Source organism: Quercus lobata, chromosome 8 (assembly GCF_001633185.2).
Source record: "Quercus lobata isolate SW786 chromosome 8, ValleyOak3.0 Primary Assembly, whole genome shotgun sequence".
Taxonomy (NCBI): Eukaryota; Viridiplantae; Streptophyta; class Magnoliopsida; order Fagales; family Fagaceae; genus Quercus; species Quercus lobata.
In genome coordinates, this window is record NC_044911.1 from 47306032 (window position 1) to 47377935 (window position 71904).

Consider the following 71904-nt stretch of genomic DNA (forward strand, 5'->3'; position numbering starts at 1 on the left):
TCGAAAGAGCTTAGACTTGGATACTGGTAACACCTAAACCATAAATCAAAGCTTATTACTATCCATAATTTCCTTGTCATAGACTTACACATTCATCTCAAAGCCTATTTCTTAGAATCAAGGAAATCCTAATCTCACCTCAATGAGGTTCCCACAAACAAAAATACATTCATCAACAACAAGTACAAAATCCTAGAGAAACCAACATTCTTATATTAATCCCATATCTCTAGAAGAGCTACCTTTGTTTCAAAAGGTGCTTGAAGGTTAGAGCAATAATGCATGCATAAATATAAAATCCTTTAAGCATGGTCATGTAACTATATACATTCATATGGTAACATACAACACGTCGGACAAAACAACTTCATAAATACAACTGTCTCATGGTTTAGAACCCCTCCTTTGAGTACTAAACCTCAAAAAAAGTTACACAAAAATTAATCTATGATCGAGACATACCAAAAGATAAGCATATTAAATTATAGCTCAAAACATTCACCCTAACTCCCCTATATGTCCAGTATATACCATAAAAATTTCGGAGTCAAAGCATAAAAACATGATTTATTAAAAATCATACAAGACAACGTACTCAAATCTGTCTTGACAGAATTTCATGCAACTTGGAAATTAAACCATTATTTTTATATTCATCCAAATTCTGTGAGACCACTTCCATAACAACCATGTGTGTCTTAGAGTTCATAAAAATTACTCCTAGCATCCTAATTCATAGAATATGATTTAATACATATTTTTCTTGTTGTAAACATCAAATCTATCACAGAGACAGCTTCAGTACATATTCTTACAAAATCATCAACAAATAGCAATAGGCCTTAATTTCATTTGGGTATTTTTATACCTATAGTAAACATACTAAAATATGTTATTAAACATTCAATAAACCATAATATCATCAAACCTTCAAATCACTAAAACAGAATCTTAATTCAGCCCATAAAATCAGGATAGAGATTAATTAAAGAAGTAGAAATAAATAAGTGAAGTTTTGATTACTTACCCCCAACAATTTAAAGCTGAAATTTTAGTGTTAACCCTTTAATTTCTTCTTTAGAGAGGGATATTTTGTTTTGGTGAGAGAGGGAGGGCTGCCATGTAAGAACAAAGGAAGAAGAGAGAAAGAAGAGCAAAGAAAGAGGAATAGAGAAAGAAGTAAAGGAGCTGGACTTTCTTGTCTGGTGCAGCCAAGAAGATTAGATATGGGAGAAGACTTTTGGGGCAGCAAAATCAAATAAGGAGAGTGGAAAATTTGGGGTGGATACGTGTTTGGCTAGAGAAAGAAAAATCACACCCACTTTTCAACTTTCTTGCATTCACACTCAAACTTTCCTACAAAAATAATATCACTTTGCATATACATACATACATACATATATATATATATATATAATATCCTTACCTTTATAAAGTTATATCCATCACATTAAAAGAGCATATATGTTCTATAATATCTCATGCATCATATATAGTTAAAACACCAACAACTATATATATATATATATATATATCTCATAACTTAACCACTTAATATAGTTTTGCACATATTAAGTATATATTTATAATACAAATAGCCATTTCAATTATTTATAATCTTTACAATTCTTATTCAATGACATTATAAAATAATATGTTTATTAAATACTTTGTAAGTAAGTGGCTTAAAATATTAATAATACTTAACCACTTAAACACATAGTTTAATTATAAAAATTGGGTGGGGGTGTTACACCTATGCCTCGAATAGACCAACTGGTGGATGCCACGATTGGCCATCATCGGATGAGTTTCTTAGATGCCTTTCAAGGATACCATCAAATACCACTAGCCCTGGATGATCAGGAGAAGACAACCTTTGTCACTCCCACTGGAAACTACCATTACAAAGTAATGCCCTTTGGCTTGAAAAATGTGAGATCTATGCCTTAACGCTTCCAAGTGCTCTTTTGGTGTGGGATCAGGCAAGTTTCTAGGCTATATGGTGACTCACCGAGGGATCGAGGTTAATCCCGACCAGATTAAGGCAATAAACAATCTACAACCACCTCGGAATCCAAAAGAAGTTCAAAAACTAACCAGAATGGCTGCTACCTTGAACCGGTTTATCTCCCGATCCGCGAATAGATGCAGACCCTTCTTTCTGTTGATGAATAAATGGAAGGGATTTGAGTGGACCAAGGAATGCGCTTTAGCTTTCCAACAATTTAAGGAATATCTCTCTCATCCACCTATCAAGTCCAGCCTTGAGGTTGATGAAATTCTATTTTCTTACATTGTTGTAGCCCCTCATGCCGTGAGTTTAGTGTTGATAAGAGTTGACAGTGGAATACAACGGCCAGTTTACTACGTGAGAAAGTCACTACATAAGGCCGAGGTTTGTTACCTACCACTGGAGAAAGCCATCCTGGCAGGAGTGCATGGTACGCGAAAGCTTCCCCATTACTTCCAAGCACATATAGTTGTTGTCCTAACTCAGCTTCCACTCAAGGCCATACATAGAAGTGCTGATTACATGGGGAGGATTGCAAAATGGGGCACAGTTCTGCGGGCTTTTGACATTAAATACATGCCTCGTACCTCTGTCAAGGGCCAGGTCCTTACGGACCTGGTGGCCGAGTTCGCTGAACCCTTATCAGAAGAAGTAGCAGCGACACAAAACATGGATGGAAAATCGGTTGGAACAATCTCCCTGCAAGAACCTTTATTTTAGAAGGTATACGTTGATGATGCGGGAAATCAAAGGGGTTCTGGAGTGGGACTAGTTCTGGTCTCACCTGAAAAGCTCATCATCGAGAAATCATTAAGATTGGGTTTTTCGGTCACAAATAATGAGGCTAAATATGAAGCTTTGCTAGAGGGAATGTCCATGGTTCAAAGAAAGGGAGGAAAGACAGTAAAGATGTTCTCGGACTTGAGGCTAGTCGTTGGCTAGGTGAAGGGCGAACTAAAAGCAAGAGATGAGAGAATGCAAGGGTATTTAAGTCAGGTTAGGCATTTGCAATCAGGATTTGAATCCTTCAGCCTATTGCATGTCCCCAGGAATGGAAACACACCCGCCGATTTCCTAGCCACGCTTGCAACCTCCTTGGCGTAGAGCTTACCTCAGCTTATCCTTATAAAAGACTTGTGTAAACCCACAGAGGTGAAGGGAAAAATGGTTCATATTCACCAAGTCAGAGTAGGGCCCAGTTGGATGGATCCCATAGTACTATACCTTAGAGAGGACATCTTGCTGGAAGACAAATCAGAAGCTGATAAGGTAAGGAGAAAGGCACCTCGTTTCTGGCTGTCCGAGGACCAAAAATTGTACAAACGCTCTTTTTCTGGGCCATATCTACTCTGCATCCACCCTGAGGCATCAGAGCTACTTCTCAAGGAGTTACATGAAGGGATTTATGGAAGCCACATAGGAAGCAGGTCTTTGTCTCACAGAGCCATCACTCAGGGCTATTGGTGGCCAAATATGCAGAAAGAAGCACAAGAGTATGTGAAGAAATGTGATCAATGCCAAAGATTTGCACCAAACATACACCAGCCAGAAGGAGTTCTTAACCCTTTATCCAGCCTTGGGCCATTTGCTTAATAGGGCTTAGATATAGTTGGCCATTTCCCCAAAGCAACAGGGAACAAGAGGTATCTGCTGTTCGACACTGACTATTTTACTAAGTGGGTTGAAGCTGAGCCCTTGGCAAACATCAGAGATGTGGACGCCAAGAAGTTTGTTTGGAAAAACATTGTCACCCGGTTCGGGGTCCCTCATACCCTCATTTCAGACAATGACCTTCAGTTTGATAGTAAATCCTTTAGGAGTTACTGCCATGAATTGGGAATTACGAATAGATATTCTACTCTAGCTTATCCCTAGGGGAATGGACAAGCTGAGGCTATTAACAAGGTCATAGTGAATGGACTCAAGAAGAGGTTAGATGATGCGAAGGGAAAGTGGGTGGAAGAACTGCCACATGTCCTGTGGACATATCGAACCACACCTTGCAGATCAACAGGGGAGACTCCATTTTCAATGACTTATGGAGCCGAGGCTATTATTCCTTTAGAAACAGGCTTCCCAACGTTAAAGACCAACTCATTTAGTCTGAGCAATAACAATGAGTTGCTAGAAAAGAGCTTAGACATTATTGAAGAAAGAAGAGAAAGTGTAATGGTCTAATTGGCATATTACCAATACAAACTCAAGCAAGGTTATGACGCCAATGTTAAGCTAAGGCCATTAGTGCCTGGTGACTTGGTATTGAGGAAAGTTCTAGGCATTGTAAAGGACCCAGCATGGGGAAAGATAGGGCCCAATTGGGAAGGCTAGGACCCAATTGGGAAGGACCATATCGCATCACCTCGGTGGTTGGTATAGGAGCATACTTTCTTGAAGATCTAGATGAACATGTAATACCACGCCCGTGGAATGTAAATAACCTAAAAATGTATTATTATTAATGAAAGTCTCTTTTTGTCAACATGTTCGTTTATTAAAGGCATTATACTTCTTATTATTCAGTCTTTATAAGTGTTAAACAGATCCCAAGGCATGTCAGTTCTCTCAGACCACATACTTGGGTGAAATTAACCTTCATTGGTAGCTTTATAAGTGTTAAATGGATCCCAAGGCATGTCAGGTCTCTCGGACCACATACTTGGGTGAAATTAACCTTCATTGGCATCTTTATAAGTGTTAAACAGATCCCACGACATGTCAGGTCTCTCGGACTACATACTTCATTGGCATCTTTATAAGTGTTAAAAAAATCCCAAGGCATGTCAGGTCTCTCGGACCACATACTTGGGTGAAATTAACCTTCATTGACATCTTTATAAGTGTTAAACAGATTCCACGACATGTCAGGTCTCTTGGACCACATACTTGGGTGAAATTAACACCTATTGGCATTTCTTACTAAACGTCAGAACAAATCTAGGATTATGCACAACTCCTCGGACCAATGACTTTGAATGAGTCATTTCACAGTGCAAGCATGGGGTAAATCTCTTTGTTACTGATACATAATTGTTTCCAGTTTTTATTAAAGTTAGAGTAGCAACAGTTTAACACTATTTATGACAGTAATAAGATTCAAAACACACAACAATAAAGGTACGAGAGATAAAAAGAAAAACACTTTTCATTCAACAAAAAGGGAATACATTATCTGAGGATAGAATGCCATTACAAAAGTTAAAAAAAAAAGGGGGGGGGGGGAGGCTACAAAAGAAAATCCTACATCTGGGAGTCTAGGCCTTGTTTTGGAGACGGTCTTTCTTGTGATCAACAGCCTTGGAATGGACATCGTCAGCTTTAGACTTAACCTCTATGTCCTTGACCTGGGAGACCACATCCCTGATTGTGAGGGAGTCCTCGGAGGGCTTATCCTTCATTAGTGGCTAAGCTTCCTTACCCACTCTAGCCCCTTTAGGAACTTCAACATCAGGAAGGGGAGCTTGGGTAGAAAGGAGCTGCTTGGGAGGAGGGTTCGACTTAAGGATTTCTTGAATATCCTCTGGGAAGAAAATATTCTCGGCCTTCCTCAGCTCGGAGTCTACAGGGACTCCCTTCAGGTCCATCGCCACTCCCCAAGACTCGGTGCAATAGTCCCTACATACTACAGCCATCTCCTCTGACAGCCGGGCCTCCGTATCCTGCACCCCACGTTTGTAGGATGCCTTCACTACAACCTCAGTGGCTTCCCTGGCCACCCGAGCTGCATCTTTGACTTTCTACAATTCTGCCTTGAGGCCTAAAACAGATTGTTTCTCGGTGGCCAGGTTTATCTCTGTAATATGCAGCTGCTGTCGCATATCCTCGGCCTGCCTCTTCGTGGTCTTTAGACCCGTCTCAGCACTTTGGCAAGCCTGGATAGCTTCCTTAAGCTTCTCAAACAACCCCACCTATTCTTGTTTGAAGGCTTCGAGAGCCTTCTTAGTTTCGAGACAGGAGTTGGCCTCAGCCCTAACCTCATCGCGGGCGTTCCTGACTCACTCCTCGGCTACATATATTTGAGTAACCTGCATAAAAATGGCAAAGGGGTTATGAAAATAAATGCGTATATGAACGAACATATGGCTTAGTATTTAGCAAAGAGAGACGTTGGTTGGCTTACCATCGCAAGGTCCCTCTTCAATGACATGAAGAGGTTCGGTTGCTTAGTGCGCTTGAGGCCCTCCATGTCTCGGGGAAGGAGGAAAGGTTGCTCCAAAGCCTTAGCGAGGTAGGTGGCATACCCCCTCTGAGACTCCTAAATCGAAGCATCCCAACTAATGGAAGCACCGTCCATCTCCAGCTGAGGGGCCCAAATGCGCTGCCCTCGGCTTATTTCGACTTCATCTCGGCTATCTATCGATTTGGCCCTCTTGTCCTTAGGGTCCTTGGACTTCTTCTGCTACTTGGCGCCCTTTTGAGGTGCCACCTCACCTTCCTCCAAGTCCTTTGCTGGCCTCTTCTTTCTTAAATCTGAAATGGCTTTCAGTCCAAGGTCAGCAGGGAGCGAAGGGGGAGGAAGAGGAAGATTGGGAGCAACCTAGGTCTTAGGGGCTTCTTTAGAAGTTTGTCCCTTGTTCCTGTTGGCCATCAGACCCTTTAAGCCCGTCCTTTGCTTCAGGTCTATGCTTTCTCGTTCCTCGGAACTAGTATTTGGTCGAGCGACTATTAATCTTGGATGATGGACCGTAGAAAACCTATCAGACTTGGTCTCGGAATCTGAGAGCTCTACAGGCCTTTCTAAAGCCCTTTCCTCTTCTCCAAAGTGGAACTGGTCGATCTCGACGTCTAAAGAATGGCGGGACGAGGCCGACTCCTCTCTCAAAGTAGCTACCTGCTGAGGAACATGTTGGAGTGGCAACACAACCGAGGGAAGGTCTCTCTGAGCCAAGAACCCAGGCTTGGAGACGTCTATTCGGGCAAGCTTAAGGTTACCTGCTCTCAATGCTTAACTTGTGTCCTGAAATATACGCGATATGGACTCGTAATTTAAAATAAGGTGGGCAGCCAGTAGCTATCTGTCTTCACTCACGAATATTTCCGATCTCAGCAAGTAATTGAGTACTGTGACATTGACAAGGCTGAGTTTTGGAGCAACGTGATCTTTATCTGTTAAAAAAAAAAAAAAAAAAAAAATCCAAGAGGGAAATTATGGTCAGATTATTGACAACTGTTATCCGAGGAGACAAATGACTTAGAAAGAATAAAAGAAAAGCGTAGAAAACTAAGGTCCCTACTAAGGGACCTAATCCTAGGGTACCCCACCTGGTGTTCCCGCCCTAACTGGGCAGTGAAGACCGTCGTGCCACTCCCTGGAGACGACCAGGTAATCGTCCTTCAAGCCCTTGTTAGACTTGGGAAGGCAGGATATCAATCTCACTTCCTCGGACCAAGATTTGAGGTAATACCCCCCGGCGAAAGAATGACACTCGTACAAGTGAGCGACGTCATGCCATGTAAGCCCAAGATTCATCTGATCGTTTAAAGCATCTACGCACCCTAAGACTCTAAACATGTTGGCAGTGCACTGGTGGGGGCACAACCTGTGATTGGGCAAATAATCTCTGGTTATTCTACCTATAAGAAGTGTCATTCCTCCCTCTATAAGGACGATCATTGGAATGACAACTTCACCCACCTCTCTATTTGTGAGCACCCCGCTGGGGGAACAATATTGTAGGCCTACACCTTGTAGGATGTGGTATCTGGCCCTAAGTGCTTGAATCTACCCATCTAAGTAAACGGAAATGACGCGAAAAAAAGTTTCTAAAAAAGGAAAGAAGTCTGAGGAGAAAGGCTAAGAAGAAAAAGAAGAATATAAAGAAATAAAGACTTACGAGAACAAGTATGTTAATCTTTGAAACCTTTATGAAGATTTTCAAAGATTTCTTATAAGGAAGGAGTTAGGGAAGCTTGGAAATTTTAGAGCGTTTTGTGAGTTGGAGCGTCGGAGTTCTCTGGAGTACTTGAAGATTTATGAAGTAAAGAAGGGAACGAGCACCCTCAAGGCTTTATATAGAGGGAGAAAATGGGTGGGAATACTCCCGCTCAAAATTTTAGGAAAAACATCAACTGTTGGATTGGTGCCTCACCGTTGGATACGGGGAACATAACACTGCCTGGAGCAATAAATGATCCTTGTGAGCTACGAAGCTTCAGTAACAATTATGAGGCATGTAAAACGGTACTCCCGCACGTGTGGATCAAGGAATCAGTTGATCTTATCCATTAAAAATCAAAACTCGGATGAGAGGGAAAAACCGGAGTTTTGATGGGCTATTGTAGGGTTAAGGGCCCAAAATCATGCATTGGGCCTTGGGTTTTGTCCGAGGACGTTGGATGATCCGAGGAGGAACAAATAGTTATTAGAAATTACAATTTAAAGTCTCATAAGTAAGGAACAAATGGAAGGTGGTCTGAGGAGGAACTCTTCATCGGATATGATGAACGCAGTTCAAGTATGTACTCTGGCAATTAGAGTGACCCTCCAAGAAACTCCAATGATAGGGACATGCCTCATGAACATACGAGAAGGAAGGAACCCAAAAATATCTAAGGGAAAGCTGCCACCACCGCATTAAATGCACTACAACTACTTTTATGGCCGCATTTATATGGAGAAGACCTCTGAACAGTACTGCCTTGGCTACCACAACTCACAGAAAACTAAAGAGGGTGTCTGATGGGACAGGTACTCAAGTGAGGGCTCAGATGATCAACAAGTGTCGGATGAAGATGGTTCAAAGGGAGATATATAATGTTAAAGACCCTCCATGAGAGAGAGATCAGAAAAGAGAGAGAGAGAACATTGTATCCATCTAAATTGTTCTTGTATTCAATTGTAACCAATTTATATAAGTTTGATCTCCTCAGACGGTGAAGTCATTCAACTTTACCTTCTTTGTTCTTGTTTGATCATCTTCCAAATCCATACTAGCTATTGTCAAATTCATTAGGGCCTAGTTCTTCGACCCACTCTCTACAAACTTATTGTATTGGGCTCATTGGGCCAAGATCCCACACATTTTAGGCTTAGGCTGTAAACCTTGTCCCTACAGATGACATTTTAGTTTGTTAAATTTATAATATTTCTAGCATCACTCATTAAATATATTGTGCCATGTTTAAAAAAAAAAAATTATAACTTTAAAACAATATAAACACCAATAATTTACTGCTAAGTGTCTTACAGCTCAATTGGTTGGCAACTTATAATGTTTCAAGCGGAGATATTTAGGATTTAAATCCTCCTATCTAATTATCGAATCATAAATAAGTAAATAAATAAAAACAAATAAATTATTTAGAGAATTAAGGACTGTAAGGACCAGATTTAAGTTCCCTATCCCAAAGGTTGGTGGACTTAGGCCCAAAAAGCCCAAAACAGTGAATTTGTAGAGAGTGGGTTGAAAAAACTGGGTTTTAATGATTCAAACAAATACTAAGGTAGATTGGAATGACAAAAGAATGAAAATAGATGGGTCTATGTTGAAGAAAAAACATCCTCGGCAAGATCTAAGGAGCACAACTCTTATACATTGCTCTTAGGTTTAATTACAAGATTGGTTCCTAATTGCTACGGTATTTTCCACTTGATTTCTCGCCTCCCACTCTCCCTGCCTTCTTTTTCTTTTATACTCTTGTTTTCCTTCACCTTTGCCCTCCACGTGCATGCCAGATGGCTGGTGTTGATACTTGTCCCATTAGCCCCTTCCCTAAGTCTCCGTCTAGTAGCTGTAAGGTTGATAACTACTGTTCAGGCATTACCTGCACATTAATGCGGCCAGAGAGTTAGTTGGGGAGCAATTAATACGGTGGTAGCAGTTTTTCCCTTAGATATTTTAGGACTCTCCTTTGTACCTTGTTTCTGTAATGTTCATCCGTGCCAGCAGAACTTCCTGGAGCACTCCCCTAGACAGCAACCCATGTATTCAGACCTTGGCTTTGGATAGCCAAGGATACATTTATCCTCGGCCGATCCTCTCAAGTTATTATGACCAAAACAAACTTCTTTATTTAGTAATACAGTCTCCTCTGCTAAAGATTTATCCTCCTCAGACAACCCCTCATCCTCGGCATGGGCCATGGGCCCAAGATACAATCAAATAAAGAACTTCTGGGCCCAACATCCCTACAAGGACTATGACATTATAATATGCGTGCGCATGGTGTGGTGATATTTTAATGGTTCGACCAATTCAATGTATTTTGGAGCCTAAAGCGACAACTTTAAGTAGAGTCTTTTCTTATATTTAAACTTTTTTTTTTTTTATTCTCTTCTTTTTAGATTCAACATGATCTATAAAATGTATTTACTAGTAAAGAGAAAAACCTTGTCCCCCTAGTATTTGGTTACTTAACTTAATAGATAGTATTTTTTAGTTGTATTATATTGTGTTATCTAAATTCATTGAGTAATTTGATTTTATTTATGGGTTGAGATACTTTCATGGTTAGGTGAAGTTGTATTATATTGCTTTATCTAGTACATTTTATAATTATACTAGCTAGCATAATGATTTTTTTACAAATATATATATATATATATATTTGTTAACAACTAAGATATTAAATACTAAAAGACCAAAGAGACAAAAATAAATAGAGAAAGTGTTAACGTGGACCCTATAGAGGATTATACAGGTAAAATTCAATGTAAAAAATCAAAGGAATTACCCGAAAAAGAAGGTGAAATTTATTTAAAAAATTAAAACCTTAAGAGATAATAAGTACAAACGTAATCCCATAATTACTCTTAAAAACAAAAATCTATCGTCCAATGCTACCCCACGGCCCCACCCAATTTGTTAAATGAACGAATGAAAACGAATACAAACATTAATCTCATGATTACCCTTAAAACCAAAAAAAAAAGAAAAAAAAGAAATCGATTGTCCTATGCTACCACACGCCCCCACCCAATTTGTTAAATGAATGAATGAAAATGAACTTAGGCATGTGCTGTGTCAGAACTCAGAATAGTAATTAGCAAGAATAAAATAAAAAAGAAGGTACAACAAAAAAGCTGAATAATGAGAAATTCAAAAAAGAAACAAAGGTTCTAAAAAGGTACACACCTAAGAGCATTTACATAAAAAATATGAAAATTGTTATATTCTTATTTTAGCACCAAAATTACAACAAAACCTTCTATATCAAAGCTTTCAAATGTAACAAATTTGACACAACTACAGTGAGTTGCCATCTTTAGCAGCTCACTGTAGCTGGATATTATAAGTAAATATTATTTTTGAATGTTATAAGTAAATATTATTTTTTAATCCCCTCATGTGTATGCCTCTCCTCTTTCTCTCTTTTTTCTAACATGAGCCACTTCTTCTCTTTCTCTTTTCTATTGCTTTTCCCTGGCTATCACCTACGCTGCTAGCCCTCTCGCCCCAGGTTGCCCTATCCTTGCCTTGAAACATCAAACCAAGCCTCCATGGTTCCGGTTTTTTTTTTTTTTTTTTTACCGAGTTCTTCGATTTCCTCTTCGTTAACACGTCTCAGTATTATCTTGTATTTGCATATCTCTTCCCTACTCTTTAAGCTTTCTTTTTATTGTTAATGATGGATGAATATGGCTTAGGGTAGTGTTATCGGTTCATTGCGCTTATTTACTCTTATTCTGCACTTAGTCTAAGTAGAGTAAAAGCAATCTAGCCGTAATTTTTATTTGGGGGTTTGAACAAGCTCTTGTGTTTTAGCACAAATTCGAGCTCTCAATTGGTATCAAAGCGGGTACATTTGTCGGATTTCAAAATCTTAGTGTGATCCTAGACCCTATGTGAGATGGATAGATTTCAATCCCTTAATGCTCCTCCCTACTTTGATGGGAGTAACTATGCTTTTTGGAAAGTATGTATGCATGCTTTTCTTTGTGCAATTGATGAGACGATGTGGGAATCCGTCAAAAATGGTTGGGTAAAACCCATAACATCTAAATCCGAATGGGATAAGGCTGCTCTTGCTTTGGCAAACGCAAATAGCAAAGCGATTAACGCTATTTTCTGTGGTGTTTCTACTGAAGAGGTTCACAGGATTTCGCATGTGAAGACCGCCAAAGAGGCATGGACCATCCTTGAGACAACCTACGAATGTACCAAGATGGTTAAGGACACCAACTTCAAATGCTCACTACTCGGTTTGAAGAAGTGAAAATGAGTGACGATGAGTCGTTCGATTCCTTTTATGGGAGACTCAACGAGATAGTGATTGCCAAGCTCAATCTTGGGGAGAAGATTGAAGACGCCAAGGTGGTGAGGAAGATTTTGAGATCCTTACCCAAAAGCTTCCAGGCTAAGGTCACCACCATAGAGGAGCAAAGATTTGGATGAGATAAAGATTCAAGAACTCATTGGATCTCTCCAAACCTATGAGCTTGGACTACCCTCTCACAAGTCCAGCAAATCACTTGCTCTCAAAACTATAAATGAGAGAATGGGTGATTCCTCCGATAAAGACGATGTAGAAAAGGAGATGGCATTTCTAGTAAAGAACTTTTGGAAATTTCTTAAGATAAAGAACAATGGGAAGTCATTTGGCAAAGGGAGATTCTCATCATCCAAAAATGATAAAAGAGAATACAAGAAGAAGGATGGGAAAGAATCATCATTAACCTAAGGAATCGTGTGTTATGAATGCAACGGTCATGGATACCTAAAGAAGGAATGTCCAAACTACTTGAGAGGAAAGGGTAAAGTGCTTGCTACTACCCTTAGTGACTTGAAGAGCTCAAACTACGATGTGGAAGGAGAATGTGATAGTGATGGAAATTATTCGGCTTTCATGGCAATTACCACTGTTGATTATAAAGATGAGTTGAGCAACTTGGTTGATGAGCTAGGTGTACATTTTGAAGGTGAAGAAGTTAAAGATTCGGAAGATGGGGATGTGTACCTAAATAAAGGTGAGACGAACCTTCAAGAAGTGTATAATGCGTTGCTTGAAGATTGTGGCAAATATGCCAAAGTTGCAAAGAATGCTGTTAAAAGGATGAAGAAAATTGAAGAAGAGCATAAGTTCACACTTGTGCAATTTAAGGAAGTTAAATGTGAAGTTGAAGAGTTAAAGGAAGAATTGCTGAATACCTACTCTAAAATCAAGTTTCTTGAACTTGAAATTATCCAAGCAAATGTCAAAGTGGAGTGCATTTCCACCAAGAAACTTTACAGTGTGCTCTCTTCACAAAAACCTTCAAATGACAAGACCGGACTAGGCTATATCGGTGAAGGAAGCTCAAGCAATGAACCCAAGAAGGAAGTGAGGTTTGTGTTGGCCAAAAATGTAGAGAAGCCCAAGATAGAAAAGCCCAAAGTGGAAAAGCCCAAGGTTGAGATCCTTGTTGTTGCAAAGAGAACTATTGGTGCAAAACCAAAGAAAAAATGGAAGTTATTACCCAAAAGTCAAAGGGGACCTCATGTGAAGCCTTTTTGTCATCATTGTGGTGTACGAGGACATACAAGGCTAAATTGCTTCAAGCTTCAGGCACTCAAGAGGACTAATTCTTTGCGTGGACAAGACAACTCAAGAAGAATGCCAAGGGAATTCAAGCTAAACTAGGAAATGAGGGACAACTCATTGGAGATGTTATGGAGATGTTGAAAAACATTTCACTATGCCTAGCTAGCTTTACCCCAAGGTTTGAAAGTTATGTCGGTCGTATCCTTCCTTTTAAGGATCTCGCGTAAAATACTCGTACTGTGTGGGTGAAGTAGGGTACTCATGCATGATCACTCACTATGCCCATGCATTAATAGTACCAACGTATTAGAGTTATAGTTTTATGCATCATGACATATGCAATCTTCTTGTGTCAGTACTTCTGTTTTTAACATGTTTCTTCTATAGGTCTTTATTTGTTTACTGTGTTGTTCTCTTGTTTTTTACTTTATCGCTTTGTTTTTTTGTGTGTTGAAATATTCAAAACCCATAACAATGAAAAATCTCAAAAGTTTGATCGCTTGTGTTGTGTAATCATATGTTGAGTTTGGCCTAGTACCTCCGTACTAATGGCATAGTGCATTTACGAGTTTAGCTTGTTATGTATGCACATTTTTTTAAGTGTGAGCAAAATCTAGAATCTACATTTGATTATTGTAAATAGATCTTCAAGCTTGTCATGAATGATTAGTCAATAGTCTTGTTTAATTTATACATGCGTAGACTTGTGCCTATATATCTTCTCACAATTTTTTTTCTTTTTCAAAGAGGTCTACAAATGTACATCTCTAAAAGGAGAATAGGGCTGAAAAATCCTTGCTTTGAAAACTAGTTTGACTAGGAAAGGGTGGAGCAAATATGTATTAAAATGTATGGTGCCAAAGCCAAAGGCTTATTCTTCAAAGAAATATCAAAAGTTCATGGCATCGGTTCTTAAACATTTGAGTTGTATTGATCAAAAGCATGAAAAGTGAAAGCCACATTAAAAGCTTTCAATCATATGTAAACACACTGGTGAGGGGTCATATATGTTCATTTCTCCAAGTGAGATAGGTCACCTTACTTCGTGCTAATTATGTAGGACTTGATTAAATTGATCATTGAAGGTTCATACTAGACTATGGACTAGTTCATACTTGATCCACACACACAACACACATGTTTAATGTTCAATGAATGCTTATTTCATTTGTGTGATTATACGTGTTCAAATGTGATATGTTTATACTCAATCACTTGATGATCAAATCCAAAAAGATTTTTGAGTATTTTATATATTTTTGAAAGTGTTTTTGTGTAGCATGTTTGTGTTATGAGTTTTTCCAAAAAGCCAAAATTGTTTTGTTGAAAAACTCTTTTAGAGGCATTTTTGCGAGTAAGTCACAAGTAAGAACTTATCCGCGAAAATTAGGAAGTTATTTTTAGTTCTTCCTAAATTTTACACAGAGAGTTTCGCAACTCTCTTGCGACTCTTTCACGAGAAGTGGCTTCCCACGGATCAAACCCTGTGCTTTTGAGGCCATTTCGCGAGTAACTTCGTGAGTACCTTACCCGCGAAATGAACAGATTTTCAGTTTTTAAAGGGCAAAGAGTGACAGTTTTTCAAAACATCTCTTTTGCCTCCTCTGTGCCTCTCTCAACCCAGAACACATTTTCACTCAAAAACTCAACCAAATCTCAAGGGCTTTCATTTCTAAGACTCGCCTAAGGTATGTTTTAACATTACTTCTCTTTTATTTCCTTAGATTAAGCCTCAGATTCTAAGATTTCTCGGGTTGGGTTATTTTGAAAGGGTTTGGGAAAAACTTAATTTCTTGTCAATTTTTTTTTTTAATTTTTCTTGATTGGGATGTGTCACATTGTGTTGACCCCAAGTGGCATTTTAACTTATATTTAGGCAAGATTTCCATATGTTCATACTTTGTTTCACATGTTAGAGGTTTGTATGCACTCTAAGTGTTTAATAAAATGCCCAAATGACATTTTTCTCGTTGTTTTGGACTCCCATGAGTACCAATTTTTAGGGATTACTATGTTTTTACATACTTAACATGTTTTGAACATTGATTGTGTGGTTTACACACTTTGCCCCATAAGTACTTTGTCATGCATTGCTCCACAAGCACACTTGATGCACACACTCTATCACTTAACATGTATTTACTTTTCGCTCATACAATGTAAATCTTGTTCGACTGTTAGCTCTTAAAACATGTTTTTGTGACTTTATTTGCTTGTCTTTATGCTTTTTAGGACTATTTTGTTCGTTTTTATGGACTAACTTGTGTCTCATTAAGTTTGTTTCCATGTTTTTTTTGTTTGTTGTTGTTTCTTTGTGTTGGTGTTTGTTTTACAGATGTCTCCTATTAAGAAAAATGCCACAAAGAAGTCTTTAAAGCGTCCCCGCACCTCCTTGGACTCATTTAGAAATGACGACGCTAACATGGCCTTCCTTGAGATCACTACAAACGGGCCTTAATCATCCTAGAAAGGTCTGTGGACTTAGAGTCCCTAGAGGGCACTTTCATTCTGGATGTGTTCAAAGAAAGGACATGGAAAAAGTTGCTAAATCCGATGGGCGATGTGTTTGAGGACATCATTCGAGAATTCTTCGCCAATGCCATTGTGGAAGCTGATCACATTAATTGTTGGTTAATGGGGAGAGAGCTCTTTGTCTCAAGAGAGTCAATTCAGGAAGTTTTGGAGATTCGACTGACGACTCCAGACACATCTTTTCAGTATGATTAGAGAAAGGAGAAACTAGAGCCTCTCGTTGAATTTCTTGGAGGACAACTTTGTCAGGACCAAGGATGGTGTTCCTATATGATCTGTTCACTCACAAGGAAATCGACATCTACGGTCACATCTATCACCTCTTTGTCAAGAGCATCAAGAAGAGGAATGCAAGGCTATTTCTATCGTTTCCAAGCCTTGTCATGTCTCTTAAAATAAGGACAAAGGTGATGATTCCAAGTGGGCTTCTAGTCATGTAAAGGGAAGACCCTATTAGTTAGCAGACCATCATCCGAAGCAAAGCTCACATCCCCAGCAAAGCTCACATCCCTGGACCAAGCGTTGGTCTTTCTCAAATTCCAAGAGATGATGTTGCAGAAGGAGGAAACACTGATGAGGAAATTAAGCATTTCACTTCAATCCAGAAGGATACTGCACGACCTTCTTCTCAAGCACAAGCAAGAGCACTTGATCGCCGTGATCATCTACTTGGAAAAGTTGAAGAGTTGCATTTGATGCTATCTTGACACATCAACTATTCCACGAATCAATTCACATGCCTTCAAGGCCAGATTACTACCCTTTCGTCCTAAATTGATGACATGATGTAGAAATCGGAGTCGGACTTGGACTCGGACTCAGAGTCTAATGCATTTTAGGACCTTTGGCCATTCCGGTCAAAAAGGGGGAGAAGTTTAGGCTTGAGGGAGAGTAGAGCCTGAGGGAGAGTAGTATAACATTGGTTTATTTTGGTGGTTTCTAGTTTATTTTACGCTTTTATAACTATTGGATGTTTACAGTGCTTTCATTTAAAGCTTTCAAGTACTTTAGTTTAAAACTTAGTTTTCTTTAGTACTGCTTTGTATCTTGGTTTTTATAGCCATGTCTTGATGCCTATTGTTTTCTATTGCTTATTGCTTTAGTTTCTTTAATGCATCATGTGTTTGTTGGACATGCAATTAATTTTAGCATTGCTCTTAATTGCATTGCGTGTTCAGATGATCATTTACTTGATAAATGTTCATTGTAGTCATTTCCTAATGACTGTTTATGTTTGATCAAGTTATGCTTATTATTATATATCCCTTTGATATCTTGATCACATTTTACTTGTTCCTTATACATGCCTTGTGTTCTACTTGGCTTTGATGAAGTTATGTTGTTATACGCAAGTGTTTCAGGATACATGTATATTTTGGTGCAAGTGCTTCACAACCTTTAGATTTAGGTGTGAGTGAGTTTTGCCTATGTTTCCAAACTTACATTTAAGTCTAGAGTCTGTTTAGGGGTTTTGTCACGGAATAGCCAAAGAGGGAGATTGTAAATTTGTGATTTCCAACTATATTGTGTTGGCTTTAATTCTGTGCCAAATTTGATCATAATTTCTTCAATCATTTTTCCCGTATGTATGTGGGTTTAATTTTAAGGGATAAGTGTAAGAGATCGGTGAAGAATCAAGCTTCAAAAGTTGAACAAGTGGATTTCGCGACTGACTCGCGAGAAGCAACTTGCGAAAAAACCACATGTAGAGCACATGACTAGAAGATGAAGAGTTGTGCCAGGCTGTCAATTTTGCGACTGTCTCATGGGAAGGGCCAACCCTTGAAGGACTTGAGAAAGTCTTTGTTTGGCAAAAAGTTGTGTTTTGTTTTACCAAGTCTTTACCCACACTATATATACTCTATTTACCCACAAAGTGTAAGGAGTGCTTTTCAAAGAGAAAACCCCAGAAAAAACACTTGAGAGTTAGAGATTGTTATACCCATAATCATCTACACACTTTTTTGTGGTTTTCCTTAACTCTTACCTCTCCATCTCTAGATCTTTGAAAGGTTACTAGCCCAAACACTTACCACACCCATTCTGAGTGTAAAGTAAGATTTTGGTGCTGCTGGAAAGCATTTGAATAAGCCATTCATTGGCAGATGCAATGGGGTTGAATTGCGGGATCTGGAAAGTTAGAGAAGACAAGACTCCGAGAAGTCCGTTAGTAGTAGGAGCTTGGAGGGCTCAAGTACATGGGGTAGATTGGCTTCTACACCATTCTTCCTACATCCTTCTCGTGTTTTGTGCCAAGTTTGCCTTCTTTCCTTTTCGATGTTTTAACTTCATATGCCTCATATAGCTAGTGCTTGTCCCCTGAGGTTCGAGGTGTATCCTCGGAAATAACCTTGGCTACCCATTTAAATCAAACTCAGGATCCTCGTCCTAACAGTTTTTTTTTTTACCCTTCATGTGTATCCTCCATATTAAATACAAGACAACTACTCTCTTGGCCGCATTAATGAGAAAATGACCAAGAATAGTAGTGGCACAGCTAAAATTGCAGGGTAAAAGCTTACTAGTATGTTTCGGATGAGACAGAAGTCCTAGGAATGCGATCTCTTCCCTCCAAGTGTAAGATTAAGATGATTTGTGTTTAGATATAAAAGGAAAAGGAAGATCCATATGGGAAAAGGACAACAAAAAAAAAAGGAGAGGAAAAGAGAGAACTTCGTAACCCAGAATTGAAACATTTGTATAAGCGAGAAAGACATACATATATAAAAAAAATAGACCTTCCTCGGGCTTGACCGAGGAGTGTTTTTCCTTTTAAACTTGTTGCCTTAGTTATTTCATTTTCTCCCTATCTTATTTTGATTAAACTTTGATGACATACATATATAAAAATAGACCTTCCTAAGGCTTAACCGAGGAATATTTTTCCTTTTAAACTTGTTGCCTTAGTTATTTCATTTGCTCTCTAACACACTTTCTAACAAATCTATTGTGGTGGGCTTATTGGGCCATCGTCCGAGTCATTTTTGGTCCGTGGATCAAATTGCACCCTTACAATTGGTGCTCTGTGGGAATATTGAATAGACTTGAATTAGTTCAACCATGGTGAGTTCAGGGCCAAATCGAGAGGAATCTGTGGGATCGCAACGTCAAGATCATTTTCTTAATCTTGAGCAAAGGAGAGATCGTGAAGTTAGTGTGCACACAACTCATTCCGATAAAAGTCATTCTAGAAGTGGGAGCCATGTGTCTTATAGGGAGGATACCAGAAACTTGCAACTGGAGATAGACCATTTACGTAGGAAGTTACGTCAAAAGCAAAGGACGAGGTCTCCATCAAGCTTAGGGTCTCCATCTGATGATGATGACAGTAATAGACCTAGATCCAGGACCCTTCCCAGCGAGTTTTTCTACTATAATAAGGAGTGTCATCATAGGCAAAGGAATAGAAGCCCGACCTATAGGGGCTTGGGAAATGATGCTATGAGCAAGGCTTTACGTCAAATCTCAAAAATCACTGTTTTCATAGGGGATTGAGAGGGCAAAGGTTTCTCGATGGTTTGCGCAGCCAATGTTTACCATGTATAATGGTAGGACGGACTCGGTGGAGCATGTCAATCATTTTAACTAGAGAATGGTTGTTCATTAGAGGAATGATGCTCTAATGTGCAAAGTATTCATATCTAGTTTGGGGCCTGTGGCAATGAGATGGTTTGATGGACTGGAAGTAGGCTCCATCAACTCCTTTCGAGAGCTTACTAGGGCCTTTGGAGCTCGATTTGTTACATGCAGCAGAGTTCCTCGTCCTATGGATTCCTTACTGTTAATGACAATGGAAGAGGGGGAGACTTTAAAGACTTACTCTAATAGATATTGGGAAATGTTTAATGAAATAGATGGAGACTTTGAGGATGTGGCTATAAGAACCTTTAAGGTCGGCCTTCCTGCTGAGCACGAATTAAGGAAGTCCTTGACGAAGAAACCAACACAAAATATGCGTCAGCTCATGGATCAAATTGATAAACACAAACGGGTCGAGGACAATCAGCAGCAGGGCAAGGGAAAGGCCAAAGTAATTCCCCTTGACCGAAGAGACTTTAGGTTTGAGAGGTACAATAACAACCGACCTCAAAGAGACTTTTCTGGACACGCTGGCCTTCCTGCTGCTCAGGTGGTTAGCACAATATTCAAAGAGCCTGTGCACCAAATTCTTGAGAAGATAAAGGTCGAGCCATACTTCAAGTGGCCAAACAAAATAGGGGGGGTGACCCTATGAGGCGAAATCAAGGTCTTTATTGTTAATATCACCAGGACCATGGACACACTACAGAAGATTTTCGGACTTTGTGCGACTATCTTGGGCAGCTGGTTAAGGTTGAGAAATTGGGACAGTTTTTGCACCAACCTCTAGGACAGGGGAATCATACTAAGACAGTATACAAAAGGGAATCTTCCTTAAGACCACCATTGGGAACCACCAGTGTTATTCTAGTAGTCCCAGGCTAGATCGAAGCGTGTTCTCATGGAGTAATGTCCATAGCCTGACCAGGTGTCAAGGACGCGGTCCCTAAGTTTAAGCATAGGAAGAATGAAGCCCGACCAATCTTGAGTTTTTCCGTTGATGATAAGGTGGGAACGGTTCAGCCACATGATGATACCTTAGTGGTTACTCTTCATATAGGAGGGTATGATGTAAGGAGGGTCTTGGTGGATCAGGGTAGTGGCGTAGAGATTATGTATCCTAATATGTACAAGAGACTTAATTTGAAACCTGAGAATTTAGTTAGCTATGACTCCCCTTTAGTTGGGTTTGATGGGAAGATTGTTATACCAAAAGGATTAATCAAGCTGCTTGTTCAAGCGAGGTCAGAGGTGGTGGATGTGAACTTCATTGTGGTGGATGCTTACTTACCATATATTGCCATCTTAGCAAGGCCATGGCTTCATACTATGGGAGCTGTTTCCTCATCTTTGCACTTAAAAGTGAAGTATCCCTTTGGGGACCATGTTGAAGAGCTAGTCGGAAGCCAAGCCATGGCAAGGTAGTGCTTGGTTGCTGCTATTAGACACCAGTCCGAGGATAAATCCTTGGGAATCATTGAAGAGGCTTTATAGTAGTTAATGGAAGTGGAAGTGTCCTCGGAGGATACCACGAACGAAGGAGTGAAATGCGAGGAGTTGGAGAAGGTCACAATAGACATTGATCATGAAAAGTATTTCCAAATTGGAGTCCAATTGCCACCTCGAGAGAAAGAGGAATTGTTAGCTTTCCCTTGAAAAAATGTTGATGTGTTTGCTTGGAATGCTTATGAAGCTCTTGGGGTGGACACGAATTTCATTTGTCATTATCTAAATGTTAGTCCATCTGTCACCCTTAAGAAATAAATACCTTGATGCTCTTCTAAGGATCATTTCGAGGCTGTTAAAGAAGAGGTGGTAAAGCTTAAGCAAGCAAGAGCAATAAAAGAAGTTTTTTACCCAGAGTGGTTGGCTAACACGGTGGTGGTGAGGAAGAAGAATGGGAAGTGGCAAGTATGTGTAGATTTCACAGACTTAAACAAGGCTTGCCCTAAGGATTCCTTCCCAATATCTTGAATAGACCAGTTAGTGGACGCGACAGTTGGTCATCCTTGGATGAGTTTTTTGGATGCTTTTTAGGGGTACCATCTGATACCATTAGCTCTAACCGACTAGGAAAAGACTTCTTTTGTAACGCTCGTAGGGAATTATCATTATAAGGTAATGCCTTTTGGATTGAAGAATGCAGGGTCTACTTACTAAAGAATGATGATTAGAATATTTGAATCCCAACTTGGAAAGAATATTGAGGTTTATATTGATGATATGGTGGTGAAGAGTAAGGTAGTGGCCAAGCATATGGGTGACCTCGGAAGTGACTTTGAAGTCTTGAGAAAACATAAATTGCGCCTTAATGCTTCTAAATGTTCCTTTGGTGTTGGCTCGGGTAAATTTTTGGGCTATATGGTCACCCATCATGGGATTGAAGTTAATCTTGATCAGATTAAAGCAATCAATGACTTATAGCCTTTTCGGAATCCCAAAGAAGTGCAAAAGTTGACTGGAATGACCGCAGCCTTGAACAGATTTATTTCTTAATCCGCAGATAGATGTAGGCAATCAACTTTTGCACAAGTGGAAACGGTTTGAGTGGAATGAAGAATGTGCCCTTGCTTTTTAGTAATTGAAGGAATGCCTTTCTCGGCCACCCATTGTTCTACAGCGTTGGCCACATAGCCCGCTTTTCCACCATCAAAATTGCGAATGGAAGCATCCTCCCCAAGAGGCGAACCATCCAACTCAAAGACCGGGTTCCAGTTTAGAACTCGAGATCTTCACTCAGAAGTAGCATCCGAGCTTTCCACGCCCTTTCTTTGTTGAGCTCGGGTCACTTTTGCGACTTTGGTGGGCTCAGGAGGGGCTTCCTCTTGGACTTCACCCTCTTCAATAGGTCCTTTGCCCTCTTTCTTATCCCTCTTACGTTTTTTGTCAGTTGCCTCGGTCTGTACAGGGGCAAGAGGTATTGGAGTTGGAGGCCTAGGAACTATTGGGACCTCGGGAGTTGTAGTCCCAGTGTGGGACTCCAACAGAGAGAGTAGGTCTAGAATTTTTTCTTTATCACCATCCCTTCAGGCACTTCAGTAACTTCTTGGTCCTCGCTAATTGAGGTTGCAGCTAGATGGGGGCTGAGTCCTTCCTTCTTAGACTCGTTTGCACTATAGAAGATCTCGAAATCCTCTTCTTGAACAGGATCTTTAGTATCCTCCTCTGAAGAATTGTCCTCAATTTCTATCTTAACTTCTTCGTCCGAGGATGTAATATCCTCTACGGTTGGTTGAGGATCCTTAAAGGTAGGAAGCTCGACCACTTGTGTTCCTTCTGGAGGAGGTTGCTTATAAATCCCTCGATGGCCACGTTAACTAAGACAAGGCTAGAGTCTTGAGCCTTGATGATGTGCTTGGACACTTGGAAGCAATTGGATATGGGCCTGAAGCTTAGGATCACGTGAATTGCTCGGAGCTGATCGTCCCGGTGTAGGAAGATCTCAGATTGTAGAACTTGATTCAGTAGATCGAAGTTCACCAAGCTTTGTGTCTTAGTAGTTTTTCTCTGAGGAAGAACAGTTAAGAGTTCACGTTAGTTTGCAGGTTGGACAAGCCCAAATCTTAGCAAGTAAAAGAAAAATATACGCACACAAAGGTAAAACAACGAAATGGCAGGTGAATAAAGAGCTTTTATAATTTCCTAAGCTAACATAGATTTATTTTTTGAGGGTCCCTAAGCCATCCCACTTGGAGTTCCATCCTTAATAGGACAATGGAGCGCGTCGTGCCACTCCCCTGAAACGATGAGAAAGTCCTCGTCCATGCCTTTGTTCGTCTCGGGGAGACAGGATATTAGCCTAACGGCAGGAACCCTAGTTTTTAAGTAATATCCCCCATCGACACGTTTTTGGCAACTGTACACTCAATTTACGTCGTGATGGGTAAGACATATACCCAACTTTTCTTTTAGTGCATCTACACAACCTAGTATTCTGAACATGTTTGGAACACATTGGGTGGGAAACAACCTAAAAAGGTTTTAAAAAATCCCTAGTGACTCTACCCATAAGAATCCTCATACCCCTTTCAATAAAGGCAATCATGGGAATTACAACGACACCAGTAGGCCTCTTCTCGTGCCACTCACCTAGATTGCAATGCTGTATTAACACATTGTTAGGAATCCTATAATATCTCTTCAGGGAAGAAATCTTGTTAACAAAAATGCACATTAACAAATTTGAGGAAGAAGGGCTCCTTGGACGAGATCATCAAGTGTGAGGAGTGTATTTATGTTCTTTTCTGCTTTTAGAAAGGCGAAACAGAGGTGAGGGCCTCACATTTCTCTATATATAGGTTGGGAAAAAAGGAGCGGTAATCTTCCCGCCCTTTCTGATGATGAATTCTGGGCCGTTCGATCATGATCTCATTATAGAACGTGGGGAATAGCAGGCTGCCAGTTGCATTTATTACGGAGTTGGGGATTCCGACACATCAGGAGCGGGTCGTAATTAGTTAAAAAGACGTGCTCGCGTGGGAACCTATTTACAAACGTACCCTTGTCAATAACTTCTGTTGGTAAAAACCTTACTTTTCTTGGTCGGGAGTGAAAAATGAGGTTCTGGTGGCTATTGTAAGGACGAGGATCTTGAGTTTGATTTAAATGGGCAGCCAAGGCTATTTCTGAGGATAAACCTTGGACCTCGGGGACAAGCACTAGCTATGTGAGGCACATGAAGTTAAAACATCAAAAAGGAAAGAAGGCAGACTTGGCACGGAACACGAGAAGGATGAAGGAAGAAGGGTGTAGAAGCCATCCCCTCCGCATTAAATACAAAACAACCACTCCCCTGACCGCATTAATGAGGAAATGACCATGAATAGTGGTGGCACAACTAAAATTGCAAGGTAAAAGCTTACTAGTATGTTCTAGATGAGACAAAAGTCCTAGGAATGCGATCTCAGCCCTCCAAGTGTAAGATTAAGATGATTTATGTTTAGATATAAAAGGAAAAGGAAGATCCATATAGGAAAAGGACCAAAAAAAAAAAAAAAAAAAAAAGAGGAAAAGAGAGAACTTTGTAACCAAGAACTGAAACATTTGTATAAGTGAGAAAGACATACATATATAAAAATATACCTTTCTCGGGCTTGACCGATGAGTATTTTTCCTTTTAAACTTGTTGCCTTAGTTATTTCATTTGCTCCCTAGCTCATTGTGATTAACCTTTAACTAGTTAAGCGTTCAATATCTAACCCACTCTCTAACAAATCTATTGTGGTGGGCTTATTGGGCCTTGTTCGAGTCATTTTTGGGTCGTGGATCAAATTGTGCCCTTACACAAACAAACCAAAAAAACATATCCTTTCAATTCTGATAGTTTTAAGCATGACTAAAATTCTTTACAATCATGATAACATAATTTTATGTTAATAACTTACAACTAGAATGCTTATAATTACAAATTTACAACTTGAGAGAGATTCTAAGGAGCACAAAAAAGTATATATTTTAAGTTTACATACTTCAGATTCAACTTGACAACTTGTGGACTCTGTAGGTTCCAAAAAAAAAAATATATATATATATATATATATTTTAAGTTTACAACTTGATATAGACTTTTGGATTTATTTATTTATTTTTTTAACTTTAGTTTAGTTTTGTACTAATTAGACTTAGTGTTAGTAACTTAGTCTTAGTATTTAACTCTACTACTAAGTATTTAACTTAGTGTTAGATGTTTAGTAGTGTAGACGTGTAGTTGTAGATACTTTTTCCTTTTAATTAACTCCTTTTTTTTTAATAAATGGGGGCATGGCCACTGCCATTGGTGGCTACTAAATGACTAGATAGTGTCAGTGTAGTGCTTTTTGTCTGTATGTATATGCATCTAATACCTTGGCATGTAGTCTAAATATTTTTTAGGGAAAAAAGTTTTAAAAAATTAGTTGGGTCACAGGTTAGCTTGTAAAAAAGGGGGGGGGGGGAGGGGGAGATCGCAAGTTGGCCATGTTTTTTATTCGGATAAAAAAAAATCTAGTTCGGGTCAGGTCAAAAAATTTTGACTCATTTTGCCGTGTCTAATAAATCCTCCCATTTGCTCCTATTTTAAAAACAGATTAAAGACACTTGGCATCCAATAAATCTAAAAGTTAGAAAAATACCACGTCAAACACAATTTATTTCTCACCTTACAGCATTCTCTTCTTCTTCTTATTCTTTGTCTCTCTCTCAGCACTGCATATCTATTACAATTTTCTTTAAACATGTTTCATTAATATAAATAAACTTAAAATTACAATTAAACTTATTACATGATATTAAACTAATTTTTAGTAAGGACTGAAAACATTATCTAAAGTGTTTAACAAGATAATATCACAATAAAACAAAAAGTCTAATATTCATGCATTTAAATACTTAGTAATACAAATTAAGTCTTTAATATTAATAGAATTGGGCGAGGCTAAAAGGCCTAAACCCATCCTTGCTCCACCTTGAGATGCGGGGAAAATATCTTGTCCCATCTCGCCCCAACACCTTTGCGAGGCAGGAAAAACCCTAGTGAGGCGAAGTGGGTTAGGGCAGGGTGGGGAGAAATTGCTATCTCTAGCTCCATGTCTTTGGTTTGGGTTTGCCAAGGAGGTTGATGAAGGGGTTGGATTTGGGAAAGAGAGAAATAATTTATATTTTGAAGTGGCATGTTTTTGACCTTCAGATTTATTAGTTGCCAAATGTCTTTCATTTGTTTAGAAATGGGAGGACTTACACTCCATTTGTTTTGATGGAAAACCATGTGTGAAGACAATTTTTTGCGTTTTCTAGTATTTGGTAGCATTATAAAAAATGAGTCAATGAAAAACTATTTTTTGTTAATATAAAAAGTATGAATTATTTTTTAGAGATTGTTTTCTACTAAATTTTTTTGGAAAACAATTTTATCACATTGCAATTTAAACAGTAGAGTAGCTACGCCTCACCAGGGTCATCACGGTTTTTTTTTTTTTTTCCTTTTTCATCCTTTATTACGTGTTTAAGTTTTTTTTTTTCTTTTTTTCTTATATATGATATAATATAATAATGTGTAAATTTTTTATAAATGTTATTTTAATAATTTTAATTGATAATAAGTAATATTTTTATTATTTAATGAGTATAAAATAAATTATTTCATACATATTATTTAATAAGGTTATAAGAATAGATTTACATAAATTACATTTTCTATCTGCTCTATTTTTTCCTTAACCAAACAAAAGAGTTTTTCATCTTTCTACTTTTTATCCTTCCAACAAAACACACATGAGGAAAATTAAATTTTTTCTATCCTCTTACTTTTTCATTTCCTCAACTAAATGGATTTTTTTCCAAAAAAAAAAAAAAAAACTTAAACTAAACAGACCTATTGCTACAAAACATAGAAAAATAGCATAATTTTATAGAAAATATGCTTCGAAAAATTACACATTTCCTAGAAAATATTAAAGTCAAAACATTTTAATTTCATTGGTATAAAGAGCTATCACTAGAGCGATCCAAAATCTCTTAAAAAAAAATTCATTTTTATAATCCGGACTCGATTTTTGAAAATCCCTAAAAACTCTCTCATTCTCCCTGTCCGGACCGAAAAGTAGGCTAGGATAGCATTTCTCGCATACACAGTGAGAAAGGGGAGCTGCGTATGACAATGGCGAGCACTTCCACTTGGTTTAGTTTAACGCCTTTGTCTACGTGTTTAGTTCAGAACAACAGAGCTGGAGCTACAGCAAAACGGTTCGTTTCGTGGTCGAACGAGTTTTGCCACTCAAGGCTGTCTTGGTCTTACTCAGTCTCGTTGAGGCCTGCGAGCAAAGCTAGGGCTTCAACGGTCTTGTCAGTTGTGGGTGAAGAGAAAGCAGGAAGCGAGGAAAATATCGTGAACTCCCTACACGACGGCGTATTGGTGCATGGATGGAAGCAATCGCAGTCAAGCTCAAGACCTTGTGAGCTTTACGTGTGTAATCTCCCGAGGAGTTGTGACATTGCCGAGTTGCTTGACATTTTCAACCCTTTCGGAACAGTACTAGCTGTTGAGGTAGGCTCTAGTCTTAAACTTAAATTTAATTATGTCAAAACTTTCTTAGTAATGCTTTACTAGTTGAAGTGAAATTCAAAGCAAAATATCATTGTTGGTGATTTATTGAACAATTTAGAGATATTAAAATGCTTATTGTGATATAACAAAAACTTTGGCAAAAATACACTTTGATAACTTTGAGAATTGATCAAACTTTGTGTATTTTTACGAAAAATGTAGTTGGATTATTTATGTTTTGGTAATTTGGTTGCAGATTTCACGGAATGCTGTGACGGGTGAAAGTCGGGGATGTGGTTATGTTACAATGAGTTCAATAAACGCTGCAAAAGTTGCAATTGCCGGATTAGATGCATCTGTCAGTGTGAAGCTAGTTACCCTCTATGTTTAATCTCTTTGAGTCTTTTGTATTTTTGCCTGAAATTGTTCACTCTTTTTATTTGAAGGATGTTGGTGGCAGAGAAATGCGGGTTAAATTTTCGGTTGATATGAGTCCTAGGATGAGGAATCCTGAGGTATTGAATTCCACACCCAAGAAACAGATAGTATATGAAAGTCCTTACAAGATATATGTGGGAAATCTTCCTCGGCCTGTTAAACCTGAAGATTTGAGGAATCATTTTAGCCAGTTTGGAACTTTGGTTAGTGCAAAATTGTTGCATGATCAAAAAGCACGAACAACCCGTTGTTATGGGTTTCTCTCCTTTTCTTCAGCTGCAGAACGTGATGCAGCATTATCTTTAAATGGAACAGTGAGTCTATTTCCACCACTGCTGAAAGTCTGAAACTTATTTTTTCTTCATCTCATTTTGTGTCTCTCTTACTTACTTGATCTCACTTGTAGGAGTTCTTTGGTAGAGCACTAGTAGTTAGAGCAAGTGTGGAAAGGACCAAGCCCTGACTGGAGTTTTGCCCTGCTGCATACATGCTTGATTGAAGTTTCTTCTGTTAAAGAAATCGGATGATTTGGAGCACCTGTTTCAGTTGAGACATTTAGGCAGAATAGGTAAGTTTCCTTATGTGTACCAAATGACAAAGTTTGTATACGATTAAAGTTCTGTCGTTTAATGTTATTTCCTTTTCACCAAAAAGAAAAAGGTTTTGTTGTATTTCAACTATGCATTAGTAATGCCAATGCGTAGTGTTCTTTTGGAGGTAATGGTTGGTTTAGTTGAGTGAATTTCAGCCAACAATCGTAGGTTGATCAATCTTTGTGGATTATCATGTCTTAGAATGATCTCTTGATTATTGGACTAGTAATGATAATGAAAATATATCTTTTGTGTGTTTGATTATACACTACTTATGGCAATTTCAATGTTTGAGCATACTATCGGCCCTAGAATGTGGTTCACAGACATAAACAAGTCTTCTGTTACATTATATAATTTTGAATAAAAGTGAAGTAGTCCTGGTAGGAGATGTTGGGGGATTGGAGGAGTTGGCTGATATTCTCAGTTGTAAAATTGGGAGGTTGCCAATGAATTATTTAGGTATGCCTTTAGGCTCTTCTTTTTCAAGGCTGCAGTAGTGTGGAGCCCCATTGTAGAGAAAATGGAGTGAAGATTAGCAGCGTAGAAGAAGCTATATATATCCAAAGAGGGGAGATTAATGTTAATTAGTGAGTGGTGAGGAGGACGTGGAGATGGAGAAAGAGGAGGGAGAGATGCAGAAGAAGGATGGGCCTTGGGAGAGGTTTCTGTGGAGGATCGCACATAGGGTTCTGCTCATCAAAGCTGATGATTCCACTCGACAGATTATCCCTGCACTTCTCTGGAAATGCAGCTACGAAGGTCAGTTCTTTTACTCTCTCTCGCACTAATTTTTGTTTGATTGCTCATTGCTGCTGCCAATTTGTTTTTGTTTTTTTGGTTTTTTTTTTTACATGAAAAAAAAAAAAAAAAAATCTATGTTAACTCAGTGGATTTATTTGTATATTTTTTGGATGGGAGGGGGGAGGGGGGGGGGGGATTAATTGCACTTTCCCTGCTTAATATGGTCTGATCCTAAACTTCAAAACTGAGCAATGTCCTTCCTAATTTATTGATGATAAGCACTTTGCCTTATGTTATAATTTCCGTCAAATTCAACGGAGAAGTCAATTTTTTGAAAATAAATTTTTTTTTTTTGAATTTTTGGTTATTTTGATGGAATCCTAAGGCCATGGGGCCAAAGTGCTTATTACCAATAAATCAGGGAGACATTGCTTGGTTGTGAAATTTAGGAGGACATTGCAACTGCACCATATTTAAGGGAGGTGCAGTTTGCCTTTTTTAAAGGAAATTTTATGCTCAAATAATATTTCTGAAGAATTGAGAGGCTGGATAATTGTGGTGATTTTGTAGCTGAAGTAGATGGTTAGTCTTTATTCTGTTTGAGTGATGACTCTGCTGATGGCTGAGTGTGACTAGTAATGATTAAGGATTGAGCCAGTCTCTTTCCTGTTTAGGAAGGGCTAGCCAGTTCCTCAATTACTTAGCAAACTTATATGCACATTTTGTGGTTATAAATCAGTGAACCCAACATAGGTGTCTGTGTTACATATGGCAGAGGATAAAATTTGTGCGTTATGTCTATGCCTTATTTGTTTAATTTTTTTTTTCAATTCTGTACAAATTGGCTTTTGTTCATCAAATACATTTACCTGTCACCAAGGTAAGCCTGCTTACTTGGAATTCAAAAATTTGCTTCAGCCTATTGCAGTTCCTCTTTCCCTGTGAAAAGCACATCTTGCTTTGATTGCTAATTTCTGTGGAACTCCAAAATTTATTTTGTATGCTTATACTCAAGCAAGTTTGTTGAAGATATGAGATCTTCACTTTTTACATATATAAAAAAAAAAAAAAAAAAAATCTTCACTTTCAACAAATCTCAGTTTTGTAACTTAGCATAAACTCTATTTATCAAACAGTTGAAGCAGTTTCTGATGCATTAAAGGCATGGGAGACATTGAAGGGGAGACCTCATAACATTGATCTTGAATTGACTGAAGTGGAGCTTCCATCAATATTCGGACTTGCACTTCTTACTTTAGTCATGGAACATGTATGGAGAAGGCAAACTGTATGTTTCTATCCTTTAACTATGCTCAATTTTTTTGGATTTGTTATGTTTCTTTGTTTTGTTGTGGCATACAAATCAACATGTGAACTCAACCATTTTTTTGAATATCTTTACTACTGCTGACTGATGGACGTGTTCGTCAGAAATTAATTGCTCCACATCAAAAAGTTGAAGACACGTCTCAAAATAATGCGGCAAGAAATCATTCAAATTATTGAGTAGCTTCTATGCAGAAAAATATCAAATGCAGTGAGAAAGGGAGTCATGCTCAAGTAAGTACCTTTTCATGTTGTACATTTCTTAAAAGATAAAAATAAATAAAGCTTGTAATATGTATGCTGTGCCTTGTGAGGGAATTATTGTTTTCAGTTGATGAATATACACATTATGCTAGCATCTATCACTTTTTCAGATGCCAGTCTCCTTTCAGTATTTTACAACCAAAGAAAGTATTAAGAATTTCCATTCCTACTTGCTAACTATCAAATGTTTCCCATTTCCTTTTATTTGTAAACTCTCACGGATTGTACAATTGACATGAAAATAAAGAAGTTGTTAGAATAGAGTATCCAGGATCCATGGAATAGAGTAAGGCCACTTCTAGAGAGAAAAGTTTCTTTTTTCCATTCTAGGTTGGCTTCATGAAGTTTCACATAGAGAATGCATGTTTTGCCACCTCTTGTCTGAAGCTCTTGTACGACACCTTACTAGGAAGCTGAGAATGCATACATGCAAAATATGCAGGGTCATTTACAGATATAATGTAGAACGTCAAATTTGAGCAATAGCAATATGGACAAGCATGGAGGGTGTGCTCAGTTGGATAAGGAAGAGAGTGAAAATGGAGGTCCATCATATTATCTTGTTTTGCTATCTCCCTTTTTCAACATTAAAAATAATAATAATAATTTCTCCCCTATAATTAATATTAATGAAGGGAAATTCTGACAAGCTAATTACTGCAATGATGAACTGTTAATTACTGCAATGTTAAAATGGGATTCTATCAAAGATTGTTGGAAGGATATTCAAGATTAGGTGATAAGGTTACCTATAAAAAAAAAAAAAAAAAAAGATTAGGTGATAAGGTTGAATAGAGGATTTTGAGAGTTCACAAACTCTTAAAAAAAACAACTAATAATGTAAATATATCTTAATGAATTATTGTATTTTATTAGATGTCAGCTCTCTAGTCTAAAACATGCTTAAACATACTAATGTTCTGTTAAAGAATTTCGTGAGCTTCTTGCTGCTGGAATTGGGGTGGTTATTTGTGACTAGGGTGAAATAATTGGTGCCCTTCAATGTGTATTCCTCTTCCACAGATGATGGCTGGAGTTGAGGCTCGCTTGTCTTAGAGCAGTTGAATTTCCCAAGAAAATTCAGCTAAGTGAAGTCATTTTAGAGGGGGATGCAGAAGTCATAATTCAGCAGCTACAGAGTAATACTACTGGTGTCTCTTCATATGGTCATGTGATTTGAGGATATTCTGATGATGGCAGTGGAACTACATTACTTCTCGAGCTATGATAGGGCCACATAAAGTGGCACAACTTATGTCACAACTCGCTCACGTGGCGAGTTGTGAGTGGTAGAGAGGTGATGGTGGGTCCATGTGGGTTCTCCTCCCTACCACTCACAACTTGCTACGTAGGCAAGTTTTGTGACACTTTGGGTCTGTTTGGATAGAACTTATTTTACTGAAACTGAAACCACTGTAGCAAAATAATTTTTAAATGTGTAAATAGTGCTGTGAGACCCATATTTAATGAAAAAATTGATAAAAAATGAAATTTGTGGGTCCATAAACAGTGCATGGATGCACTGTTCACGCAAAATTGGTCAAAAGTTGCGGCTACTGTTTATGTACAGTACATGAACAGTAACCGCGTTGGGGTAAAACGCGTGCTCCCAAAAAGAAAAGAAGGCAAAACGCAGCAACTAAAACGCAGCAAACAAAACGCGTATCCAAACTAACACTTTATGTGGCCCTAGCATAGCTCTTGCTTCTCTTTCTCTCATGTAAAAAGAAATGGCAACGTTGTTGCTCACTCTTTGGCTTGGGGGGGGGGGGGGTTCTAAAAATTCTGCAGACTTGCTGGTCTAGCTTGAAGATACCCCTGAGGAGTTTGTTCCTCTAGTTTTGTATGATGTTTCTTAGCTCAGTTCAATAAAAAATTTGTAGGCTGTTGGCTGGATTCTAGGGGAAAAAGAAAAAAAAAAAAATTCCATTCAACAAGCTGAGCATGAGGCAAAATTGATTTGCGGTCTGTGAAGGAACTTAGACATGGATCCTGTGCCGCTGGTCAAACAACAAGAAGTAGTTTATGAAATAGTGCAGTAGATAATACTTATGGCTTCAGTATGGGAGCACAGTTCCACTAGAAGAGTAAGTGGTCACTTTATTCATGATGGATCTAGAAGACTGGACTCTTTTCCTTCCAGCCAAAACGAAGCAGCTCTCACAAAGTTCCGACTGAACCGGGAAGATCGGTTCTGTGAGAAAAAAAGGTACTGTACTTTCTATATTTGATTCATCTGAGGTTGGATTTATGGTCTTGGATATTCCAGTTTAATGCAGAAATTGATGTCTACTCTAATGTAGCTAAGAGTGGGCTTTTTCCATCAACTACTTGCTGCTACCCTAAGTACGTGGGCTTTTCCATCTACTACTTGCCGCTACCCTAAGTCCTTTCCTGTTCTCTATGGACAGTCATTAATTTTTTCTTCTAACACTTCTTTATCCCAGTGATTCCTGTTCCTGTATTAAGCTACATTAGTAGTTCCAGCTCTAATTTTTAAGTCTTTCCCACTGCTCCCATGAACCTAGTTTCAGAAACCCATCATGGCTCAGCTGCTTGGAACACCTTCAGTTGCATGTGGTGAGAATACCAAATCACACAATAACCATAATTAATGTCAAAATTCTTGCACATATCCGATTTCACAGCCAGAAAAGACTGGCAGAGCAACGTCCTCGACAGTTTGTAAGCCAGGTGCAACGTAATATAATTAGTTGTCGATTTAAAATGATTAAAATCTGTAATATCATAAATATTTTTATTTGAGTAAAATCCTCAACATTCACGTTATCAAATATTGTAAAATTAATATTGACAAATTTTTAATTTTTTTTTCCAAATCTTCTGGTTTTAAATGGTCAAATCCAAATGAAGCAAAACCTTGGAACTTATATACAGGAAGCAAAAAAGAGAGTAAAATACATGGAAGTGTGACGTGGAAAAAAATGGAGAAAGGTGGTTCGCAAAATTGGTGGGGCTAATTCAAAAACCAACAAGCTGTGGGATCTGAGTCTGACGACACATGATCCAAAAAGAGCCAAAGTTTGTGTAGAAGAATGAAGATAGAACCACGGCCACATGCAGAACCGGCTGAAACTTATCAACAATGTCGGTGAAGGACCAAAGGTGACCACATTGCCTTACCCTTCTCTTCTTCCCATAGAAACCACGTCTTCTAACGGCTTTGCTCTAATGTTCATGACAATATCAAAATATGTTTTTCAAAATAAATAGTAAAAAAGAAATGTTATGCACATAATATTTTCCCAATAAATTTTAAGTAAAAAAAATATTATGAATGTAACATTTTTCAGTATTAATTTTAAATTTAATTTTTTTTTGTTTTAATTATAAATTTAATGTTATTAGGAGTTGGTGTGGGTAAACTAGTAATTTAATGTTAACTCTCTTCATTTGCTTTGAAAGAGAGAAGATCTTTTTTTTATTTTTTATTTTTTGAGAAAGAAATAGAGAAGATCTAGATTCGAAAAATTGATATCTTCCTTAACTCCATTCCCCCCCCCCCCTCCCACCAAGGTCAGTTGTTCCATTACACTAAGACAATTAAGACTTCCAAATGTAAGAAGGCCTAGCAAAATCTCTCTTTCCATTACATGAAGAAAATTACTCTTTTTTAATTGCCCGTACTATTTCATGTGGATATGCATGATGTAAAAAACTGTGTGCACTTTTATTTTATTTTTTATATATAAAATAAAAATTCTACTTTAATTGTGCGTACTTCGAATTTGAAGTAATAAATACCCTTATTTATTTTAGGGAAAGTGATCTATGTGTAATGATAAATAAGAAGGGGCTCATATATATATATATATATATATATATATATAATCTCTTTTTGCACTCTCTTTGTATGAGTAATTTGACGGACTTTCTTCCTTATGTACCAACAAATAATTTTTTGGTTTTGTTAATCTTTTCATCAAGGTTTTCTCTCCCTCTTTTGAGTCTGTCTCAAAATATATATATCTACAACCAATCATCTTTACCATAGATAATATTGCTTTTACTCGTAACAAATGGGTAGTCTTATTGATTTATTACAAGACTGCTCATAAATATTTAAAAAAAAAAAAAAAAAAGTTATAAAATTTTTGCCTTAAACCTCAAAATTCAAGTTGTACCAACTCTATCAATCATCAATCCAGAATAAAATAGTAAATTGAAATTTTTCACAACTAAAAATAAGTATATTGTGAAATTTTGTTACGTCTACGTACAAAATAAAAATGTGTTTGTAAAATGACATTAAGGGAATGCGGTGGTTTCATAAAACTACTCTTAATAAATAAGGAAAGGATAAAAAGTTTGCTTAGTCCCAAGATAATCCTAAAAAAGAGGAAAAGATAAAAAGCCACACCGCATTGATATGAATTAAATGGGAAAAAGACTACTTTAGTTACTTTGAACTTTCATTTTTTCTTCCGATTCGTCTTTTTGTTCCAGTAGTACGAAAGGTTCTTCTTTCTCAACTTTTTCCCCCACCTTCTCTCTCACGCACCTACCTTTGCTTTCTCTCTACTTTTAAAACATTATAATACGTCTAGTACCATGGCAGAAGAGCAAGCTCTAGAACAACCCCACCCCACAATGACCCAAGTAAAGCTCAGAAAAAAAGGAATGGCTCCAGACCTATACAAAGGCCCACCCCGAGCTCTCTGCACTTACATCACTATCTTTCTCCTCTTAATTGGTGTAACAGCCCTCACACTTTGGCTAGTCTACCGTCCCCACAAGCCACAGTTCAAGGTAGTCGGCGCCGCCGTCTACGAGTTCAACATGTCAACTCCACCGCTCATCTCCACCACCATGCAGTTCACAGTCATCACAAGGAACCCAAACAAGCGCGTGTCCGTTTACTATGACAAGCTTTCAACTTTTGTGTCGTATAAAAACGTACCCATCACACCCCTAGTGATGCTGCCTCCTTTGTATCACAGGAAGCACAGCACCGTAGCAGTGTCGCCGGTGGTGGGAGGCACGGCGGTGCCGGTGTCGCTGGATGTGGCAAATGGGTTGGTGATGGATACGGCATATGGGGTGGTGGGGTTGAGGTTAGTGTTTTTTGGGAGGCTGAGATGGAAAGCCGGAGCTATAAAGACTGAGCATTATCGGGTTTATGTGAAATGTGATGTGTTGGTGGGATTGAAGAAAGGTTTTGTGGGTCAAGTACCCTTGCTTGGAGCAACTCCTGGTTGCAAAGTCGATATATGAAGAATTATCAAGATTGTATTTGTCGGTGCAAGTTCTTTTTTTTTTTTTTTTTTTTTTTTTTAAGCTTCTCTTTTTACTCTTATCATATAGTATATGTTTTAGCTGTTTATTTTGTTAAAGTTCTTTGCCATTTAATCTGTAAGTGTAACTATAGTCTCTAGACGTGGATTGAACAAGTTCAGTTGCAAAGTACCATGTTAAAAGCTTCCTTCTTCTTCTTCTTCTTATTATTATTATTCTCTCTCTCTCCATTCAGTCCAGCTAATTGCTTAAGAATTTGGCTCTGATTTTTTTGTTAGTATTCATTTTCTAGCATCGCCACAAGGCACCGACGGCTTTGGACGCGTGGCAGTACATGCAGCGAATTTGGTACCATCTGTCTTTGCCTTCTACTTTCTGATCCCAAAGTACATCCAAATTCCAAGATGCTCTAGTGGCTTTTTTTTTTTAGTGGCTCTCTCTTTGAGTAAGTCTAGAGTCAGATCTATAATCTTACGCTCATTCACAACATTCTTAAACATTACTTAATAATAATTTGTGATTGATGCACTTTATTATTATTATTTTTTCAAAAAGTATCTACGGTAGTCTCATCTCATATGTAATTGCTGAAATTTAATTACAAATTAACACTCAAATATGTGAAATGAGTGTGAATTCGGGTTTGTCTTTTTTTCAATTGAAAGTTAGAACTCTAATGGCTTTCTTTGAGTTAGAACTCTAATGGCTTTCTTTGAGTAAGTCTAGAGACACACACAAATAGGCACTTAAATCCACAAGTCATCGTAAGTTTGGGTGTGTTTATAGGCAAACTTGTAACATAGACATACACATATACATGTTATGGTTATCTTGTTTAACTTTTATGATAATTTTTTTTACTTAACTCTGAAGATAATATTTTAAGAAATAAGTTCATAATATTTTTACGATATTTTTATAATAAATTCTAAATGTTTGGTTGGTACTAATTATTATTAATAGTTAAAAAAGTAATTTCAGTAGTCGGTTTAGATTAGAACTAATAATAACTAACAATTTTAGATTTGTTGTAAAAATGTTGTAGACATCATTTTTCAAAATTGTTTTTAGATAAATAGTTGGGGAGGAGTGGTGGAGACAGATTCCAAGTTCGAACCACTAACTCCAACAAAAAAAAAAAAATGTTTAAACAAAAAATATTTTATATTTTGTAAACATATCAAGTCCTCCGATTTTTTTTTTTTTTTTGGGTAATATTTAATCCAAAAAACCTTCATATCTACATCTGGGTTTCATGAATTAATTGGCATCAAAATTATGCTTGACACAAAAAAACAAAAGAAAAAGAAGAAGCTTTAGCTTTTTATCTTGCTTCAACCTACTATGTGACAATTTACTTTTTTTTTAAAAAGCCTACTATGTGATAATTAAAAAGGTCATTCATTTGTACTTTTAATCACATAACATTTTTAATGAGATGTATAACTTGTTTAAATAATATAAATATATAAATGGCCATATAATTTACCATATAATAGGTTGAAAAAGATAGCTTTAAACATTTTGAAACCAAAATTTAACTAGAATAAAATAGAAATATAAAAATGCGAACAAAAATATTGAGATTTAAAGCTAACCGAAGTCAAGAAATTGGATCAAAATTATGACTTTATGAACAATTGAACAAAAATTTTGGGGTTAAGCGAGACTCATGCATATCCTAAACCCGCCAATATCCCGCCTTCCAAAGTCTCAACAGCCAACAAATATCATATGGTAAATAATCTTCATGCAAGATCAGTTTGTCAACTTCATTGTTTTGGTCGATCTGGATTTGATCATTTCATTAATGTCGTTAACCCATGGTTTAAAACTCGAATCGAATCCGCCAGTTTGTTCAGATTTTTGGTTTTTGTCTTACAAGCCAACCACTAAACTACATTTGCGGCTTATTACAATTAAGTGAAAAACTAATTTATTCAATTAAAAGAGCAAATATTTATACATTTTAGAAACCTTAGTTACAATGGAAAATGTTCAAATTGTTAAATATATTAGTAACTCGATGTGTTATACCATGTTATATACGCTAGAGTGGATGCAAAAGGAGAAGCATTAAATAGGAACACCGAGAACATGAGGGTTACGTGATTCAGTCTTGTCGGCCTACGTTTATGGAGGAATCCCTTAATAACTACATCTTTATTATGTAAGAGTTTAATTAGTACAATACATGTGTTACAATAAACCTTAACATGAGTATATATAGGCGACTGAACCTTAACACACTAGATTCATCACACGCGCTTTGTGCGTGTAATAATTTTCTTTTTTATTTATTTGTTTTTTTGGTCCAGTGTTATAATATTTAAAAGTGATATATAAATAACCGTGTGTATTTTTTTTTTTTTTTTAAAGAGATAAGGTAATGAGAAATAATGTTTAAAAATGAGATAGAGATAGTATCATAAGTTTTAGGTTGAATGGAGAATATAAAGGAAAAAAACCTAAAACTTAGGAAAAATAAATTACTCTTTTAACCAGTTTGTATTTTTTTTTAATTTAAAATTATTTAACTTAATGATAGAGGTATTTTAGAGAGTTTAAGAATTTGTGTGAGAGTATTTTAGTACACAAAAAATTAAAAACCAAATCTAAAATCCTGTTATTAATAATATATATATATATATATATTGAGAATACTAAGTATTTTTAACATAAACACATGGAGAGAGGAGAGAAGATCTTAAAGAAACTGACAGTAATATATTTCTTCTATTATAAATAATATTTTATTACTGAAAAACATTTTAAGTTGGTCCAAAAAAGAAGTATAGCATGTACATATCCCTTGAAAATAAATCACATTTATGTGGATGTCAGTTAGCTCAACTGGTAAAGTCTTTGATGGTTGTATAAGCGATCTTAGGATGAAATTCTCTAAAAAAAAATCACATTTATGATAGAATTATTGGTATTTTTATGTAGAAACTTTTTCCGTTGCCAATGTTTCAATAATTGACAAGAGATTTTTGACAGAAAATATTTGAGTTGAAAAATAAAATTTCTTTCGACAATTTTTCTTGTCCATTAGAAAATTTTGTTGCAAATTGATACCAGTACAAGAATGTGATAAGATTCAGTAATACACACACATCTCAAATGATTATAAGTCTCCATGATACACCCGTATATATTCATTCTAAATTCGCATATCGTAAAAATTTGAAAAAAAAAAAAATGTTAAGAAGTTCTCTCTCACCGTACCGAATCATATGATAGCCGATATTTATCATTGGGTAACTTTTTTTTTTTTTTTTTTTTTTTTTTTTTTTTTTTTTTTTTTTTTTGGGTTAGGAATCATTGGGTTACTCTTGAAAGGTATGTAAAGCGCTTTTTAAGTATTATTTTTTTCACTAAAAATAATGGCTATATATCCAATGGTATTTTGTTCACTTATATGGGGTATCTCACTATGGAAAATTATTGTTTTACACTGATTGATGTGCACTCTATCTCCATATATTCAATAACTATACTTCCATACTTAGTGTTCATATTTTTTTTTAAAGGGAAATTACGCTTTACCATCCTAAACTATACTTCCAATTGTACTTTGCACTTTAAAATTTTTAAATGTACATTTTACACCCTAAACTACTATATATGACATTTGTTACACTTTACACCTTGATATTAAGTTTGTTGTTAACTTGGATGGAAAAATATTGCACCACTTGAAAATACCTAATTGCACTTCTTCTCAATTTTTTAAAATCAAAGAATTAATAAATTACACTTTACCATTCTAAACTAACTCTTGATTATACTTTGCACCTTACACTTAGAATTTTCATCTAAGTTAATAGGAAACTTAATATTGGGGTGTAAGGTGTAACAAAGGTCATAATTTAGAGTGCAAAATATGCATTCAATAAATATGTAGTATAGTTTAGGATGGTAAAATGTAATTTCCCACCTTTTTTAAGAATATTTGCATTTAACACATGAAACTAATGATGTTTGTGGAGTGTGTATACAAATGAACGTGAGATAATCAATACCCATTTGAACCATGAGGTTTGAATCTTCTGTCTTGTCTAACTAAAATCAAAGAATAAATAGAAATATTGTTTCACACTAGTTGATGCACCACTTAATACCTATACTTTCATACCTAGTGTTCAGATTTTTTTAAATGTCTACAGTAAACACATGAAACTAATGATATGTACAGAAACTAATGAGTATGAGATAATGGCATTAAATAATAATTATCTCATACTCATTAGTTTCTGTACATATCATTAGTTTCATGTGTTAATGGCACATCATCCCCATTTGTGGGGCTTAAAACTGGAATTGATTCCCTCACTTCATCAAAAAGAAAAACAAAGCATTATCATTTAATAATCTTATACTTTTCCATCTCATTTCATTTTAAAAGATCTACCATGTAGCCAATGACTGCGTGAAGCTGGCAGTGAACTGAAGATGTAGTTGTGCATGTAAATAGCAAAGAAACTACTCCTTACAGCTCAAATAGATTGAAAATGGGGCTGTAACTATAATGCTAGTGGCTTATGATTGAAAAATCGTTAGGTATAAATACAGCTGACATGGTACTCTTAAGTCAATTACTTTTGAAGTACTTTTTTATGTCCTATTTTTCTATAAATTATTTATTTTTATTGATATAGAATACTATGTCATCTTACCAAAAGATTAAAAAAAATTTACTCACTCATGACTTAAGAGCATTCACACAATACATTACCAGGCCTGAATGATCTTTGGTGTGATTTTGTATTTTTGGACATCTATTTTGCATTTTTAGTGCTTTTGAAAAACTGAATGTGAATACTCTTAACAATAAAAAATCTCACTCTTACTTTAGAAGATAAAGGGCTTTTGGTTATCCAAAAAATAAAATAAAAATAAAAAAGCAACTTTTCCTCAAAAAATTCATATCCACACAATGCCTAACTTTTTGACTCGATGCTTCACGCCTTCACTTGAAAAGTAAGTAGTCGACAAAGTAAGCACTCTTTAGTTAGGTGCCAGAGAAATTTTAAAATTAAGACATGGTTGGTTTATTTGTTTGTTGTAGGTTTTACAATGCACAACTCAAACAAATGACAGTATATGTCAAGATAATTTGGTTGTGTGTAGTAGAGTCAAAAACATATTTGAAATTATGGATATGTATGAGAAGCACTCATAAGTGTGAAAAGATTAAACTGAAATATATCAATAAAATTGGTATAAATTGTGAATACTTAGGCCTATTTTTTAAATAGTCCATAGCCAAAATAAAATACGATATTTGATGGAGTGTGTATTACTTAACAATGACATGATATTCATCAAAGATATCATGTATAGATAAGTAAACGACCAAACTTTGATGTATATTTCCAAATTGAAACAAAGTCAAAACACAATGCATCTAAAATTAAACACAACTATTAGATTACTTTTCAAGATATTAGATTATGAAATTAGTTTTCAAGATTGTAAATTTTTTATATGTTTTTATTCTTTGTCAAATTAGCTATCCAAAATGGCATTTGTAATTTTTTTTTTATGTTTTGGGATGTTTAATATTGTCTAGAAGTAAAAATTGTGTGTTTGTTTTAATCAAATTATCAATTGATAGACTAGACACCGTTGTATTTGTGCTATTTTGTTTTGGTTAGCAGTATTAGGATTTATATAATTTTATAATTATTGAACAAGTATCAATTTGTTGAGTTAAGCTCTTTCTTTATATGGGGTGGTGAATTCAAAGTAATGCATTTCATACCAAGTAATTTGCTGCATGACTTACCAAGTGGCAAATATATGTTGACTCGACCTAACCCACAATCCAATTGACCCATCTTGTTTCTAACTAGCTTAAAATGACAGGTTTTTTACCCGAATCCAATTAACCTAACCTGACTCGCTTGTTTTGCCACATCTAATGATAATAATCTTTTTTTAAATGATTTCATTCCATTCCTTCTGCATTCGATTAATTTTTTTCCCCATCCTTTCCATTACTTAAAAATGTTTCATTCTATTCAATTTCTTTATGATTTACTCATTCCAAGCCCATGGAGAATTTTAAGTTTGGAGCATAGGTAGAAGTTCTTTGGTAGGTAGAAGAGTGATTTTTTACGAGTGGAAGAATGTGTAGCTATCCCCTTGGTTAATGTGTTTGCTTGGAACACATGAATTACGAGTTTGACTCCATTCTAAGAGCACTCACAGCAGTGGTGCTAAATAGCTATATTGCTATTTTTTAGCACCACTGATCATAAAAATCAGCAGTGGAGGCATATCTAAAAAATTTAGATGTTCAGCTACAGTGCACATCTATAAATAGATGTGCACTGTAGCACAAAGCTAAAAAAAATATATATATTTTATTTAACTTCTCACTCCCATTACCATTAAAATATTCTTTTTCTCTCCTCTCTCTCTCTGCCTTCTCTTTCTTTTCGTCTCAGACTCAAGAGGCTCAGCCTCTCTCTTCCTTCTCTACCTCTTCCCTATCCTTTCTCTCTTCTTTTCAGGTGATCGGCGATGGCGTGGATCGGTGGGCTTCGTGAATGGCATGATCGGCGATTGGGTCGGTGGGTTTCGTGGATGGCGTGGGTCGGTGGGTTTCGTGGATGGCGTGATCGACGATTGGGTCGGTGGGTTTCATGGATGGTGTGATCGGCAATTGGGTCGGTGGGTTTCATGTATGGTGTGATCGGCGATGGCATGGGTCGGTGGGTTTCATGGATGGCGTGGGTTAGTGGGTCGGCGATGGCGTGATCGGCGATGGCTAGTCTGGATCGGCGATGGCGTGGATTGTGACGTTATCAGATGGTGGGTTTGATGGTGGTCTGAGTTTGTGTAGTTGTTGGTGGGTGGTTGTTCTCCGGCAGTGGAAAAGCGGATTGTGCCGTTTGTGGTGTTTTCCTTTTTTTTTTTTTTTTTTTTTAATGATAGGATTTGTGGTGTTTTTTTTTTGTAGCAGTATGTATTATTTTATTAGAGTGGGTATATTATTTTATTATAGTAGAAATATTATTTTATTGTGTAGAAAGCTAAAATAGATTCACTGCTGTAGCACATGTGTAGGTAAAATAGATAAAGTAAGTTTTGATGATGCTAAATAGCTAAAATTATAGATCCACTACTGTGGATGCTCTAAGGACGGAACTAGGTGGGGGTCCAAGCCCCTTAGTCTTGAGAATATATATATATATATATATATATATGTATGTATGTATGTATATGTATGCATAGATTTATATTTTTTTATAATTTTATATTTGAGCCCCCTATTTCAAAAATTTTGGGCTCCCTCCCTTATAATTTTACATTGATTTCAGTAACATAGCATTTGCATCGATTGTAAAATAGCATAAGCCCTCAAAATTTTCCAATCAATTTTAAAATATACCAACATTAGTCTATGTATTATTGTGCAAAAATACATTTGTGCTATAATAATTTTGTAAATTTACACAATTATTGTAACACAAATGTATTTTTGCAAATTTACGCAATTATTATAGCACAAATGTATTTTTGTACAATGACACATAGACTGATATGTGTGTATTTTAGGATTAGGAAAATTTACACAATTACTCTAGCTATGCAAATGAATGTTTTATAAATTATTTAGATTGAGGGCAGTGGTTTTTGGTTGAGGGAGAGAGAGATGATTTGAGATAATAATAAAAATTGATAAGGAAATAGTATTATGATGAAATGTAGCATAAAATAAATCATCTGATGTGGAATATTTAGAAAAGTGAGTATATAAAATAAAAAAGTAGGTTATTACGCTAAAATAGATAGAAATTTCTGTATGAGCTAATGCAAGTACTCTAATGTAGTAAGAAACAATGGTGTTTTGTATCTTTGTCTTTGTTTGTAGATGGTTTCATTATAATGTATTACAAAACAATGATTTTGTATATTTTTCTTTGTTGATGATTTGTTAATACTAAATAGATGCTTATTTAAAATTTCATGATTTTTTTTTTTTTTTTACTTATACTCCGACTTCCCTGAAACTTGAAATCCTAGGTCCGCTCCATTCTATAGCATGCATGACAATTTCTTGATTGTTTCCTCTTAATTGTCTCTATCAATGTAATCACCCACTACAATTAATGCCCCTCACCTAATTTTCACTTTTCAAGAAAGCATTTTCTTTTTGTAACTAAAGCCAAGCAAGTTATAATTCCCTAATTACTAAGCTAAGTCTACCACAATCATTTGTCCAACGAAAAGCCTCTTGAACCCCTCAGATTTATGGTAGAAAGCCATGGCTTATCTAACAAACCAAAGGCATCTCAATTCTGTAGAAACCAAACCAAACCCATTATAAAAGGAAAATCAAAGGGGAATGGCCAGAAGAGAAAGAACATGAGAATGCAAAAAATGAAAGGTACTCATAGAACATCAAGCAATCTTGCATCATTGACAAATTTTTGATAATTCAAAATAAATCCATTTTTATCATCAAAAAACTACTTTATCTATTTTACATACGAACCATAACAATCCACCCTATATAACATCATCTATTTTACAATTTACTAAATTAAGGTATCTTTAAAAAAAAAAAAAAAATGAGAGAGAGAGAGAGAATTGAATAATTTTTTTTAGAAACAAAAAAAAAAAAAAAAAAAAAAAAAAAAAAAAAAAAAAAAAAATTTAAGATGAGCTATAGGGATGAGGGAACATGTAAATATACCTGTCCACTATATGATTTTTGGTGTGATTTTGTATTTTTGGTGCTTTTGAAACACCGAATGTGAATACTCTAACAATAACTAATCTCATTCTTAGTTTAGAAGATAAAAATAACTTTTAATTATCCAAAACAAAGAGGAAGACAAAATAACTTTTCCTCAAAGAATTCTTATCCACACAATGCCATACTTTTTGATTTCGATGCTTCAGTCACGCCTTCACTTTGAAAAGTAAGAAGCTGACAAAGCAAAGACTCTTTATTTAGGTGCTGGAGAATTTTATACTTGATGCTTTGGTAACTTACGTGCCTTTACAAACTAATGAGTGCTCCATTCAGGAAAAAAAAAAAAAAAAAAAAGGCTGCTCTAATGGTCTCATCTATCATGTTCATTAAAAAAAATGAATTCATCTATCATGTAGTTTTTAAAGTTAAAAAAATAGTAGGTTAAATCTAGTACGTTTAATCTAACGTAAGGAAATAAATGGTGTACGAGAGCATCGACAATGGGCATCGTATCAATCGATTCTCGATTTTCAATATCAACAATCGAGTGGGTCTAGGAGGTATCAGATTCATATCACAAATTGGTCAATTGCACTATTAATTACTAATAATATGAAGATGCCTTGGGAACAAGGCGTTAAGCTTGTGAATCAATCTTCCAAAGAATTTTAAGCCATGCATCATTGCAAAAGATTTGCTAAAAGCCTAAAACTTGTGAGATCCAGGAAACACATTTCACCAGACTCAAGCGAATGTTTTTTCCTCTCACTTTCTCCTCTATGCCTTTTCTTCTCTCTTTCTTTCACACTTCCCCGTTCAGACAACTTTTCCTCCTCCACATGTGGGTTTAGCAAGTTGAGTTTTACACTAGAAACTTGAGTTCCAAATATATATATATATATATATATATATATATTTTAAAGTTTCATTTCGCTATAACTCGATTATCTAAAAATTGAGTTTTACATTTGAAATTTAATTTTTAGAAAATCGAGTTTCAAAATAGGGACATATCCCTAAATAGTTTCAGACATGAGGCATTTTGTTAGAAAGTTTGTGAGAAATGGGTATTTTGCCATTTTGGCCCAATCACTGGTGTGTGGCATCAATTGGAAGCTAGGGCCGGCTCAAGGACTAAGGCCCCCATTGAAACCAAGAAAAAAAAAAAGCCCCCAACATGTTTAAAAAGGCTCAAAGAAATGTAGGATGATATTTAATTTTTTTAAAAGAAAAAAAAAAGTGGATTTTGCATTCTTCCCCCTACCTCTAAGAAGGCCTGCAAAATATTGGATTAATAGAAATTCAACCTAACTGAAACTCCAAAATTGTTTATGAGTGTGTTGATTGAGTGGATATTGGATAAGATATAAAAAAGTTTTAATTAAACCTAAATAAGAAAACTTATTTAATGAGTTCCAATTAATTTAACTGGTAAAGTTTCTGATGGTTGAGTAAGAGATCTAAAATTTAATCTCTACCTATGCTGAAAATCGATTGATGTCTTGACTTTATCAAAAAAAAAAAAAAAAAAAAACTTACTTAATAATTTTGCATCTAAAAAGAAAAAAAATTAATTAGAAAAAACATATGTTTTATAGAAAGTTAAATAAAAATTCTTTAATTTGTATGTAGATATTTAAAAATCTCATTTAAATTTATTGTCTTATATGGCCCCCAAATTGTTTTGAGTCAGCCCTATTTGAAGCGCACAAAATTGATTGGTTTTTGAGTCTTGATGGTGGTCTTGGGTTTTAGACTGATTGTGATTATTAATTGTGCTCACGGCGGGATTTGATGATATGGGTGTTTGGATTTTGTCATTGGTAGTGATGGTTTGATTTGTCATTGCCAAAACCCAATTATATGGTTTGAAAGTCGAGTTCATGACGACTTGCTGGTGATGGTTTCGGATTTGTGTGGTATTGGGTTGTTGTGTAGGGGCTAGTCTATGGTTGAATGTGGTAGTTATGGTGTTTATCTTTGATGTTTTGGGGTACTGATAGATTCTTGTCGCCAATTTAGTTGGATTTGGAAAATTTTGAATTTGATTTGATTTTTTTTAAAATTTTTTTATAGATGTTCTCATTATGGAAATTGTAGAAAATTGGTATAGAAATGGTAGAAATTGGTTGAATTTTTTTGAATAATTTTTGGAAATTGTTGATGGATATATGCTTTTCATTAAAAGAATTTCTTAATTTCTTTTGTATAAAAATATTTAACTAAAAAAGAAGAAGAATTACCTCTATTCTTTTTACTTTGAAATATATATATATATATATATATTTAAAATAACGTTATATTTATGTCACTAAAAGCCACTTTATATAATTGGGCCCGGTTAAACAAATCCCTTTTTGGAAAAATTTTATTGGAAATTGAAAAAATTATCAAAATATTTTCAATTTCCAATAAAACTTTTTCCAAAAATGATATACTATTGTGTGTCCTTAAAGCACACGTCTATTTTAAATTTTTACATATAATTTTACATATCTATTTTAAATTCTTTTTTAAATTAACAACATATCATACATCTCATTATTTATTTAAATTGAAGCCAAAACCAAACTTGCCACTGTAACCCAAACCCACCCCCGACCTAGCAACAATCCACAACAACTAAGTAACGACCATCGACACCGACAACTCACCCCAGCCATGGAAATTATCAAAATCACTAGCACCAAAACCCAAAACCAAATAGAGCCGTTGCCATCAACATTAAACTCACCAATATTATCACTGACGAGTCGTCAGATACGAGCCACACTCTAGCCACGATGACCACTGCAACAACCAAATATGAAAGGTGGGGCCTGAAAAAAAAGGAGGAAAAGGAAGGACGAGGGACGAGGGACGAGGGAGAGTGCGAGAACAATGACAACGAAAACGAAAACGTGGGAGATTTTGTCAAAAGGCATTGTACTGTAATGTATTATCTGCTTGTAGAGTATCAAACACTACCTTATTCATTGGACCAAAAATTAAAATTTTTTTTGCAAACCTTCAGTTGAAAATGATAGCAAATATAGTAAATCTAGAGGATTAAGATGAAGCACGTGAGAGATTTTATTATTTAATTTGGGTTAATATATGCTAACCAAAAAAGAAAAAAAAAAAAAAAAAGTAAAAAACATTCAACCCAATGTGAATTTGTGTACATGGGAGTGCGCTTAATAATGAACCAATTGATATTATCAAAAGAAGATGTGAGAAAAAAAATTGGTAAATGTAATATTTCCTTTTAAATATCATGTACAGTAGCTATTAATGGAGTATATTATATTATATATTTATATATATTTTTTTTAACCAAAAGACACCTATAATTAATTCTCAAAAAAAAAAAAAAAGACACCTATAATCTGTTAGTGAGTTTCAGTCAAGAGAGTCAATTTTGTATCGGAGGCTGTACCGATTTGATCAGTAGAACGATATATTTCGGTATCGATTAATACCGGTGTACTGATTCGGGTTTATCGTTATCTATATATATATATATAAAACCAAAACTTTTGAAACTCTCACAATTTTCCACATCATCATTTTAATTTAAAAAAATTTTAATTTTTAAAACTAAATAATGAGAGAGTCCTAACAGGAGTCTCTTTTATATATATATATATATATATATATATAAGAGACAAAATCTTTGAAAACCCTAAAGCAATCTCCTCTGTCCGTCTCCACTAAGAGAGAAAACCCTAAACTTCAATTTCTTTGGTACGCTTGTTATTACTTTTTCTCTTTTTTTTGAATTAGTTTTTTTTGCTTTTGTTTTGTATGGAGTAGTACTTTACAATATATAGTATAACTACAAGTATTGTATTAAGTTTGCTAACTTTTTTGTGTGGTTCAAAGATGCTATATTCTATATTATTTTAGATTATATAACCTTAAGCTTTACCTTATGGAGACGTATGTACAAGTTTTCAATTCCTTTTGTGTGGATATTTTCTCACAACTGTGGAGTAAGGTATATGCACTATACGTTATCTTATGTTTTCTCTTATGGTGTCATGCTTCTTTGTTTATTAATTAAAGATTCTGTTGGAAGCCTATATTATTTGCACCTTCAAAGTGTTCGACAATGTTTGAACCAAATTTTTCATCAATTAGGAAGAATTGGATAAAAAAAACTTAGAAAAGCTTTCCATCCTTACTGAAATTGTCTTGCAATAATGAATTTTTTTTTTTTTTTTTAATAATTTGTAGGTTCTGAATGTTTTGATTTTTAATTTTATTGTCTTTTGAAAGTTTGACCATCTAAATTTTTGGGTTCAATTTTTTGTAATATTTGAAACAGTTTAACAAATTTTTACTGTTATAACTATAGATTATTCTCTTGAAAGTAACCTATCTTTCTCTTATATTTCTTTATTTGATAGTCATATATATTTTGTTTTGTTAAAATAATTTCTAGGCTGTGCCAGTAAATTTTCTGATTTTTTTTCCCCCTTTTGAAAGATAGGAGCAATTCACGCAATAGTATAGTTTCATAATCAATTTAAAATTTTATAAAATTATTTTAGTCTATTATAAATAGGTAAGTTCCCATGCGTTGCACGGGTTTCCGACTAGTTTTTTATATTTATAAATATATTATATATGGGTTGGGTTCAAGTTATACCTGTTGTAATTCTAAATAATGTTACACCACTCAATATTTTTTAATTGGATGCAAATTTTAATAAATCTACCGTTAGATTGCATTATCTTTGTATATTCTCCATACTTACAAAATTTCAAGGTAATAAAAAATTAATAGTCATGTCATCAATCAATTTTTTAAATTCAAATTTTTGTAGTTTAAAATAATGCATAAAAGATGAGTTTATGTATCAAATGGTAAATAACATCTAAATGACATGAAAATTGACATGATTATTAAAAACATATAGAACATGTAATTCAATGGTGGGATTTTCAAAATATGAATTTTATAACAAGTTATTGGGTGATGTAACATTACTTAGAGTTACACCAGGTGTAACTTGAATCCAACTTATTATATATATATATATATATATATATGTATATGTATGTGTGTGTGTGTGTGTATTATAATAAATATAAAAGTTTACCATAAAACATTATCTCAATTCAAAACAAATTATTTATGGTTTTAGACTTTAGTATCAATTAAAAGAAAAAAAAAAAAAACACAATATAAAAAATAGAAAACTTAATTGTTCATTGTATACTAAGAAAACAAATAATACTAATAAGTTAATATAAATAAGTTACAATTTTGTCCTTACAAAAATTCAAAAATTACAAAACTAAAAAAAAAAAGAAAAAAGCTTTTTTCTGTACTGGCCGATATTGACCGATATATGGCCGGTACGACTGATATATGGCCGATACGACCAGTATTTAAACTGGTACAAAATGTTGGCGTTTCAATACCGGTATACGTACCAGTACGGTACATACCGGCTGATACCGGTACGGTATCGACGACATTGATTTCAGTTAGTTCAACTAGTAAAATCACTTATTCTTGAATAAGAGAGTAAGAGTTCAAAAATTAATTAGGGTTTAAATTTCCCAACATTCTCTATGTAATAAGGAATTTCTTTTATCAGCTTCTACTTGTTTAAAATTCTTAATTGGTTAATTAATAAAGTTGCATGTTAAAATATTTATTAATATTATTGGCATTTCTTTATGTTTCCAAAAAGTTCAGAGTTTAAGGTTCAAATTTCTTCCCTCAACCTATTGAATTATATATATAGACAAATAATGTTGCAATTGACAATTGATGTCTTGAGATCACAAGGAATCTTAGTAATCTCAATTAAATCCTAAACGAGCGAGTATCAAGATGTAAATTACCAATTATATTTTGTATGACAGTAAAGTACTTGTTTTATAATTACTTTACGTTATTAATTATATTATTTAATTTTGTTTGAATCATTTATATATTTCTTTTTGTGAAGTCAATTAATCATATGTTTCATGCTTATGTTTTGAACGTCTTGTTTGCCTAAGCTAAAAGCTTTGCTCTATGCCTCTATCACCTTAATTGGGGAGCAGGGTTTAAATTTTAAACATATCCTTTAGAATTACCAGGAGGAACTAATTGAATTATAAAGCTCTTAATTAAAGGATTGGTTTTCATGCCTTTACTAGACTTGCTTTCATTATGTTAATAGAGCCAAAATGCAATATAGTAGAGGCCAAGAACAAGACAGCTAACGTGGTAGACCAGGAAAGACTGCTATTACCATGAAAGCAATAAAGATGTCTTGCTTGCCGTTGATTAAAAAACCCCTCAATTTTCTAATGTTGTGATCAAGCTTAGAGCCGTCACCTATAGTATAAGTAACGTCCAGGTATTATTGGCAATTAGTCATGAGAGTGGTGATAGTGATGGTGGTGGTGACAGTGAAAGTGATAATAATGATAGCGGTGATGATAGTGGCGATGAAGACAACAGTAATTATGATGGTAGTGGTAGTAGATATATGGGATGATATTGGCAACAATAGTGGTGATGGTAACATTAACTATGTAATGAATCCTGATAATGGTATGAGAATGATTTTATTGATAAAATTCGGATAATGACACAATTCTCCTTAAAATTTAAACTTGGGATTTTAATGCTTAAAAATACGGAGATCAAGGTTTCACAAACTCATTGAAATAACTCTTTTATTAACCCAAACAAAGGAAATCAACATTAGAACTTTTCAAATTACAGCTTTGAATAAATCTCACACCAAAATCCCTTGTTTGGACACAACATAAACGTTCATAAAAAGAAAGAGGGCATCTCTAAATAGTAAATATTACATGAAGCAAGTCGTTTACTTGAAAAACTCCATAACCCACAGATCACAGACAGAACATTCAAATTTGATGTCACTAAATCCAGCCATGGTTGCCAAGGCCATGATTTCTTCTTGGGTCCTTTCCTTTCCTCCAGTGTATTGAGTCATCATTAGCATATCCAATTGATAGGTGCTCTTCATAGGAGTGCTAATATTGGGCATAGTTGGAATAACTGCCTCTACAACAATAACCTTTCCATCATTTGGGATAGCATTGTAGCAATTTTTTAACAGCTTCAAGCAGTATTCGTCACTCCAATCATGAAGTATCGACTGAAAAATCATCCAATTATGGCATCATTTTTCTTGAAAAATTATACCATATATTATTTATTTAGTATAAATTATATATATATATATATTTATATATATTTATATATATCATTTCAACCTAATAGATAGCCAGTTTCTTATAATATTTTGCGCCATTACCAAATCAATTGGATGGGGAATAATTGAGACAATCAAATAAGAAGAAAAGCATTTCCTATGGAACACAAATCAGTTTGTAATGTATTTGGGTTTATGTCAAGGGTAACATAATGCCTTTTAGATATGAAACTAACCTTCATAAAAATGACATGTCCTTCAGGAACGTTCTCAAACATATCTCCTTCTACATGTTCCACACCTGTAACATAAATTAAAACCTTATATCTACATATATTGCGTAAAAATACACCTTATTAAGGTTTTCAAACTTATGATCCAAAATTATTATTCCTCAAAAACATTAAAACATTTGATCAAATTTTAACTTTTAACTTATTCTTCTTCTTCTCCCTTTTTTTTGGGGGGGGGGGGGGGGGGGGGGGGGAATCAATCATGTTTTAACTTGGTGAAACAAGACGACACCTGAAAAATAAAAATTATGAACTGAAATAATACCAGGATAAGGTCGAGCATGTTGTATAACATGAGGCAAGTCGAAATTAATGCCCTTGATATTGGGGTATCTAGTAGTGATTAAGTTAATGGTAACTCCTAGACCACCACCAACATCGACTAGTTGCCTGAGTTGCTCAAAACCTTTGTAAGACTCAAGGATCTTCTTGATGACAATAGTAGTGTGGTTGAACATTGCTACGTTAAACATCTTATTAAATCTGGGGTCCAAGTCTGTATACTTGAAGAAATGCGTCCCATAAGTCCTATTGAATGGAATTCCTCCCTCAAGAATTGCATCGTTCAGTTGGGACCTATGAAGAGCTTTGGTTAGATACCATATCTTTCATTTATCTAGATTCAAGAGCGCTACACAATTACAATAGCATATTTAATTTTTGAAAATTAGATTGGGGAACTGAGTATGCTTTTGAGGTGGTACTGGACCACATAAGCGGAACTACCAAATCTTATGAGATAGTTTCATGAAACCATCTTCTCTTTATGTAGAACCCATACGTATAGAACATACACAAGTTATGAAAGCGACATCTTATAAGATATATTTTTTCTCTCAATAAATGACCATATGATATATCTATCTCCATTTTGTGAAATTTAATTTTGGTTTTGAATTTCGTCATTTACACTAATAAAAAAATAATTAATTTTCTTTACTATTAAAAAAAAATGATTAACTTTCAAGAAAAGTCAAAGTTGCAAATCTTCTGTATTGACTCGGCTTTCCCATACAACTAAACAAAACTTTGTTTTGCTTTTGCCCATCAATTATTTGGCCCAATTTTTTTTTTATACCAAGTTTTGTTGATATCAAATGTAATTATTTGACCCGAATTAAGCAAGAAACGAAGTTATTAAAAAGGGCATAAAGCCTATCATAATAAAAATAGTAAAATATAGGGGCAATTACATATATGCATATAGCAGATAGTAGACTTTGACCTTAATTTCAAATTTAATTCAATTTTTAATTATATTAACCACCATTTTTATAGTTTAAAAGTGCTATAATGTTTTGAGAATTTTATAATTTCACTAGTTGGCACCTCCTGGTATTTTAAATAAAAACATTTAGGATTCAAATCATCTCTACCCTAATTATCAAATAATAATAATAAAATAAATAAGTTATGGCACAAAAAAAAACATGGTTTAGATTTTCTCTTACTTCACACATTCGTAACCAATTACCAAAGGTAATAAGCAAAAATAAATCAAACAATCAATGAAGACCAAGTAAAGGGAAAATATTCTCAAAAAAAAAAAAAGTAATTTTATAACTATAAATTATTTTATAATATTTTTACAAAATATTGACATGGTTAATTCTTATTAGTTTTCATCTGGACTTATCGTTAATATCATTTTTTTCACTTACTAATAACTATTCATCATATTAAAAAAAAAATGTTGTAAATAGTTTATAATTATAGTATTTTTCAAATTCAAAATAAGAAAGGAAAATAAATAATAATAATAAAAAACGAACCAGCTTTTTATAAAGACTTGGTCTTGAGCCAAGGCCGTGTAGGGACCCAATGACACGCCATCTTCATTAGTCACGAAGTACTCAGACACAGGAGTAAGACTGTAGAGCCTCTGGAAAGACCCAAAGTCCACATCAGCAACCACGGTGCAACCAAGCACAGAGTGGCTGACCAGCAGCTTGAGAATGCGGTCCAGCATCATGGTTGCGTCGGGGTTCGAGTGCAAGACCACGGGCAGCACAATGGAGGTCGAGAGCTGCATGGCACAGGAGAAACTTTTTTCTTCTCTTTGATCATTATCAAGATTTCTTGGATTGGATTCTTTTAGAAAGGCCATAATATTATTAGGACTAAAAGTGAACTGAACTCTTATTTGTTTTCTTCACGTACAAGATATTCAATTGAATGATTGATATATATATATATATATATATATATATAAGCATTCAAGAATGGGTAAAACTTATTAGGTTGTGTTAACAAATACCGCAAGGTGCCCGTTAACCACAATATTTTTTACATTTTTTCTGACAAAACTTTTGTTTCGTTTTATTTTTTTTTTTTTTTTTTTTTTTTTTTTTTTTTTTTTTTTTTTTTTTTTGATAGTTTATGTCATTTTTTTCTTCAGTTTTATAGGTACTGTTTAGTGTTTTTTTTTACTTTTTTTGACAAATTTCTTTGTCTTTTTATGTACTTAACAAGCACCGAGTAGTGCTTGTTAACATTTTCCATACAGTTTACAGAAAAAAATAACAAAAAAATAAATCCATACATACATGGATTTTGTTGGGTGCATGTGACACCCTTGGATTCCAGCACGCACATTTGTCAAAGCTCATTTTATGTACTTAACAAGCACCGCTTGGTGCTTGTTAACATTTTCCTTACAAGCACCAAGCGGTTCTTGTTAACATTTTCCATACAATTTACCCAAAAAAAAAAAAAATTCTATACATACATGGTTTTTGTTGGGTGTACGTGACACCCTTGGATTTTAGCACACACATTTGTCAAAGCTCATTTTATGTACTTAATAAGCACCAAGCAGTTCTTGTTAACATTTTCCATACAGTTTACCCAAAAAAAAAAAAAAAAAAAAAAATTCCATACATACATGGTTTTTGTTGGGTGCACGTGACACCCTTGGATTCCAGCACACACATTTGTCAAAGCTCGTTTATGAGCTTGTTCCAAAAGTTTTCAAAATTAGCTCTTTCATTCAGAATAAGTCTTGTGCTACATAAAGTGGCACAGCAAATGCCACAACAGTGGAGGGGTGTTTCCACATGGACCCACCACCACTCATTTACCAACCACAACTCGTCACATGGGCAAGTTGTGGCACAAGACTTATTCTTTCATTTATTGAGAAATGACCAAAACTTGGAAGAGGTCTGACTTCTCTTAATGAGAAGTGATGCAAGGCGTGTGGGACATGCTGAAGTAAAAGAAAAGAAGAAAAAAGAAAAAGAAACTAAGGCCATTCGGCCTTGTGGAAAGCTAAAGTAAACAGAGAGCCATTTTGGCTGTGAGTTCCAGAGTGAGCAAAAAATACAGAAAAGAGAGAGTTTCAGCTTGAGAGGTGTAGTCCGAAAAGATAGAGAGAAACACAATGAGAGTGTGAGAGAGTGAAAAAGAAAAATGACACATTTTTCTTTGCTCAAGCTACACACAAGGAAGATAAATTGGTTGAGTTCTCTTGTAGTTTTTGAGTGCTACAACTATGGAGAGTTGGAGTATTCGGAGGAAAATTTTGCTACTAGTATTGTGGTGAGATTGTATTTTACTCCTTGAGATTTAATTTGTTGTGTATCCAATTTATTGTGGACTCGAGTTTAGTATAAACTTGATAGTTGTAATCTCTATTTCATAGATTGTATTTTACTCCTTAAGATTTAATTTGTTTTGTATCCAATTTATTATGGACTCAAGTTTAGCATAAACTTGATAGTTGTAATCTTTATTTCTTAGTGGATATTTTTCGGAGCTGCGCCATGGTTTTTCCATCTACACTAGAGGGTTTTCCATGTAAGATTTAGTGTTCTTGTGTGGTTATGTTTATGTGGTGCTTACTGGAATTTTTTTGTTTCCATAATATTGCTATTGCTTGGTAGAGATATAGATATAGAGAGATATATATATATATATATCTATTTTTTTTTTTTAATTTACACATAGACATAGAGGGGATTTAGGATTTTTCCCTAACAGTTTCAAACCGGACAGTTCAATAAAACCATTAACGTGAGAGGTTCAAAGTTTTAAAGGTCAGACCGAAGTCAAACCGTTATGACCTCATAAATAATTTAATAATTATCTAAAATATAAATAAATATATTAAATTAATACAAATTGAAAAATGAAATGAAATAATCAAATTAAATGTATTTTTCATAAAAATTCCATAACTTATTTTACATGCTAGTGCCTAGATAAAATGTCATCATCTCATTAACAAAAACAAAACAATAGATGCACTTAGATATTTTCAACAAAAATTGAAGTATAATAATAATAATATAAAAAGCTTTTTGTTCCATGTTGACAGATTCATGGCAATTATAGACTTATAGTACAAAATTTTGAATTGAAGTAGCATTGTCCAATCAAAGCATGTGGGTGGGTGGCTCAGTGGGCCAGCTATAGGCAATAGCACACTGTACACTGCATACTTAAGAAAAAGACTCAAAATTAAGTTAAAAAGAAAAGAAATGCATTGTGCATCACATACTAGGGTGGTCATTCGTGTTCCTAGATCGGATTTGTGTCGTGTTGAGTTATAAGTATTTGGTTATATGGGTTGACTTGAATCCAACCTATTTAGTAACATGTCAAAATCTTCAACTCGAACACTATCTGTTTATTAAACAGGTCGACTTGACACGTTTAAGTCATCTAATTAACAAGTAATGTAAAGGTTAGTGCAAATGACCTATTTAATAATCTATTCAATTAATAAGTCATACTAAACCTATATAATTTTTATCGATTTCCATATATCTAAAATTAATATACAATTACAACAATAAATATAAATATAGTAATAAACATATAAAAACAACAATTAATTAAGCAATAATATCAAAATAACTAATAACTTTATAAGCTAAAAGGGTCAGAAGGGTTCACATGTTGAACATGAACATGACTCGTTTATTAAACGGGTTAGCAATGTCAACCTGGATATGACTTGAACCCGTTTAGCCTCAATTCATGACTTATTTATAATAATAATAATAATATAAAAGCATGTTGACAGATTCATGGCAATTATAGACTTATAGTACAAAATTTTGAATTGAAGTAGCATTGTCCAATCAAAGCATGTGGGTGGGTGGCTCAGTAGGCCAGCTATAGGCAATAGCACAGTGTACACTGCATACTTAAGAAAAAGACTCAAAATTAAGTTAAAAAGAAAAGAAATGCATTGTGCATCACATACTAGGGTGGGCATTCGTGTTCCTAGATTGGATTTGTGTCGTGTTGAGTTATAAGTATTTGGTTATATGGGTTGACTCGAATCCAACCTATTTAGTAACATGTCAAAATCTTCAACTCGAACACTATCTGTTTATTAAACAGGTCGACTTGACACGTTTAAGTCATCTAATTAACAAGTAATGTAAAGGTTAGTGCAAATGACCTATTTAATAATCTATTCAATTAATAAGTCATACTAAACCTATATTATTTTTATCGATTTCCATATATCTAAAATTAATATACAATTACAACAATAAATATAAATATAGTAATAAACATATAAAAACAACAATTAATTAAGCAATAATATCAAAATAACTAATAACTTTATAAGCTAAAAGGGTCAGAAGGGTTCACATGTTGAACATGAACATGACTCGTTTATTAAACGGGTTAGCAATGTCAACCTGGATATGACTTGAACCCGTTTAGCCTCAATTCATGACTTATTTATAATAATAATAATAATATAAAAGCATGTTGACAGATTCATGGCAATTATAGACTTATAGTACAAAATTTTGAATTGAAGTAGCATTGTCCAATCAAAGCATGTGGGTGGGTGGCTCAGTAGGCCAGCTATAGGCAATAGCACAGTGTACACTGCATACTTAAGAAAAAGACTCAAAATTAAGTTAAAAAGAAAAGAAATGCATTGTGCATCACATACTAGGGTGGGCATTCGTGTTCCTAGATTGGATTTGTGTCGTGTTGAGTTATAAGTATTTGGTTATATGGGTTGACTCGAATCCAACCTATTTAGTAACATGTCAAAATCTTCAACTCGAACACTATCTGTTTATTAAACAGGTCGACTTGACACGTTTAAGTCATCTAATTAACAAGTAATGTAAAGGTTAGTACAAATGACCTATTTAATAATCTATTCAATTAATAAGTCATACTAAACCTATATAATTTTTATTGATTTCCATATATCTAAAATTAATATACAATTACAACAATAAATATAAATATAGTAATAAACATATAAAAACAACAATTAATTAAGCAATAATATCAAAATAACTAATAACTTTATAAGCTAAAAGGGTAAGAAGGGTTCACATGTTGAACATGAACACGACTCGTTTATTAAACGGGTTAGCAATGTCAACCTGGATATGACTTGAACCCGTTTAGCCTCAATTCATGACTTATTTATAAATTGGTTAATCATATCAGGTTTGCGAGTCGTATCAGATTTTGCCACCCCTACCACACACTATAGAAATAGAGGGTGTGACTCTGGTCTTCATGAAAGAAGAAGAAACACAAAGACATGCTCCTCATAGAAGTCAATGGCAGAGCGATCGACGTAAGCTGTTTCATGTGTGTTATTTTATTTTTATTTTTTATAGTTTCCTTTGTTTTTCTTACCGGTAAAATTACTTTTTCCTGCCAAAATCCGAAACGTTTCCCAATAGCTGTGTTACTTTTCCTTTCTTTTTTTTTTCTTTTTTATATTTTTATTTTTTAAAGTTTTTTGGTGTACAGATTCAAAGGGAAGTAAGGAACTCTGAGAACCGTACAATTGGACTATGGTTCGAACGGTTCCCTGCTTTTTTGGTATAGACTGGTTCTTAGGATTAAAAGAACCGTGTTTATGAGAGGTTCACGGTTAATCGAATCGGACCATATGGTCCGGTTTGGGTTTGAAAACCATGTTTACACATTAGTGTGCACACAAATGTTAAATAACATTAAAATCATGAATTTAATTCATGTCATGATTTAGTGTTATTATACACTTGTGTAGATACACATAAGTAATAAACATTGTCCATTTAACCTATGCATGTGGAATTGTCCTAGTTGGTTGTTGTTAAAAATTTAGCTATAAATTTGTCATTTGTGTTTTAAATATGGATTGAATAAAGTTAGGAATGTTATAAATTTTACCATATAAGTCATATAATTTTATCATCAAACATTAAAAAAAAAAATTAAATACTTATTTGTTGTTTTATTGAAATGACACCAATTACGTTCATGATTTTGTTGAAATGATATCAATCACATTTATTGTTACATAAGTAGGTAAACTTTTTTCTTCAAAAATAGAAAAATTGATGGTATATTTTAGAAGGTAAACCGTCACATCTGGATGTTCATTAAATTGGTTTATACATATATAGATATTCAAGGATTTAACCTATGCATTTGCCTATGTCTTTGCCGTTGACAGTTTGCTCTTTTGCCGAGCAAATGATAATGATTGTCAAACAATTTTGGACATCCTTGCAACATATGAACAAGCCTTGGGCTAGTAGATCAACAGTGGTAAAACCCAATTGTTCTTTAGCATGAATACAAATCATCATACAAAAATCAGAATTTCAGATTTGTTTGGTGTCTCGGTTGCTTCTCAATATGAAAAATATTTAGGCCTCCCATCCTTTGTGGGGCGAGCAAAAAAAAAGAGTTTCAACTATATAAGAGAGTGAGTTTGGCACAAAATACAAGGGTGGATAGATAAACTTTTGTCTAAAGAAGGCCGCGAAGTTCTCATCAAATCCGTGCTACAAGCAATGTCAACTTTCACTATGGGCTGCTTCAAACTACCAAAAAGCCTATGCAAAGACATTGAATCTTTGATCCAAAAGCTTTGGTGGGGATATAAGGGAGAAGCAAGGAAAATTCACTGGATAGTTTGGGACAAATTATGTTTACCAAAATGTCAAGGCGGTTTGGGATTTAAAGACATTAATCTTGCTTTAATCTTTATTGGGCAAACAGGTTTGGTGGCATGTTCATAACACCGAGTCTTTATTCTATAAAGTCTTCTACGCAAAATTCTTTCCCAACTGCTCTGTGTTGGACAGTGAGGTGAAGCTCACTGGTTCCTATGCCTGGCAAAGCATCCTAAAAGCGAGAACAGTGGTGCAATGGGGCTCGGCCTGGCGCATTGGTGATGAAAGGCAGGTTCGCATACGTGGAGATAAATGGCTTCCTGATCTGCACTCAAGCCGCATCTTATCTCCACAAACAAACCTGCCTAACAATGCTCTAGTTTGCTCTCTCATTCAGTGGCGACTCCAGAAATTTTGTCCAGGGTGTTCCTATTCTACTTTGAAAAAATTTTGGGTGTTTTGAGACGTTTCGATAAATACCGGCCGAAATTCAAGATTTGGCCGGCATGAAGTCTGTGCTTAAAAAAAAAAAATTCTTAAAACCAAAACAAATTTGCATACTGTACACCGAAAAACCTCAAAAAGAAAAAAAGTGAAAAGAAAATAAATGAATAAAGATACCTATACAATAAACTATAAATTCATTTGAAATATTAATAAAATTATTAATTATTGTTGTTTAGTTGTTTCATTAATTTATTTGCCTTTTTATAAACTATAATTTGTTATATTGTTGTTTCATTAATTATAAAATTATTAATTGTTATTTAGCCTAACATAATTTAATTTATTTGTCTTTTATAATTTATTGGTTAATTATACTGCTTCAATTATTGTTGTTTAATACAACAATAAGCAATATTGCTTTAATTTATTTGTCATTAATTATATTACTTTAATTTGTTATATTGTTTAACAATATGTGCACGTTACACTAAAAGCACTAAAGAACCACTAATGTGCACATTATTTACACATCCCCTGACCATGTGTAGCACAATAATTAAATCACTAAAACTGTGTAACGTGCACTTGTGCAACCCGGCTCCATCCCATGTGCCCATCCACCAGCCCTGCCAATCAGAAAATTTCACAAATAACGCATAACACATTACACTAAAAGATAATTAATATTTTACCAATACCAACACACTTCACACACCAACACCAACAGATGACAAAGCCAAATTCAATTTTCAAAAAGTCAAAAACAGACAAAATTTAATAAAGCTAAAGACTAAAGTTCGGCCAATCAAAAGAGAGAGATAGTTACTGAGTTGGTCTTATTAAAGAATAAAGAGAGAGAGAGAGTGAGAGTCATCATTTCAGATAGAGAGAGTCAGAGAGAGACTGAGAGACTCAGAGAGAAAAAGAGAGAGACTGAGAGAAGTTAGATTAGGAAAAAAAAAAAAAATACCTTGAGGGAGGGTCGGAGGGAGCATCGGAGCAGCGGCAGCAGCCGAGCAGCGAGCAGCGAGGCGGGAGGCCTGAACTGGACTGGGCACGAGCGGATGAGCCGGCGGGCGAGCGATCTGCCGATTTGGCACTGGCGATCTCCGTCCTCCGATCCGATGAGCGACGACGAGCGGCGTTGTCTACTTGGCTTGGATGAGCCTCAACAAGCGGCGTTGCTCTCTGTACCGCTGTCTGTCTTTAGGTTAGGGTGAGCGTAGTGATTTCATTTATTTTTATAAAGCCTTTAGTGAGAATCTGTGGGTTTGTCATTTGGCGCTGCGCTGCTCTGTTGGTTTTTTTTTTGTGAGAATCTGTGGCCTGTGGGTTTGTTTGTAATCTGTTGGGCACTTGGGCTTGCCGTGGGCTTGCCTCTGTACAATTTTTTTTTTTTTTTTTTTTAATTTGAGGGTATTCCTTATTTTGTGGCTGAGGGTGTTCCTAGTGTAGAACAAATACAATTTTTTTTTTTTTTATTGTATAGGAACACCCTGACCTGTACGTGGCGCCGCCACTGCTCTCATTGACGATAATGGTCCTCGCTGGGACGAGGAACGGGTATGGTCTGAATTTTTTCCTCATGAAGCAGTGACCATTCTTGGCCGGCGTTCAATTCAGCTCTCGGCAAACACCAGATACACTCATCTAGACTGGTACAAAATCGGGGCGATATTTGACCAAGAGTGCATATAAAATCCTATCCGAAGCTCCCAGTTCTGGCCCATCAAATCCATCGGCTCACAGCAGGCTCTAGAAGAATTTCTGGGCACTGGCAGTCCCAAATAAAATCAAACATTTTATTTGGCGAGCATGCAGTGAATTGCTCCCCACAAAAAAGAACCTCTACACTAGGAATGTGACCCAAAATAGCACCTGTGATTTGTGCCAGGAGGCTGTGGAGGATGTAATCCATGCGTTATGGGGCTGTCAGGCATTGAAAGAAGTTTGGTGGGAAGAACCATGCCTTAGAAACCAGCTCATGGCTCGGTTTGTGGACTTTCGTGATTTACGGACTGGAAGTACAGGTAGCGACGAGCATCACTTAGCAGAGAGATTTGCCTTTGTGGCTTGGAGTATTTGGTATACCCGAAACGCTTCCAGACTGAAGAATCCGTGCCTACCATTTTTGAGCATTTACCGAGACTCACTGTATCGACTGCAGGAATATCTAACAACCCAACTTCAAGGACTTTCCGAGGCATTGACTGCTATGGACCGCATGTCACTCACAACCTATAGCAATTGGATGCCGCCACGAAGCATGCAGTGTAAAGCGAACTTCGACAGAGCTGTTTTCCAGGATACACAAATGGCATGTGTTGGCGTGGTGATCAGAAACTCGTGTAGCCATGTGATCGGAGCACTTTCAGAGAGTTTGTTTCTCCCGTCAACAGTGGACGATGTCGAGGCAGTAGCATGCAGGAAAGCAATCAGCTTTGCTCTAAACCTCGGCGTTGATAATGTGGTGTTTGATGGCGATTTGGAAACAGTCATAAATTTAAGGCCCCCAGCTCTGACTCCAGATGTCCTAGTTCCTTGGCCATATTGTTGATATATATATTTATATATTATAAGCTTTATTATATAAAACTCTTACAAATTAATATGTTATTGTAAGGACACGATTCGTAGCGACCCATAATAATATTGGGTTCGCACGTAAAAAGGCCCAAACAATATCATTTATAGAGCGTGGGTTTGAAAGGCTAGGCCTTGGTTACCAAACGGTGGGTTTTCCGTGGCGTTCATACATGATCAAGTCGTTTTCGCCCTAGGAGTCTTTCTCCTGGAGGCGGGCTGGGAGACTCTGGTTTTTTGGCCATTTTTCCCAGCCAGCTTTCTCGATTGCTTCTTTTCCTTTTATACTCGCATGTGTTCCTTATCCTTCGTCCACGTGTAGGATCGACTTTTCCCAGACTGATACTTGTCCCATCAGCCCATACCCAGAGTGGTTGGGGGTGGTTGTAAAAGCTGAAGAGTATGAATGGCAATAAGGGCAGTTTTCCCTAGTCGTTATACTTTCCAGCGTATCCTTCTCTATTGACCTAGATATTTTAGATTTTCTTCCAAGCTAATCCTATACCGTTTTTGCCCTTCCTTCCGGTGAGATCTCGGACATGCCGAGGACTGAATCGTCCTCGGCTGTATCCCAAGGCCATTTCGTACTCGTATTACCGAGCCTGGGCTATAACCTTCCTCGGCTTGGACCTTGGGCCCCAACGAATAAACAGGCCAGGGCCACAAATTATTGGGCCCCACAGTTATCAATCATAAAAAATATTATCATATGAGTATCAATTATAAGTATGATAATGGGTATCAAATTTAGTCATATACTAGATAGTCATCATGAAGTGGACGATTATCTTGTTGAAATGACACCAATTACATTCATTGTTAAATCAGTTTGTAATTTTTTTTTTTTTTTGTCTTTTTAAAAAAGTTTGTATGCTTTTTGTATTAAAATTTGTTGTAACTTTTTAATATTTTTATATGGAAAACGTTAGGGCTACAAATTTTACTATAAAAGTTTTATAAGTTCTATTTTTTTTATAAAAATAAAAGTTTTATAAGTTGGTGTGTTACAATCATAAATATGTATTTTAGACCTACATTTATTATGTTGTTGAATTCTATTAGTCTCATTGATTGCCACCTCTCTTTATAAATATTATATAGTAAAATTTGTAGTATTTGCAATACTTTTTTTTATGACAAATAACATTTTAGTTTGTTAAATTTATAATATTTCTAACATTACTCATTAAATATATTGTCCCATGTTTAAAAAAAAAATTATAATTATGTAAAACAATATAAACACCAATAATTTATAGCTAAGTGTCTTGTAACTCAACTGGTTGACAGCTTATACTATTTCAAGCGGAGATATTCAAGATTTAAATCTTCCTATCTAATTATCGAATCATAAATAAATAAAACAAATAAATTATTTAGAGAATTAAGGACTATGACATTATAATATGTGTGCACATGGTGTGGTGATGCTTTAATGGTTAGACCGATTCAATGTATTTTGGAGTCTAAAACGACAACTATAAGTGGAGTCTTTTCTTATTTATATATATATACATACATATATATATATATATATATTTATATATATATTATTCTCTTCTTTTTAGACTCAAACATGATCTATAAAATGGATTTACTAGTAAAGAGAAAAACCTTGTCCCTCAAGTATTTGGTTACTTAACTTAATAGACAGTATTTTTTAGTTGTGTTATATTGTGTTATCTAAATTCATTGAGTAATTTGATTTTATTTATGGGTCGAGACTATTAGATACTTTCATGGTTAGGTGAAGTTGTATTATTTTGCTTTATGTAGTACATTTTAAAATTATACTAGCTAGCCTAATGATTTTTTTCACAAATATATATATATATATATATATATTTGTTAACAACTAAGATATTAAATACTAAAAGACCAAAGAGAAAAAAATAAATAGAGAAAGTGTTAACGTGGACCCTATAGAGGAGTACAAGTAAAATTTTATGTAAAAAACCAAAGGAATTACCCCCCAAAAAAAAAAAAAAGGTGAAATTTATTTTAAAAATTAAAACCTTAAGAGATAATAAGTACATACGTAATCCCAAAATCAATATATATATAACCGAAACAAGCTTCCACAATTTTCCACATTAGCATGATATTAAAAAAAAAAAAAAACCTTTTTCACGCAACATAAAACTTTTCTAAACCCTGATAAAAGCAAAACCAGCTCTCTGCCTTCTCCTTCCTCAAACCCTATTTCTCCCATTCCCCTTCTCCTTTCCCGTTCCACCCACAACCACCACAACTCAGCAGGTAGTAGCAGCACCACCACCCACAACAATCACAACCCACAAACCACCATAATCAGACCATATCAAACCCACAATTCAAAAGCAAAAAACCAATTTGAAGATTTGCGATTACGAAATCTGGGGAAGTCCGATTCTAGATGAACGCTGCGAAAGAGAGACAGGAGAAGAGTAACATCGAGATATAACTTCTAGATGAATGCTGTTCTCTTCTCCTTTAAATTATTAAAAATTTTACTGACTCCAATTGCTCTTGCTAATTTCCTTCAGCTTGGGCATGTTTACATAGCTTTTCCTACTTCATTTGTTCTCTACTTTCTATCTTCTAGTTATTAAATTTTCAAGATTGACCTGAAGAATTGGGATCCTTTTCTGATGTTGGACTATTTTTCATGTATGAAAAATTACAATCTAATCTTTTTCAAATTTCAAATTTCTTTTATTGATATTGCTGACTTGCTGTTGATATATAGGAATTAGAAAATTTATGTTAGAGCTTTATTATTTGAAACTTATTCCTCTTGGTTTCATAAAAAGGGGATTTTAGGGTTGAAGGGGATTTTGAATTGTGCATCATGATCTATAGAACAAATGGGGTCTGATGTTGCACTATTTTTCATGTATGAAAAATTACAATCTAATCTTTTTCAAATTTCAAATTTCTTTTATTGATATTGCTGACTCGCTGTTGATCAATAGGAATTAGAAAATTTATGTTAGAGCTTTATTATTTGAAACTTATTCCTCTTGATTTCATAAAAAAGGGATTTTAGGGTTGAATGGGATTTTGAATTGTGCATGATGATCTATAGAACAAATGGGGTTTGATGGAACTGATGTAACAAAGGGTTCTGAGAGGCTAGCAGAAGCTATAGGTGATGATTCAAAAGTTGTGATATATGCTACTGGGTTTAAGCCTGGATGGGACTTGTTTGCTCCATGGAAGGTCAGTAAATTTTGGGCCTATGTGGTTGATATCTATGTCATTTGGCCTTTTGTAGCTTGTTTCATATTTGTATTTGTAAATTGTTCATATTCATGCCCTATCTGTAGTCTTTTTTTTTTGCTGTTGTCTTTGTTAATTGTCATTCACAATGCCTAAAGAAAATAATGAGATTTATACTCTAAATCCTGTGACACTGTAATGTAGTTGTCACTAAACATTGGCTAATGGGGTTTCAACTGTTACTTTGATATATATATATATATATATATATCTGTGTGTGGAATTCTCCAGCATTGTTGTTTACCGACGTATTTTTGTATCCATCAACATACTTTGATGTCATCCACAAGCTTGTTGATGAAGGCAATCTTATCTCAATGTCAAACTAATTGCCTCAATGCATAGGTAACTTAGAGTTTGATGTTTTTATTTTGAGTAGGAGAGTATCATATTTGTTCAATTAGAGAAGGGTTGTAAATACCCTTTTATTTTATTGTATTATTTTAAGGATGATCTTCTATTGACTATTCTGCATTTTGTGTTTGCAATTTCACACTTATATTGGTTTGTGTTAAAATCTTCTTGTATTTACAACTTCTTGTCATGTACTTTCTTTTAGCTTTGTTTGGATTCAGCTATTAATCAATCATAATTAAAATTTATCATGGAAGGATGTTGGTAGAAAGGAGCAACGAGCCTAAAGTACAATATAGAAAGAACTATTGACTCACCACACTATAGGTTGTTAAACAAAATCAAAGTAAATTGATAACCTTTATCTGTTTTGAGAATGATAAATTCTGTTTTGGACGAAAAACACTAAAAGGGCATTGATACCAATGAAAAACGTACAAAGTCAAACAGTAATTTTTCTATACTAGACATGCTTCCTACCTCCAAGCAGTTGGGGCCTCTCTAATGGGAATATTGCTTTTCTTGCAATTGCTGTGTATTTATCTTGATCTTGAAGAAGCATGAAGTTAGCATTGCTCCTTTGTTACTGTCTTTAACTTTTTTCCATTCTTAGGATTAAGGATTTCTAACTTTCAAGCAGAGTAGCACACTATTTGTGATAACTGATGACTATAGTCCTTTAGTTGAGTAATACAGTAGTCTTCTTGTATTTGAACATAATCTTTGGACACTTTAAGAAGACAATAGGATTCCATGATCTTCTTCTTGAGAAAAGTTAACGCAAGCAAAAATGTCTTCAATTAATGGTTGTAATCTTTTCTCAAATAAGGGCATCTGTGTGTGACATGTATACAGGTTACAGTCTAATAAAAAGAATTGTTATGGGTGTTAAAATACAGTGATAATGACTATAATGTTGATTATTCTAATGTTCAATAGGAATTTAGGAATGGCAATTGGGGAAGTCCTTATGTATGGTGCCTTTGATATTTGATGGCCCTAAAGTTGCAGATGCACATGTTTCTTTATGATGTTGTTTGGTAATTTAAGTGTTGCTGTCTGAAAAATACAATGTTTTTGCAGGTTGATAATTTTGTAGGTTGATTTTCAAACCACATGCTCATATCTTTTGATTTTCATGATGGAAATGATGGACTGTATGTAATTTAAAGTCTTTGGTGTTATCTTTAATGTGAGTTACTAAATTCAATTGTGGATTAGTGAAACTAAATAATATGATTCTTATTCTGTTAAGTGGACATTTTCATATGTTGGGTCTTTGTTATTGTCAAGGAAGTTAAAAGTTATTTTCTTTTTCAAGGCATATAAGCTACACTTTTGGGAGATCTAGGGTACCATGGAAAAGAAAGAACACTACCAAGGCCTTGAAAACAACTTTATGTTGCCTTTTGGGACCATGATTTAACTTTGCCTTGAGGTTAAAAATGAGATTACATCATACAAAGATACAATTGTATACAGTAATGAAGATTTTCAACCAAGAGAAGTGGAAGCATATCAGCATAAACAAATTATTTTTGTATTTATTTGTATGTAAGTTTTTGGTGCTATATTATTGCAATTTTAATGTGGAAATTGTTACTATAAACCTTGATTTATTTGTTCAAATATACAAATTTTATTTATTAGTGCTTAATAAAGAAAAAAAACATATAATATATTAAAATAAATTTCCTGAACTTTTCTGTGCATAACACGGATTAGTGACTAGTTACTCTTAAAAACAAAAATCTATTGTCCTATGCTACCCCACGGCCCCAACAAATTTGTTAAATGAATGAATGAAAACGAATACAAACCTTAATCCCATGATTACCCTTAAAACCAAAAAAAAAAAAAAAAATCAATTGTCCTATGCTACCACACGGCCGCACCCAATTTGTTAAATGAATGAATGAAAATGAACTTAGGCATGTGCTGTTTCAGAACTCAGAATAGTAATTAGCAAGAATAAAATAAAAAGAAGGTATAACAAAAATGCTAGAATAATGAGAAATTCAAGAAAGAAACAAAGGTTTTAAAAAAGTATTCACCTAAGGGCATTTACATAAAAAAATGTGAAAACGGTTATATTCTTATTTTAGCACCAAAACCACAATAAAACCTTCTATATCAAAGCTTTCAAATGTAAACAAATTTGACACTTAGCTACAGTGAACTGCCATCTCTAACAACTCACTGTAGCTGAATGTTATAAGTAAATATTATTTTTTAATCCCATCACATGCATGCCTCTCCTCTTTCTCTCTTTCTTCTCACACGAGCCACCTCCTCTCTTTCTCTTTTTTGTTGCTTTTCCCTGGCTATCACCCATGTCGCCAGCCCTCTCGCCCCAGGTCGTCTTGTCCTTGCCTTGAACCATTAAACCAAGCCTCCGTGGTTCCGGTTTGTAGGTTTTTTTTTCACCGAGTTTTTCAGTTTTCTCTTCGATAACACGTCTCAGTGTTATCTTGTATTTGCATCTCTCTTCCCTACTCTTTAAGCTTTCTTTTTAATGTTAATGATGGATGAATATGGGTTAGGGTAGTATTATCGATTCATTGCGCTTATTTACTTTTATTCCACACTTAGTCAAAGTAGAGTAAAAGCAATCTAGCCGTAATTTTTATTTGGGGGTTTGAACAAGTTCTTATATTTTAGCACAAATTTAAGCTCTCAATTGGTATCAGAGCGGGTATACTTGTCGGATTTCAAAATCCTAGTGTGATCCTAGACCCCGTGTGAGATGGATAGATCTCAATCCCTTAATGCTCCTCTCTACTTTGATGGGAGTAACTATGCTTTTTGGAAAGTATGTATGTGTGCTTTTCTTTGTGCAATTGATGAGACGATGTGGGATTTCGTCGAAAATGGTTGGGTAAGACCCACAACAGCCAAATTTGAATGGGCTAAGGCTGCTATTACTTTGGCAAACGAAAATAACAAAGCAATTAACGCTATTTTTTGTGGTGTTTCTACTGATGAGGTTCACAGGATTTCGCATGTGAAGACTGCCAAAGAGGCGTGGACCATCTTTGAGACAACCTACGAAGGTACCAAGAAGGTTAAGGACACTAAGCTTCAAATGCTCACTACTCGGTTCGCAGAAGTGAAAATGAGTGACGATGAGTCATTCGATTCCTTTTATGGGAGACTCAACGAGATAGTGATTGCCAAACTCAATCTTTGGGAAAAGATTGAAGACGCCAAGGTGGTGAGGAAGATTTTAAGATCTTTACCCAAAAGCTTCCGGGCTAAGGTCACCACCATAGAGGAGCAAAGATTTGGATGAGATAAAGATTCAAGAACTCATTGGATCTCTCCAAACCTATGAACTCGGACTACCCTCTCACAAGTCTAGCAAATCACTTGTTCTCAAAACTATAAATGAGAGAACGGGTGATTCCTCTGATGAAGACAATGTAGAAAAGGAGGTGGCGTTTCTAGCAAAGAACTTCTAGAAATTTCTTAAGATGAAGAATAATGGGAAGTTGTTTGGCAAAGGGAGATTCTCATCATCCAAAAATGATAAAAGAGAATACAAGAAGAAGGATGGGAAAGAATCATCATCAGCCCAAGGAATCGTGTGTTATGAATGCAATGGTCATGGACACCTAAAGAAGGAATGTCAAAACTACTTGAGAGGAAAAGGTAAAGTGCTTGCTACTACCCTTAGTGACTTGGAGAGCTCAAACTCCGATACGGAAGGAGAATGTGATAGTGATGGAAATTATTCTTCTTTCATGGCAATTACCACCGTTGATTATAAAGATGAGTTGAACGACTTGGTTGATGAGCTAGGTGTACATTCCAAAGGTGAAGAAGTTGAAGATTCGGAAAATGGGGATGTGTACCTAAATGAAAGTGAGAAGAACCTTCAAGAAGTGTATAATGTGTTGCTTGAAGATTGTGGAAAATATGCCAAAGTTGCAAAGAATGTTGTTAAAAGGATGAAGAAAATTGAAGAAGAGCATACGTTCACACTTGTGCAATTTAAGGAAACTAAATGTGAAGTTGAAGAGTTAAAGGAAGAATTGCTGAATGCCTACTTTAAAATCAATTTCCTTGAACTTGAAATAATCCAAGCAAATGTCAAAGTGGAGCGCATTTCCGCCAAGAAACTTGACAGTGTGCTCTCTTCACAAAAACCTTCAAATGACAAGACCGGACTAGGCTATACCGGTGAAGGAAGCTCAAGTAGCAAACCCAAGAAGGAAGTGAGGTTCGTGTTGGCCAAAAATGTAGAGAAGCCCAAGGTAGAAAAGCCCAAAGTGGAAAAGCCTGAGGTTGAGACCCTTGTTGTTGCAAAGAGAACCGTTGGTGTAAAACCAAAGGAAAAATGGAAGTTATTACCCAAAAGTCAAAGGGAACCTCATGTAAAGCATTTTTGTCATCATTGTGGTGTACGAGGACATACAAGACCAAATTGCTTCAAGCTTCAGGCACTCAAGAGGGCTGATTCTTTGCGTGGCCAAGACAACTCAAGAAGAATGCCAAGGGAATTCAAACTAAAGGAGGAAATGAGGGACAACTCATTGGAGATGTTATGGAAATGTTGAAAAACATTTCACTATGCATAGCTAGCTTCACCCCAAGGTTTGAAAGTTATGTCAGTCGTACCTTTCCTTTTAAGGATCTCGCCCAAAACACTCGTACAGTGTGGGTGAAGAATGGTACTCATGCATGATCACTCACTATATCCATGCATTAATACTACTAGCGTATTAGGTTTATAGTTTCATGCATCATGACATATACAATCTTCTTCTATCATTACTTTTGTTTTTAACATGTTTCTTCTATAGGTCTTTATTTGTTTACCGTGTTGTTCTGTTGTTTTTACTTTATTGCTTTATTTTTTAGTGTGTTGAAATATTCAAAACCCATAAAAATGAAAAATCTTAATAGTTTGATCACTTGTGTTATGTATATCACATGTTGAGTTTGACCTAATACCTCCATACTAATG

The 71904-nt window shown here is 35.2% G+C and overlaps 6 protein-coding genes across 6 annotated transcripts; 5 read left to right on the forward strand and 1 right to left on the reverse strand.

Annotated features, from left to right (window-relative positions):
• The first annotated feature begins 19793 nt into the window (after positions 1-19793).
• LOC115956980 lies at positions 19794-21007 on the forward strand. Its single transcript, XM_031075236.1, has 3 exons — positions 19794-20132; positions 20273-20395; positions 20519-21007. Exons 1-3 carry the CDS (start codon positions 19794-19796, stop codon positions 21005-21007), a joined length of 951 nt encoding a protein of 316 aa, XP_030931096.1.
• A 6068-nt stretch (positions 21008-27075) lies between these two features.
• On the forward strand, positions 27076-28899 carry LOC115955706 (RNA-binding protein CP31B, chloroplastic). The gene is made up of 4 exons (XM_031073967.1): positions 27076-27602; positions 27859-27960; positions 28049-28354; positions 28447-28899. The coding sequence occupies exons 1-4, from the start codon at positions 27210-27212 to the stop codon at positions 28501-28503; spliced, it is 858 nt and encodes a 285-aa protein (XP_030929827.1). The 5' UTR covers positions 27076-27209; the 3' UTR covers positions 28504-28899.
• Positions 28900-28991: 92 nt separating this feature from the next.
• On the forward strand, positions 28992-32410 carry LOC115955708 (two-component response regulator-like APRR5). The gene is made up of 4 exons (XM_031073969.1): positions 28992-29395; positions 30514-30665; positions 30809-30937; positions 31991-32410. Exons 1-3 carry the CDS (start codon positions 29248-29250, stop codon positions 30881-30883), a joined length of 375 nt encoding a protein of 124 aa, XP_030929829.1. The 5' UTR covers positions 28992-29247; the 3' UTR covers positions 30884-30937; positions 31991-32410.
• A 2956-nt stretch (positions 32411-35366) lies between these two features.
• LOC115955707 (NDR1/HIN1-like protein 12) lies at positions 35367-36397 on the forward strand. The gene has a single exon (XM_031073968.1). The coding sequence runs from the start codon at positions 35540-35542 to the stop codon at positions 36200-36202; it is 663 nt and encodes a 220-aa protein (XP_030929828.1). The 5' UTR covers positions 35367-35539; the 3' UTR covers positions 36203-36397.
• Positions 36398-51757: 15360 nt separating this feature from the next.
• On the reverse strand, positions 51758-54511 carry LOC115958367 (anthranilate N-methyltransferase-like). The gene is made up of 4 exons (XM_031076781.1): positions 54177-54511; positions 52670-52980; positions 52348-52412; positions 51758-52054 (listed from the first exon to the last, which is right to left on the reverse strand). Exons 1-4 carry the CDS (start codon positions 54509-54511, stop codon positions 51758-51760), a joined length of 1008 nt encoding a protein of 335 aa, XP_030932641.1.
• A 15897-nt stretch (positions 54512-70408) lies between these two features.
• LOC115956981 lies at positions 70409-71494 on the forward strand. The gene has a single exon (XM_031075237.1). The coding sequence runs from the start codon at positions 70409-70411 to the stop codon at positions 71492-71494; it is 1086 nt and encodes a 361-aa protein (XP_030931097.1).
• The last annotated feature ends 410 nt before the right edge of the window (positions 71495-71904 follow it).

What these genes read in the sequence shown, in the direction of transcription:
- LOC115955706 (XM_031073967.1), top strand. Translation starts at nt 27,210, where the DNA reads ATGACAATGGCGAGCACTTCCACTTGGTTTAGTTTAACGCCTTTGTCT. An exon ending in GAACAGTACTAGCTGTTGAG is followed by an intron (nt 27,603 to 27,858) that starts GTAGGCTCTAGT and finishes ATTTGGTTGCAG; the next exon opens with ATTTCACGGAATGCTGTGAC. An exon ending in TTGCCGGATTAGATGCATCT is followed by an intron (nt 27,961 to 28,048) that starts GTCAGTGTGAAG and finishes TTTTATTTGAAG; the next exon opens with GATGTTGGTGGCAGAGAAAT.
- LOC115955707 (XM_031073968.1), top strand. Translation starts at nt 35,540, where the DNA reads ATGGCAGAAGAGCAAGCTCTAGAACAACCCCACCCCACAATGACCCAA.
- LOC115958367 (XM_031076781.1), bottom strand. Translation starts at nt 54,511, where the DNA reads ATGGCCTTTCTAAAAGAATCCAATCCAAGAAATCTTGATAATGATCAA. An exon ending in ACATGCTCGACCTTATCCTG is followed by an intron (nt 52,413 to 52,669) that starts GTATTATTTCAG and finishes TTTATGTTACAG; the next exon opens with GTGTGGAACATGTAGAAGGA. An exon ending in GACATGTCATTTTTATGAAG is followed by an intron (nt 52,055 to 52,347) that starts GTTAGTTTCATA and finishes ATGATTTTTCAG; the next exon opens with TCGATACTTCATGATTGGAG.
- LOC115955708 (XM_031073969.1), top strand. Translation starts at nt 29,248, where the DNA reads ATGGAGAAAGAGGAGGGAGAGATGCAGAAGAAGGATGGGCCTTGGGAG. An exon ending in CTGGAAATGCAGCTACGAAG is followed by an intron (nt 29,396 to 30,513) that starts GTCAGTTCTTTT and finishes TTTATCAAACAG; the next exon opens with TTGAAGCAGTTTCTGATGCA. An exon ending in ATGTATGGAGAAGGCAAACT is followed by an intron (nt 30,666 to 30,808) that starts GTATGTTTCTAT and finishes CGTGTTCGTCAG; the next exon opens with AAATTAATTGCTCCACATCA.
- LOC115956981 (XM_031075237.1), top strand. Translation starts at nt 70,409, where the DNA reads ATGAAGAATAATGGGAAGTTGTTTGGCAAAGGGAGATTCTCATCATCC.
- LOC115956980 (XM_031075236.1), top strand. Translation starts at nt 19,794, where the DNA reads ATGGAAGAGGGGGAGACTTTAAAGACTTACTCTAATAGATATTGGGAA. An exon ending in CTGGCCTTCCTGCTGCTCAG is followed by an intron (nt 20,133 to 20,272) that starts GTGGTTAGCACA and finishes TAATATCACCAG; the next exon opens with GACCATGGACACACTACAGA. An exon ending in AGGGGAATCATACTAAGACA is followed by an intron (nt 20,396 to 20,518) that starts GTATACAAAAGG and finishes CCAGGTGTCAAG; the next exon opens with GACGCGGTCCCTAAGTTTAA.